The sequence below is a fragment of the Talpa europaea genome (assembly GCF_964194135.1).
Source record: "Talpa europaea genome assembly, chromosome: 6".
Classification (NCBI taxonomy): domain Eukaryota; kingdom Metazoa; phylum Chordata; class Mammalia; order Eulipotyphla; family Talpidae; genus Talpa; species Talpa europaea.
Window position 1 is genome coordinate 93,006,605 of NC_140072.1, and position 72,089 is coordinate 93,078,693.

The 72,089-nt window shown below is 37.5% G+C and overlaps 1 protein-coding gene across 1 annotated transcript; it reads left to right on the forward strand.

Moving 5' to 3' along the window:
• Window positions 1-10,369: 10,369 nt before the first annotated feature.
• On the forward strand, window positions 10,370-40,601 carry LNX2 (ligand of numb-protein X 2; the record flags this gene model as incomplete). The annotated part of the gene is made up of 9 exons (XM_084235231.1): window positions 10,370-10,773; window positions 19,207-19,451; window positions 20,570-20,769; window positions 23,900-24,268; window positions 28,571-28,711; window positions 33,279-33,456; window positions 35,780-36,011; window positions 38,586-38,744; window positions 40,466-40,601. The coding sequence occupies 9 exons, from the start codon at window positions 10,370-10,372 to the stop codon at window positions 40,599-40,601; spliced, it is 2,064 nt and encodes a 687-aa protein (XP_084091357.1).
• Window positions 40,602-72,089: the final 31,488 nt, after the last annotated feature.

The following is a 72,089-nucleotide window of genomic DNA, read 5'->3' on the forward strand; positions in this document are numbered from 1 at the left end:
CAGACCTACTCATATCCTTTCTTGCTCAACACTCTGTAGTGGGTTAGCCCGTCCTCTAGCCTTCTCTCTGTATCACAGTCTATAACTGGACTCTCTCTCTGTTCTCACATGCATACATCCATGTACGGTACTCCAACTCTTCCCCAAGCACTTTCTCTTTTTAAAATTGTCCCTTGTGCTCACTTCGGCAGCACATATACTAAAATTGTTCTTGTCCCCCATACTATCCATTTCAGCTTCCCCTGTTGTTTCTGAATCAGTGTACTTCTCCAAATTACCACAACAGAAATCCCCCCCTTTCCCTTCTACTTGTATAACTTTGCTCCTGTATTATTATACCTAGCAGTGGTTGAGCGCTGGGTTGCGAAGCTGCCCGCAGCCTCTGCAGCGCTGGTTTGATCCCTGGCCACTGGGTGAGGGTCCCACATGGTGCACAGACCTCTCCTGCTACCTGCTGCTCCCCTTAGCAGTGTACTTCGTCAGTCTGCCTGTTCTGCTCTCCCCTCTGACTCTGGTGAATTCTCTTACCCTCCCATGCTTCTGACTGTACCCAGTGCTTGTATAAATAAATAAATAAATCTTAAAAAAAAAAAACTTTATAAAAAAAATAAGTAGCCATCTTTCTTAAAGTAGTGAACTAAGCACCTTATGTTTTATCATAAAATTAGGAAGACATGGTCCCAGTAAAGCTGGCAGTGGTAAACAAAAGGGCAGGTTAATTCCTGATAACCAGACTTCAGAGATTTTTTTCTAATCACAGTTGTCTAATGATGGAGGTCTTTTTGATTGAGATTGGAAAAAAACAAAGACTGACAGAAGCCCTATTATTTTGGAGGAAAAAAATCATTTTTAGAGGTGGAACTTACCTTCAAAGTAGCATTGTGGATAGGTACTTAATTTTATTTACTTAGTACACAGCCTAGCACATACTGGGGCACTCAGTAAATATTTGTTGAATCCAATTTAATTCACTACAGTATAATATCTGTTTCCATGGAGTGCTAGATTCATTCAGAAGCAATGTGCTCAGATAATGTCTTGAAAAGATGAATATCTTTTTCATAAGCCAAAAAATTCCTTCTAGTTTCTGTATATGGATGAATTACTTAACTAGGAATAAAATAGGCAGCCACTATTTTAACACCTTTACTTTTGAAACACTGGTTCTCTTATGCTTAACAGAAGTTCTCATTAATAGTTTTATATGTCTTTTTAAAATTTTTTTATTATTTTTTATTATTTTTTGATTGTTAATTTATTTTTTGATTAATAATTTTATTCAAAATTATTTGAAGTGTTGAAATTGTGGTGAGGGAGCAAATTATTGGATCATTGAACCTTTGATAATGAGCTAATTGGGAAAAGAACAGATGAACTAGCATAGTTTAAGAATTCTAACAGTAGGTGGTTGCAGTTATGTCTGAGATGTAAAGAGGCCTAAAAGTAACTGAAGTTGAGTATAGGTCATTGGGACATAATATAATGGGGGCTTAACCATTTTGAATTAATAAAACAAAGTTTTCTTTTCTCTCAGTTTCTTCATTGGGATGGAAGGGAGTCAATATTGAGCCCTTTATTCTTAGGAACTAATTCCACAGTCTGTGGGTCTCTTTCTTGTAAAAATAGTAGATGCCATTGAATGAACTCTTTTTACTCTAATCTTAGGTGTGTAACCTCATTCAGGATCTTGTTATTGATTCTATCTGGTAAGGCATCAAAAACTAGATATTGGTCAGATTTTCATGCGTGGCTGCATTGAGGTGTTGTTCTCTGAGTATGTGACTCTGGATAAATTATTTATGGAAAGAGGGAGCTTCCTATAATTCTCTTGATTTTCTGCCTTGGGAATATTTTTCTTAGTGTAACCAATCCTCTTTTAACACCTCATAGAAAATGTTACTAAAAGCTATTACAGAAATCTGTTTAATATAGATAATTTCTATTTGGCATATGAAAGACATAATCATGCCAAAGAGATAATGAAGATTTTTATACTCCTCCAATGTTATGTGCTCACATTGAATTATAGGAGACCTGCAAATGTGCTAAGAAACATGCTTATGTAGCTACATGTGCCTCATCCTTATGTAGGTGTTTTTGTATATTTTCTTTCTTCCTTCTTTTTTTTTTTTTCTTTCTTCCTTCTTCAGCTGTCAGAATGTCGCACACTTGATGACATAGTCAACGCTTTGTTCACCTTCCCTTACTCCCACAGAGTAATTGCCTGAATAGGTAATAAATTAGCAGATAATAGTGTTTGAGGAAAAATGTTTTAAAAATCAACAATTCACTTATATTAACTCCTTTTCTATTAGGAGTTAACATACCCAGTATGTCATTTTTTAAATCTTTTTTCATTCTCCTTTAACTTTGAAATTGGATGTTAGTTGTCTAAGGCACTTGTGAATTATATGGTAGAAAGACTGACTCATCTATTGCCCTTTTGAATTAAGCACACCACAGCTAATATTTTCTATTTACATTTGAGTAGTTAATAGCATTTCATCTATTTTAAAATCGTATTCATCTGCTTAAAACAATGGCAGTAAGCCTGACTACAAGTTGTTATATAATATTTCACATATTGTACACTTAACTCCCCCACATTACACTTACAAAATCTATTATGACAACACTTCTCCTTTGTATTTTTTTATTTCTCCAGTCACTGCAAAAATAAGGCTTAGAAGGACACAGTCTTCATTCAAAAGCACCTATGTTGGGAGGTGCTTAATCACAAGAAATGCTGAAAATATAAGGTAGTTGGTAATATAAGATGATCGTTTATGTGAATTCATTGTTAGAGTTTTTAAAAGGAAAGTATAATTTTTAAATTTTTGTTTCTTAAGTAAAGACCTAAGAAATACGGATATTTTTCATATTTCCTGAACTAGGTTACCTACTAGTTGAAAGTCAGTATGCAGTTGTTTAAGAGTAAAGAAAACATTTCTAAGGTGTTACGATGAACTCAATATAGTTAGTATCAGGGGACATGGCTCTAGTAGTTATAGAAAAATACTCTGCTTAATTTATTTTGGAATGAGAAGTAGAACAGTGGTATAATTTAAGGCAAGGGAGAAAAAAATTTCAAGGAGAAAGAAATCAATGATTTTGAAGAGAAGTAAAGTAGAATTTGGAAGTGAGAAGTGATCATTAGCTTTGGCAGTAGACATGTATGACCGCAATAAAGCCCATCTCAGAAGCTGATGAAGATGGAAGGTCTTTGGGTAAGGAAATGGATACTGCAAGCATGGCCTTATATTTCAAAAATACTGGATGTGAAATGAAAGTGGCGGGGGGGGGGAAGGTGCTAATTGTAAAAATTTTTTGAAATTGTTGAGACATGAGCTTTTATAGAGATAAATCAGGTAGATGCTGAAGAAAGATGAAATAAATGAGAAAAGTTGCTAAAGGCGTGTGATATTAAGCCCAGGAAGTGGAAAAATGTCTTCAGAGAGGAGGAGAGATGTAAGAAAAAAGAAAATAAGGATGTATGTAGCTAGAAGGAATAACTATACATATGGCGGTGAAAGTGTTTTGTTAAATGGAGGTAAGGGTGTACTAGCACCTCTTTTTGGTCTTTATTCCTCCCAGAATGCAAAGTTTCTTCCTTTCCCATTTTGAATAATTTCTCAAAAGAATAGTCTATGAGTTAATTCCTCTCTTCCAGTTCTCTCTTGAAGTTATTTAAGGAAGCTTTGGCTCTCACAGTTCCATCAAAATGAATTCCACATTTTTAAATACAATGAATAATTCTTAGTCCTAATCTTATGCATCTGTATTTACATATATCTTATATGTAAAGTTATATATAAGATACAACAATATAATCTTGTATACCTCTATATCTTATATAGAAAGTTTTATCTGGAACAAATTGGGCGCTTTAAATAATACCTCTTCTTTTAATTATTGGTGTCACTAGTTAACTTGGAAAGCTGCAGTATTTAAATTTCTTGTAACTTACCCATAGTTAAGGCAATAATGAAGTATGCAAGTCTTTAATTATCAGTAATACCACCACCATAAAACCTATCCTGTCTGGTTTAGTTTCATTAATTTATTATGGAGGTTTGATCACAGAATAGCAATGTCCTGCGAATTCCTCTGCATTCAAGGGAAATAAATCTGAAAAGTTTGTTCTTTTTGTAGCTTTAGGTGTTTTTTATGGAAAAAATGTCAGATTGATTTTAACAGAATCTGCCATCTTAAATCATTGGGTTATACAACTAATAAGAAAAAAAGCAAACTAGCCAACCCTACTAGTCTTTCAAATAGATGCAACATTTTCTTCCAAAAAGCACTGTATCTGGGAAACAGTAGAGAAACTTACTTTTGTCTTATAATATTGTAGACATGTTATGTTACCATAATAAAACTACAGAGAGGTTTTCACTTAAATATAGCTCTACTCTCTTGTATATACATTTGTCTGTGAAAATAGAACTTTCAGGTTGGGGTGGTTAGAGTGTCCAGAACTGTGAAGATCAAACAAAGAACAAAAAGAAATACACAAATCCCTCTTGATAAACTTTTTATTTAGATCATTTTTATAGTAAACTCACTATTGGATACCAGTAAAGAAAAATGAATGTTCTGTTTTGGGAAAAGGAAAAAAAGAATTTTGCTAAGAACATGTTTCTAGAATCATGGAATTTGGGATCTATAAGTAACTTTTGAGATTACCTGGATAAAGATAGTCTAGAGAGGTGAAATGCTGAGCCGGTAGCTTAGTCAGTAGTCACAGAGGTGAGAATCAAATCCAGGCCTCTTAATGACCAGTCTACTGGAAAGCACTTGGGTGACCCAGCAGTCTACTTTGTTCTAATTTTGCACAATATTTTGCATTCACCGATTTAGTCATAAATTAATATTATAATGTTTTGTGGCTTATAAAATGTTGTCTGATTGTGGAGCATTTTTAAGCTTCACAGTAATGTGTGTAATAAGCAAGATACCATTTCTATTTTACACATGAGAAAGTTAAGGCTTGTAGATGTTTAAATTATATGCCATATTATTATATCACATTGCTAGGGAGAGGCAGAACCACATTTTGAGCGCAGGCTTCTAACTCCATAATTGGTACTCTTTGATTCCCTTTGTTCCCTTGATAATTGAGAGTTAGTGATGGAATTGTGATCTACAATTAGAAAAATTAGAGATTTATTGAAAATAACTTGTCACTTAAAACAAATGATTAAATGTACTGTACAAGAGTTAAAAGTCTGAAAATTTTCATCCTATAGAAGAAAGTAGACTTAATTTATTAAAATCAGAACCTTTGGCTTTCGATGTACATGGAGAAGCATTTAAATTATATCCAACAAATAAACTATTAACATGCAATAAATCAAAGCATTGAAAACTGTTGTTCCCCTTATGGCCTTCTCCATCACATTTACATACTGTGTGTGACACTTGTGAATTGTGATATTCCCTGAAATACTAGAAATTGTCCCAACTCAGCTCACTGATGAGGAGTGCTGTTGAGAAGAATCCATGTGCTGAGGAATCTGTCTTTCCTGGAATAAAGTTCTTTCCCCAGAGGTCTCTCCTAATTGGCAGAGGTATGTGTGGATATCTGTACTGAAATGGTTAGTGTTCCATATGGTGCATTTCCTTTTCAACTAGTTTTATGGCAGTTCTATTTTTAACTTGCCTGAAGATAACAGTGATTTAGTATAACTTGTAAAAGTGTAACTTTAGTGTGACTCTCAGCCTGCAGGAATTGGGTAGATCATCCAATTTAGTTTTTATCTATATCCTTTTGCATAAACATCTTTTTTTTTTTTCATCATCACTTACTGGTTCAAAATTAGAAGAACTAAAGGTAGAATGACAGTTGGAATTTATTGGCTAATAGCCACAATTTAACCTCCTTTTTCAAGAGTATTTAGAACTTACTAGACTTACTAAAAAATAATGACACATGTTGGAACTAAGAGGTAAAGTAATGTACAAATGTTATATATAAAAAGCTATAGAATTACAAGGATTTTAGGGCTGAATTTGAACTTCGATTGTGCATGTGTTTGTACAATCAATTTCTATTTAAATGGAGCTGATAATTTATAATAACGAAACCAAGCACCAGAATTTATGTAACATACTAGCACATAGTAGACATGGGATAATGTGACAAATGAAAGAATGAATTGTGCGGTCACCCAGTTATCCAGTGGCATACAACTAAGGGCCTGCATTTCATAGTTTCCAGCATTTTTCTGTTTAACTTCCTAATTTTCTAGATTATTAAATGGGGTACACCTAACTATAAGTAGCATTAAAAGAGTTTTAAGATGGTTTTTTTATATATATTCCTACTTGTTAAAAGGGATAGATGACAAGTAGTTAAACCTGCTAAATTGTAGTTTCATATAGAAAAGTGCGAGAATTAGATTGTAAATGTGGATTTGTTGGAAACTGATATTTGATCATTTTTCTAGTGACATGCAATGGGAAATAAGTTTTGATTTAGTAAAGAATAGCATTTATGTAAAGTTCCTATGTGATATGCTAAATATTTCTCTGTAGCTAAACAGAGAATGATTCTTTCACTAGAAAAAGGTTCTAGGGAGAAAACTTATTCCAGAAAACACAGATTCCTACACTATGTGCTGATCTGAACACTTTGCTTTTCTTAGTTTTTCTCTTGTGTTCAAATATTGTTGGTTATTCACTGGTGCTTCTTGTGAAAGATGGGTACTACCCTTTAGTGCTCTGCAGCTCTTGTTCTCAAAGTGTGACCCAGGACCCACTGTTCTCTTTTATTGGGTTCACAAAGTCAAAACTATTTCCCCAATAATTCTAAGACATCTGCCCTTTTCTCTCTTACTCTCTTTCAAGTATCCAGTAGAGTGTTGCAGAGGATATTTGTTAGATGATCTCAAACAGATTGAAAACAGATGAGGCAAAAATGCAAAATAATGCCTTCTAATCACAGTTTTTATTTTGAAGTTATTTTGCATAAAAATGTTAACATGCACTGTTTTGTTTTACTAACAAACAATAAATATTTAAGAACTTTAGTTAAATTAATTATTTCAGTACAGTGATGTAATTGGAGTAATTCACTATGCAACCTTTTAAGACTGACTTTTTTCACTCAGTTTAATCATGCCTGTGCCGATTCATCCAGGTCATTGTGTGTATCATTCCTTTTCATTGCTGAGTAGTATTCTATCATAGTTTAATAACTTACTGCTGAAGGACATCTGAGTTGTTGGTAGCTTTTTGTCATTACAAATAAATCTATACGGTTTTTGTGTGAATGTAAGTTTTCATTTCTCTGGATTAAATGTCCATGAGTGTAGTTGCTGGATATGTATAAGTAGCTCATGTTAGCTTTTTTAAGAAATGGCCAAACTTGTCTAGAGAGAAGAAGGGGATTTTTAGGTGTAAAAGTTTAGCAGTCATTGCTTTATACAAAGGCAGCTATCAAAGCAGATTTGTAACATATACAGTAAGAAAATTTTCTTGTGTTGATATAATCATATTAGAAAAATGTTTCCCTTTTTTTAGCCTTTTTAAGATCAAGGAGAATATTATGTTCATATATATTACACATTTCAGATTTAAGTATGAGTTTTAGGATAATTTTTTAGTGTATGGTATATACCAGGAAACAAGACTACAAGAGGTAAAGAAGATACTGTCTTTATCCTCATAGAGGGAAGAGAGCAGATAAGCAAGCCTGCAAATAGAGAAATTGCTAAAATGAAGGTGTGTATAATGAGTAGCAGGAACGTAAGGAAAGGAGGATGTACCTAAGAGTAGGAAGGAGGAGGAGGCAGAGTTTAACAGAGGAGGCAGAGTTTGGGTTGAGACTTAAGGAATGAGAGGAAGTTTGCCAGGACGACATGGGAGAAGAGGGTATTCTTAGCCTTAGCATTGATGAGTTAAGGAATCATACATGTTTCCTATGTAACTGTACTTTGGTGGTAATCCTTAGTTCACCATCTTTTTTCCTAAACTGGATCTCCCAGGTTAGGACCAGTGAAGACTCTTTCAATCTGAATAAAAAATAATGTCAAGAGAAATTATCTGAATAGTATACAGTTTTGAAGCCTGCAAATTGGCTGTGAAAAACCAAGGTTATTTCTGAGAGTCTTTATGAGGTACCAGGATATTCTTCTACCATAAACCAGAAAAGCAAGCATGTTAATCATAACTGGAGTTATATATTCAACAATGTCTAATAACTCACTTTTCATTTAAAATGTTATAATATTCCCCAATTTATTAGCTTCCACCTCTGCTGTCCCTGAACTGTTAAAACAGATAGTGTAGTTTGCAAAGATACACATTATGCTCCCTTTCATTTTTATATTTTGGAAAATATTTGACTATTATTTACTTAACCTGTATTTTGATATTTCAAACTCTGCTCCGAGACAGTGAAATCAAAATTTTACATATTCTTCCGTATACATTGATATATTTCTGGTTATCTAAAGTTGCACATTTAACAAGAGTGTGCAAGCCTATTGTCAACCATTTGGTCATTCTACATTTATTGAGCTTTACCCCTGTGGGAGGTTCAGCTCTTAAAGAGCTCATTGTTCAGTGAGAAACAATATATTATAGAAGTAGTGTAAGGTGTCTTAGTGGACTTGCACACAAAATGGAAACATCCCATCTGAATCAATGATGAAATGCCATGATGAATACAAATGTTTTTTTCTAGTAAATACTCCAAATAAGTAAAATAGCAAGTCCATATATATGACCAGAGGAGTATTTTATCCTTGAAACAGGTGTAACATTAACAGGGTGTCCTACTCTTTCTGTCCTGTGGACACTAAGTTTTGTAATTTCTATAATTTATAATGTAATTTGTACATTTTCTTTGCTTCAGATACTTTGACCTTCTTCATAGTCCCTGAATGTACCAGGTACACTCAAGCCCTGTGACTCAGCTGAGATGCCCTTGTCCATATTTCTGGTTAATACTTACCATTGCAATTTAGTACCTCATGTATTCCCCCCTTTTGGAAGGATTTGTGGGTACAAAGCCAAACTGAGTTAGATGCTATTCTCTTCTTTATAGTCATAAAGCATCCTTTTCATGAACTTTCTTAGAGCACTTATTATATTGAACTTTAATAATGGGTTTTCTTGACTCTCCTCTAACCTTGTACCGTGGTTGGCACATACTAGAGACTGTAAATATTTACAGAAGAATGAACGTGGTCAGCTGCTGCCTTTGAGGCTGATTTTTTTTTTTTATAATACATATCAGTAGGGTTTTTTTTTTTAAATAATAATTTTTATTTTTATATTCCCCATACAATTGCAGCCCCCTCATTCTGACCCCATTCCCTCCCCTCCCGCCCCCACCCCCCTAAAAGTGTCTCTGGTTCATAGTTTTTTGTTGATTTTGATGTAACACCCCTGGTGTTACAGCAGCAGAAATATGGAAATACTTACATGAGAGGAGCATTTCTTGCTAGACTTCCACTGAACTTGGGGAGGCTTCTGTTGGAGAAGAGACACACACATAAACACACTTAGACACAAATTGCTGCTCTGAGTGGACAAGACCAAATGGAAGATGGAATTGAAACTTTGTAGCACATCTTATCTGTTTAATTGAATGATGGCATGTTTTTTCTTTTAATGGCATAAAATAGTATTGCCCTTTATGTGGTTATCACAAATGTTACTTGTATGTGCTATGCAGATTTATCTTTCTGTAATCTGTATACAGAATATTTGTCATGCATATTTGGAAATGTGTTTTTTTCCCCAAACGCAATGCACATAAATGATCTTTCCCCCCGCCCCAAACAGGCACAGAATTATCCTTGAGACTATATTTCAAGCACTACATTGTTATAAAACTATATATGCATAAAATCAGTCAGAAGCGAAGAAAACTGACTAGGGTGTCAAATGCAAATGTGTTCATAATATGCTGCAAATTGCACAAGTAGCACACTGTATAAATTAGTTGGCTTTAAAACTACCATTGAGTAGTGAAATATGTGGGAATTTCAGTTAGTAAAACAAATTGATTATGTTATACCATGTAATATATAACAATTTTGTTTATAATCACAAATTCTTTTTTCACTAAGAATTTGGGAATGTAGGTCTTTCTTAACCAACTAGCAAGTTAATTTCATTTTATCTTTTTGTAACTAATTTATGACCTGATTTTACTGTTAATTTTTTTATTAAAAATGAAGTTAACTAGTAATATTTTAGCCTGTCTTGATTGATATTAATTACCTTTTTTCATTTGTTTTATCTAGTAAAACAGGTCTTGGTTTTAGTTCAATACGTCACTGTCTGTTAAAGGAAAGTCAAAGGTTAAGTGGAAGTCTAACATATGAAGATACAGAAACTGTTCAACTGATTCAAAATGGGAACAACAAGTGATGAGATGGTATCTGTGGAACAGACCTCCTCCTCTTTCAATCCTCTGTGTTTTGAGTGTGGTCAACAGCATTGGACAAAAGAAAACCATTTGTACAATTACCAGAATGAAGTGGATGATGACCTGGTCTGCCATATTTGCCTTCAGCCTCTGTTGCAGCCCCTGGATACCCCTTGCGGACACACATTCTGCTGCAAGTGCCTCAGAAACTTCTTACAAGAGAAAGATTTCTGTCCCCTGGATCGGAAGAGACTTCATTTTAAATTGTGTAAGAAGTCTAGTATTCTAGTTCATAAACTTCTGGACAAATTATTAGTGTTATGTCCATTTTCTTCAGTGTGCCAAGATGTAATGCAACGCTGTGATCTGGAAGCACATCTTAAAAATAGGTAAGTATAGAATATGAAAGAAAGAAAAGTAACTCTAGATTTATAAAAAGGTTATTCAAATAAGCAAATAAAGACTGGATAGGAAAAAAAGCATTAATAAATAGACAAATCAAACACAGAAGAGACAGCAAATAAGTATTTGTGAAACAGTAATATTTGGCGTTATTATCAAAAATGAGTACAAGAACTTCAGGAAAGAAATGCCATCCAATACCTATTAATATTTTTACTGGTGTAATATAAAGCTTTTATATTTATATGGCTAGCAGCATGTAATTATAGACTTCTTACAAAGCAATTTGTTTCAAAAACTGTAAATGTAAATATCTTTTTATCTGTCTTATTATCCTAAGGAAGTAGCTCAAAAGAAGGAAAAATTATATATGAAGATGTTCACTCTAACATTTTGTACAGTTCAGTCAATTGGAGTCGATCTAATTATTTAGCAGTAGGGGAAGAGTTAAAAATAATGATAGCATACCAACTCAATGGAATATTATGCCGCCAGTAAAAATGATAGTTTTACTGCAACATGGACATGAATATACATGATTTTGTTTGCCAAGATCTTGTAAAGATTCTGTGTTTAGTAACTGGAATGAATAAGAACTAGGGACTGAAAACTTTAAAACATGTAGTGGGGATGTTTGTCTTACTAATAAAAGGTTAAGTTATTTTTTTGGCTGATTTTTTAGTGAGTTTTATAACTTGAATTTAGTGAAAGATGATCTTTAAAATCATTATACACTTAGGAAAGGTTAAAATACTTCATGTCATAAGTAGGTAAAATCACATAAAATGACAAATGTATTAATTTCTAATTTTCAAAGTTAAGCCAATTGTGCTTTGTAAATCTGCAGTAATATTGATTCTGTGAAAAGCCATGTACTCTAAAATACATTGGATTTAGAAATAATAATACAGCCTCGCATAGAACATCTTGTCATTATACTCACATATAAAATAGAATTTAAAGATTATCTAATCACTACAAATCAGGAAACTGAATCACAAAGCTTAGAGATAGTTAATGATATAGTTAGGCTTAAACCTCAATTATCTTATTTACTGTTCCAGTATACCATGCTGACTTTACAACAGGTTGAATCATGTCTCTACTACTCTAGAGTAGTAAAAGTTTTATATACACATGAGTAATATACATATTCATTCTGCTTCTAAATATCAGTGTCATAAAATCAGTGTAACATTAGAAATAATTAAGACAAACAAGAAAGAATAAGATGTTTCTAAAATGTCAGAAACATGAACATGTCTAGAAAAGTTTCTGAAATTTAATCTGTTTTGTTTATAAATAAGAGCTAAGAAAAAGTGTAGGGTAGATTATATAGACTTTTGAAAATGCAGAGTCTTAAGTTTTTGTTTCTCTTTGATAACCAGAAGACATAGAATATGAACATGATAGCCAAGTCCTAGAAATTGACCCCAACTTTTGAATATACTAGTCTGGATCAAGATTAGTTATGACTGAGGTTGAAGAATATTTAAGCTTTTCATATTCCTCTTAGTGATACTGTTGTTTTTTAAGGGATAGTTTCTCTTATGACTTGTTTATGAACATCAATTATAGGATGCTAGAAGAACTGAATAAAGTCTCAATTCAATTACTAATTATTTTGATAGTGAGATATAAATTTCACAAAAGTTTATATAAATTGCATTATAAGAATTTCATATGTGGTTGAAGTATCATTAATACTTCGTTTCAAACTATAATGATGATATTAAGAACTTGGGACTTACAAACTGTCCTTTCATTTTTCAGTTGATGAAGGCTAAACGGTCATGTCCAGTTGAGTGTTTGATTTTCCATGTATGCTCATTAATATTAGTTTGCTAATTTAACACTTTCTGAAATGTCTTAGGCTTATGTTGTAAAAGATACATTGATGAAGGTATATGATTTGAAAAAGTGGGTGACAGCTAATTATTGATGATAAACTATTGATTATAAAGATATAAAAAGACAAATTTTATAAATTTAATATAATTTTTATTTCCCATTTGAACAGCTAATGAGATAATGTGATAAACAGCCTGACCTTTTTCTAGTCTCTTGATTAAAAATTTTGAAGTTCAAGTAGAAATGTTTATTATCTACTGTGTGCTGGATACTTAAGTATCTGTAAGCTGATAGTTAGAATCTACTGTTGGATTGTAAATTTCCTTAGGGTCAGTACCAGGTTTTTGCTAGTCTTTGAAATCCCTTGCCCAAAGTTGATAATTATTGTTCAATTAAATTGTTAATCTATGTTCTGGTTATCCAATGCAGAGAAACTGACCACTCTAAGCATAGTGACATAAAACAACAAGCATTTGTTTCTTCACATGGACTCTGTGAGTCAGGGATTCAGACAGGGCACAGCAGGGATGGCTTGTCTCTGTTATGTGATATCTGGGCCACAGCTGGGAAGAACTGAAAGTCCGGGACTGCAACAGTTGGAACAGGAGAATCTATTTTCAAGATGGCGTCTTCATTCACATGTCTGGCACCTTGTTGGAAATTATAAAGGCACAGGTCACCTAAGACTTGTCAACTGAAGAGCCGAGAGGTGGCCTCTATTTAAGGTTCTCTTACATGGTGCTCAGTGTTCCAGTAAACAAGGCAGACGCTGCTTGACCAAGTTGATCTATTGAAGATACATGACATCCCTTATGCTGTTAACTGTGTTTGAAAGTCTCAGTCTACCCGATTAAAGGGGAGAGAACAGAGTTCATTTTGTGGTAAAAGGAGGTCAAAAAATGTGCAGTCATGTTTTAAAAGCAACATGAACTAGCAATAAGAGTGATTTCATGAGGCATAGAATTTGATTATGACTGTTGCATCCCTGCGTACAGTCTCACTCATTTGTTAGGAATTGATATTTCATTGAAATTCAGAAAATTTCAGCATTAGCAACCATGGTTCATTGTTTAAAAGTTACATGACTATCTTATGCCTTTGTTCTTGAATTTTTAGGATTTAGAAATCTCTTTATTAGTGTGAGGAGTAGTTTGCATAAATCTGGTAATTTTATGTTTAAAATTACCTTATTTAAATGAAATTCTACTCTTAAGAAATCTGCTTCAGTTTTGAGAACAGCTGACATTTTCTTCTACAGCTAAAAATAAAAAAAATTATAAATGAATATGTTTTTAAATAAATTCACTAATGATTATATGTTAGTATATGTTAGTAAAACACTGCAGAATTCATTGGAAATGGGAAAGTGCCCTCTTTGAAGGAGAACTAGGTAGCCCAAAAGAAATATTCTCTATACTGTACTAAGCATTATAACATTTTAGTAATTACTTTCTAAATTCTGCCAAGCACCATCAACTATAAAGCATTCTTCCTCTTTTCTTCTCATATCCTGTCTCATCCTCAACAATTTAACATTTAAATTTTATGGTAATTGTACCATAAATGTTAATTTTTTTTCTAAATTATTCATTTGTGTCTTTTATGAAGTAGACAAGCTTCAGAATCATTTTTCTTTTCTACTTAAAACTTATAGTTAACACTGTTATTAAAAGTTCATATATTAATAAAATAGAGAAAGCCTTTAAAAAAGTTTTTTTCCCAGGCCACCCCTGGTGGCATAGGTTGTTGAGTGCAGCGCTGTAAAGCTGTCCACAGCCTCTGCAGCGCAGGTTCGGTCCCTGCCGGCCAGGGAGATTCCCACATGGAGCTGCAGACCACTCCTGTCTCTCCCACTGCTCCCCTCAGCAGGGTATTTCAGTTAGTCTGCCTGTTCTGTTCCCTGCTCTGTCTCTGGTGAATCCTCTCACCCGACCGCGCACCTGGCCTGTACCCCGGTTCATGTATGCATGAATAAATAAATTTTTTTTTTTAAAAAAAGGAAGTTTTTTCCCCCATGTTGACACCTTTTCTATCATCAAATTGTTCCTTATGTGAGTCATTGTTATATCAGGGAATGAAGCCACTATATCATAATTCAACTTAGTTGATATGTAATTTTTGTCCCATAAAGGGAGCCAGAATAGCAGAGATGGAAGTACAACCTTCACCAAGAAAGACAAAGCCCCTCAATTTGGCTCTAGCTACTGCAAGGCTTGATTTTTAAAAATTTAAAAACATACCAGCATGTCACTATCCCTCTGGGGAGGTGCAGCCCTCAGCCTGTGGTAGGTCACACTGCCTCCAGTGTCCTGCCCTCCCCCCCTTTTTTTACAGACCATAGGTGGTGATTGTTTTTGTTTTTTTTTTTTTCAAAGCCTGTTGATAATATAACTATGTAGAGATAACATCAAAAGGTTGCATTCTTTAATAACCGTGATTTGTTTCATATCAGTAATTTTTAACTGCTTGGATATTACCATTTGCAGAGTTTATATATTTTTTCCACACCACCATCCCTCCTCCTCTTCCTGGTGTTTATTGATGTCCACTGATTTTTTTTTAATGTGTTTCACATTATCAATTTGTCTGCTATGTAAATGTCCAGTATTTTAGTATTGAATTTACTTGCTTTACTACACATATTTCTCTCAAACTCTCTCCATTTTTTTGAAAAAGGCTCATTTTATCCTTTCTTATGACTAAATAGTACTCCCTAGTTTAGATATATCACCTCTTCTTGATCCAGTTGTCCATTAGGACATGTAGGCTACTTCCATTTCCTAGCTATTGTAAATGATACTGCTTATGTACATTGTGAAACATAGGGATTTTGTGTTGATAATTTCATATTCTCTGGGTAGATACCCAAGAGTGAGATTTCTGAGTCATATAGTATTTCCATTTTTAGATTTCTAAGGTAAACCAAGGTTACTTTCCATAATGAATGTGCCTAGTGACATTCTACTAACAGGGTAATAAAGCTTCTCTTTTCTCCGTATTCTCTGCAGCACTTGTTGGAGATCTTTTTAATATGTGCCATTCTCATGTATGTGAAATGGTATTTCATTGTGGTTTTAACCTGCGTCTCTCTTACTCGAAGTGATAATGAATACTTATGTCTGTTGGCCTGGATATCCTCTTTTGATGACTTGTCTGTTTATGTGTGCTACCCATTTATTAATTGGGTTTTTTAATCCTCAAATTATTTTTATATATCTTGAATATTTGTTCCTTATCAGCTATATATTGTGTAAATATTTTCTCCCATTGAATAGGGTATCTTTTTAATCATCTTTTGTATTATTTTGCTGGATAAAAGTTTTTTAGCTAATCCAAATTATTTATTTTTGTTTTTATTTCCCTTGCCATAGCATAAAGTCCCCGAAAGTATCTTTTTATCTTTGATGTCATGAAATATATCACCAATATTTTCATCTATGTTTTTTATTATTGCAAGTCTTATATCTAAAAACTTCATCCATTTGGAGTTTATTTTTTAGTATGGGGTTAACAAAGTTACAACTTTATTTTTTATGTGTAGCTTTCCAATTTTCCTAGCACCATATATTTAAGAGGCTGTCCTTTCCCCATTGTATGCTCATAGCTGCTTTATCATAGATAAGGCACTGGTATGTTTGTGGATTTATTTCTGGACTCCAGTGCCCTTTTTAAGGGCAGTCCACTATCTCAGAGCTCCATAGCCACCTTTATTTTCTGATCACATGCCTACCCTGATCTAATTAAACATTGCATGCATTTCTGTTCAGTTGTTTTTTTTTATTCATTTTTAATATCCTCAATCTAGCCTCCTGCAACACTGAATTACCTGCTTGAATAATCCACATTATATCCCCATGCCAATTGGGACTTGTGTTGTTATTGTTAAATATTCATATTTAAAAAGATGTATAGACTTTTGTTTTTTGTGATTTTTTTTTTTTAATGTTTGTTAAGACCTTTCTCGCTCATCCGTTTTGTTTCTGGGCTCAAAAATTTGGGTATCAAATTCAATTTATGTTTTCCTAAAGCCCAGAAAAAGAACTCCATAGAATGAATTTAGTATGATAATAATGAAAAGAATCTTTGAAATCAAACTTGAATTCATTTGGATTTTGACTCTGCAGTTGAATAACTATGTGATGTCGGTTTAATTTTCAAATTTGTGAAATGGGGATGGTAGAGTCATCTTTCTTTTTCAGTTCCAAGTGTTTAGAAACTTAAGGGATGGTGGCTCTGGAATGCCTGTGATTATGCACTTTTGTCTGTCCAAGCCTGCTCTGATCTACTCAGCCCCTAAGTAGTATTTTTTAAATAGCTTTTTGAAATATATTTTACCTACTATAAAATGCCCCCATTTTTAAAGTGCACAGCTTAATGGATTTTTTTAGTATATTCACAGAATTGTACAGCCATCATCACAATTTAATTTTTAGAACATTTTTCAACCCCCCAAAAGAAACCCCATCCCATTATCAGCCATTCCCTAGATGCACAGATTGTGAATGGTCTGTCCAAGCTTCTCTTTCTCTTAATCCCTGTAATTTTTAGTGTGCACTGTCTATAGAATACATGCATTGTGTTAACAGAAATGCTTGTATTATAGTCTTGGCTTTTGACCTCATCACTGAAAATGTTCTGATGTCGCCATGACCTTCTCATTGCCAAATCAAAGCAATGCTTTCTGATCCTTACCCTGTTTGCCCCTCTTGTGGTAGTTGTATTATCGGTCACTTTTTCTTTTTTGGCACTCTTTTATCTCTTCATTAGGCTGAAATCTCTGTCTCATAGTCTCCTGTTCAGTAGTTCTGTCTCAGACTACTCAGGTGGTCTATCGTGTTTAAATATGGATATTCCCTGAGGTTCTCTCTATAACCTTCTAATGCTTGAGAAAGACTTTTGAATTTTAACTTTTTTTTGTTCCCCTTAGTAATTACTGTATTTCATTGGGAATTTTAAATATACCTGTTTCTTTATCTTCCTAACAACTTTTGGTTTACCTTTTTAAATTTACTTTTGCATGTTCAGTAACTATAAGATAGGCCTTATATTTAGTATGTAGATTTTTTTGTTGTTGTTACCTAGGCTTATTTCCACATTCTATGTTCACATCCTATTTATATTTCCTTATCATTTCCTATAGCTAGTTCATTTTTTCCCATTGCAGGCTAGCTATTTCCCATGTAGATATTTGGGCATGATATGTATTTTGAAAATTAAACCTTTACCTTTTTTGTGATAATTGTTAATTGTTTTTATCTCAATTTTTTGATTGAATATTTTAAAAATATATTTCTAGTGAAATCTGTTTGATTAAACACAAATTTTTCCAAGATCAGTTTTCAAAAATATTTGTAAAGTCTTTATAAGAACAAACCTTGGAATGTCACTTATCAGTGCAGAAAGCAAAATCAGTTCTCCCTTTTCTTAAGTAATGAGAGGATGTTGAATAAAGAAGTTTCATAATGATCCTTTTCAAGAACTTGAAATCCAGGACTTAAAATGAATCTTTCATTCATGATAGGTAACTTTCAATTTAATTGAATTTAATATTATATATAATTTTGATTTAATGTTTAGATTTTTAAAAATACTGTCATTGAGCAAAGGTTTGCACACCAAGACATGAGACTGTTGCCTACCCTCCCCAGCCTTGCTCTACCTCCTTACCCCAGCATGAAAGTAAGTGGTGTCTAGACAGTAGTGTTAAGCTCTAGGAATGTGTGTCTGCTTCTCCTTTACTAATATGCTTCTCCTCCCACCCTTCAAACTGCATGAGTCACTTTGTCTAATCAAGTTGGTAGATGAAAAAGAACTGGCACCTTGACATCACATGTGTAAAGACTTTGTTTAAATGTTTAAATAACTATCTACCCTTTTTGTTTGCTTGAACAAGCAAGCTCATATTTCTTAGTGCTTATGTAAGTTTCCCAAGTACTTCCAATATATTCTTCAAGTTACATAACCTATCTATAATTGCACTATTGAAACTTCAATTTTATCCAGGAGATGTGTTTTATCTCCTTCCATGTCTATCATAAATAAGTTATTTGGACCTCCGTTGTGCTTTCCTGCAAGTTATAAAGCTTCAAATATGTTGGGTACCCATACTGAATAAATGTGCAACACTGGCTGTGAGAGTAGAGGTATAATGGCACTCAAAGTCTAAGATAGGATGTTTAAGCTTATATGGAAGAAACTGCTGATTCCACTCCTATGGTTAAACTGGTTGACCTGTAAAAAAGGCTTATGTAATCAGAATTACAGTATAATTCTTGCAGTATAAAGACAACTGTACTGGTGTATATATTTCTGGCATACTAGTTATACCTGAATAAAATTTTTTATTCAGGTATTCTGTGAAATATATACCAGCCATTGTTTGTGGTGACCCCTTGTTTTAAATTTGCCATGTGGAATGGTAAATGGAGATTAAAATTGGAAGTATACACTGCTGTAGGTACTTCTAGATGCTTTTTAGAGAAGCCATTGCCATTCTTTTGTGGTATAAGCTACTAATCACTTTTTTCCTTTCAAATCATCTGGAAACCACTTGGTGTTCTTTTTTCTAGATGTCCTGGAGCTTCTCATAGGAGAGTTGCCCTAGAGAGAAGGAAAACTAGTAAAACTCAGACGGAGCTTGAAAATGAAAATGGACCCACTCTCATAGATGTACCAGGTACTTTACCACCTGAAACAGACTGTTTGGGAACAGGCACAGTGCCCACCGAGCGAAACTTGACCCCAGCATCTCTTCCCTCGTGGGAGGAGCCAGGCCTGGACAATCCTGCCTTCGAGGAGAACAGCACAGCTGACAGTATGTGCCCACTTTCTTTTGTATTTCATCTGTTTTCCAATCAGCATTCCTCTCCTTCCCAGTACTCTCTATTACTCTCCCAACATAGTTTTTATTGCCCTTGTTAAAAAAGTTAATTTATTGAGATACAATTTATATTTTAGAAACAACATGAATTTTACTCCAGAAGAAGTTGCCCTGTCCCCATCCCTTTTTTTACCATAGTCCATGAATTCACTAGGCATTATCATGCATCTTATTTTTTGTGTATTCAAAACCCTGTTGCTTCTAGACTCTGAAATTAACAATATCACAACAAAACAGCAAAAGCAGTACCTCAGGTTAAGTGCTTACTCTGTCAGGCTTTGTGCCAAGCACTTTCCACACATAAATTGGATGAAATACATGTAACAATATTATGAGATTTCTTTGTAACAACTGAGAAAACCAAGCCTTGATAGACTGTTGGTCAAGTTTGGACAACCAGGCGGTGCCTAGGTATATATCAGAGTCCAAGGTCATGCTTTTGCACTCCTCTGATAGTAGCCATTAAGCTAACTCTACCGCCCACTAGGAAACTTAACAGAAAGCCTGTCGTCATTGATTTGGGATATATCTTGATAGTTGGCCTGGTATTTGCTTTTAAATATCATTTTCTCTTACAAATTACAAGTTTTACCCAAGGGATGTATATCTGTCACAGTTGCAATCTTTTCCTGAGGCTCAATTCAAGACTCCACTGTTTTCAGAGCTTGATCTGACTATTTCTTGGCATCTATGGTGATCATATACCACAAAGTTAGTCTTTTCTACCTTGTGTTATTTGCAATTGTTTCATGGACCAAACTTTCTCTTGCGAGTTAGGACAAGGTGACATTCTCTTAATAATCCTTTATCAGATCATTGTGTCTCCTCAGTAATTTGATGCATAGTAGCTATTTCTTGATTATTTGCTCATCACCTTTCTAAGAGGAAATATTTTGATAATCCTAGCATAAATATTTTTGGTCATTCTGTTTCTATTATCTGGTGGTGTTGCTTTTTAATTTATCATTTGTTAATATAAGATGACCTGTTTACATGAAGATAATTGAAATATGATACATTTTTCTTTTTGTCTCTCATTTTTAACTTGACAGGTGCTCAACAGCCACTTAGTTTACCAGAAGGTGAAATTACCACAATTGAAATACACCGGTCTAATCCTTATATTCAGTTAGGAATTAGCATTGTGGGTGGCAATGAAACGCCACTGATTAACATTGTTATCCAGGAAGTCTATCGGGATGGGATAATAGCCCGAGATGGAAGACTCCTTGCTGGAGACCAAATTCTTCAGGTATCAGTTTTAATTTTTCTCTCATCTTGCACCCTTTTATAGTTATTCATAACTTTAAAATTTAGAAAATTGTGGTATTGTGAAACCTGAATTATGTAAAGGTTAATGTTGCTGTGTTGATATGAAAAACATCAGAATTTATCTGTAATTTCCCTATATTCATGAAATGTATTTTTTTCCTCCCTACCTTAATTTTCAGCCACACTCCTGACACAGCAGATGGTGTTTGGACTATTGGGGCCAGTTAGATTCTTCATAACTTAATCTCAGTTGGCTATTTTGGGACCACCTTTTATCTACCCTGAAATTCTCTTGGCCCACCAGCCTTATCCCTAGTCTAGTTTTCCCATCCATTTATTACTTTCATTGTCTGATTTATCCTACTATACTATACCCTGAGCACCATAATCCAGAAGACAACATCATGCAGCACAAATTTCATATAATTTGTGCCATAAAATTCAGAGATCATAGGTATCTCTTGTTAGCTCCCTAATAATCTTTCTTCGTTAACCCTTAATATTGCCCTTATCTCTTCTCTTTTAAAAAATGATCTTTAACAAGAAATAGCTATTCCCAGGAAAGAACTAGCTTGGGACAAGATGATATTTTGTTAGAGGCCATATTGTGCATTGTTTTTATTTGATTTCCTTTAATACAATTTGAGGTTAGTTTTTCAGGTTTTTTTTGCTAATATAGTTCATCAGTGGACATTTAGTTTTCTATTTTGGAGTATTATTTATTAACATAACTGAATCTTTATACCTCAAATTATAGCTACTTGAAATTATTGTATTTTGGGGAGCTTAACTCAGTTATAAATCTGCATTATAGAAATTCTAATACATTATTATTGTTTATGGAAGCATACATATTAGCAACTCTAAAAATGGTGATCTTAAATCCAGTTTAATGATTCAAATTGATAAGAAAAGTATGAGTATATATCCTGATTAATGAATTCACAAAGGATCTCTCCTATTGCGGACCCTGACTTCTGGCCTTTGACTGGTATGCTAGACCCGCTAAGTAAAGCCATACCCTTTGCCCAATGTAAAATATTTATGGTAATTTAAAAGTGAACATTGGAAAGAAGGTTGGTTGGAATTTTTTACTCCTCGTTATATCCATCTTTATATAAACCATATATATAATACAGTGAGAAAATTGGAAAATACAATTAAGGTGATTTTTTTATAGACAAAAGTGCTAGCAAGCTTATGTTTTTTATTTTAGCAAACCATAGAATAATGTTATTCTATTAAATAGACTTTTTGAAAAGAATCTTAAAAAATAATATAATTTTTAGATTATTTGAAGAATGTATTTTAAATTTGATCAGTCATTAGTTATTTCAAAGGAAAATAATTATAGCCGTGTGTTAGGTTTTTTTTTTGAAAGATTTTATTTATTTTTGCATAGAAGGATTGGGGTATAGGCCAGAGGTGCAGGTGGTGAGAAAACTCACCAGAGACAGAGTGGGCAGCAAAATAAGTGGATTGACTAAAATACACTGCTCCTGTCAGGGAGACAATAGAGGTCTGCTGCACCAGATGTGGGTTAGCCCCCTGGCTAGAGATCGAACTCAGGCCCTTGCAATGATAGCACTGAGACTAACCCCTAGGCCACTAGGGAAGCCCCATGTATTAGTTTCATTTGTTTAGCTACAGTGGTAGAATTTACTATGCTGGTGCTGTTTTTACAAAGTCTAAAAACAGTATTTTATTGGTCTCTGCTTTCTCTAAATTTCACTGGCAACCATAAATCATAAAGAAAAATCCTTTCCAATTGTAAGATATTCCACAAACTACTTCACAAAGATGATATGATGCTGTATGCTTACACATGATTATAGCTAGATTTCATCCAGACATTTTATAAAGTCATTTGTGATAAATCTGAACATAAAATGGGAAAATGTGAACCTAGAGATAGGTAGCTTTTTAGCTGAATAGCAAGAAATGATTAATTTTGACTAGTCAATGAAACCATGTCAGGCTGGTTTTCTTAGAAACTGCCTTGAAGTTCTATTCTTGACCCTATGTTATTCAACATTTTTATCAAGGATTTGTTTGCTAATAAATGAATTCATGTTGCCAACTAGGGAGACAAATTTGTGTATGACATTAATGAATTTGATGACTGAATTTTAAAAGATGTCCATGGGTCAAAGTCCTAACAAAATTCAAGTTAGTATTGTTCAAAACTATTAAACAAATAAGAAGGGCAGGGCTTTGCATAATGTAGATTCAACTGAAAAAAAAAAAAAAAACACTTAAGAATTTTAGATGAGCACAAACACCTAGAGCCTGTCACTAAAAGATGTTCAGAAGATGTTGCTCTCCCTCTCACTTTCATCTTAGACAGATTGAGAGACTTTCTAATTGTGATCAATATGAAGAATTGTACTAACCTCATCCTCTAACTAGGTGAATAATTGAAGCTAGGTGTATTTTCTTACTGATAGTACATGGCCAAGGATCATTCATTATGTTTATTTCAAGATTATAAAGTTTAATAAATATAAATACTTTGAATTACACTTACTGTATTAGGTATATACAATATATCTAATTTCTTTTCTTTAAAGTAAAAGTTAAACATCTATATTCAGGTTGTATGCTAGAATATGCTGCTTTCCTTTATATAAAACTCAAGTTTATTTTCTTTAGCGTAATTGTATTTCATTTATAATCCTGTAAAACTTTGACTTCTGTTCCATTAAACTAGTATTTCATTAGCACTTGCCATATGCTGATCATAAGTGTTCATTTTCATCCTAATGCTGTGAAGTAGATACTAAACACATTTTACAGATGAGGAAACACACTCAAGTTCTATAGTTTACCCTTGGTTATCCAGTTAGTACACAGCAGAACCAAGGATTCTAATTTAAGTCTGTCGTTAAAACCTGTGGTCCTAACTACTATTTTCTACTTGATGCTGGTCATTGTAAGCCATTAGTAGGAACTCGGTCTTTTGAAATGTTTGTAAAGGATTTTCTTTGTAAATAATGATTTCATAGAATTTTCACAACACATAGTTTCCTTTGGCGATGCTTTACAAACATTTTTACAAACTGGGGGAAAAAAAAGATTGTCATACTTTGGTTGTAATTCTTTTTTTCTAGGTGAACAACTATGATATTAGCAATGTGTCCCATAACTATGCCAGAGCTGTCCTCTCTCAGCCTTGCAACACGCTGCATCTCACCGTACTTAGAGAAAGACGCTTTGGCAACCGAGCTTATGGTCATTCTGATAATAATGCACCACGAGAAGACATTTTCCATGTGGTTCTCCATAAACGGGACTCTGGTGAGCAGCTTGGCATTAAACTTGTACGAAGGACAGATGAGCCAGGCGTCTTTATTCTTGACCTATTGGAAGGGGGACTGGCTGCTCAGGACGGGCGGTTGAGCAGCAATGACCGAGTACTCGCCATCAATGGACAGGACCTGAAGCATGGGACTCCTGAGCTGGCTGCCCAAATTATTCAGGTAACTCCTCTACATGTCTATTCCAGATACTTGGCCTTCACCACCATACATCAATAATTTGTTTTCATTAGCAAATAACATAAGAATCCAGGCAATATTTGATATTTCCCAGGAAAATCAAGCATGCCTCCCTAAATTGTTCAAAATCCACAATAGTATAACTTCATTATAGATAGACTCTTTTCTAAAAGCTATATACTGGTAAACTTCTGGTTATTTATAGACTACAGACTATACTTGCACAATCGTTTGCTTTCAAGACTTCACCTGGTATAAGATGGTAGTATTCACATTTAACAAGGGAGGAAAATGAGGCTCAGAGGAGTTTTTATTACCAAGGTTGTACTTAACCTTCTCCTCCTTTCAAAATCCATGAAATCGGGGGATAATACTCTTTTTTTTTTTTTTATTAAAAATGACTCTTCTCTATAGTGCTTTTTTTAAGTAATTCAGAACATTTCAGATATCATCATAACTTTTGTCCTCACAAAGTAGTAAGTACAGTCATTATTAAAGAAAAATCACATTTTCAGTCACAGCACTAGAACAAATCAGTTAGAAAAACATTCAGAGGGGAATCCCAGGTTCTGCCATATGCCATGGCATTTAATAGCATGGGTTCTACAGTGATAAGGATGAAACAAAATTGTGTCTTTGTTTAACATAAGCACAACAAAACACTATAAGGGAAACCAAACAATATAATTGAGCATCAGGAACCAAGTTGAAAGTCACTAAAAAAATGTATATATAATACCAAATCAAATACCAATGAAAATTTAAGACTGATAAGAAAACCCAAGTCTCAATCCCTTAGTTTATTCGTTTTTTAAAAAATTTTGGTTTAGTGTAACTGTAAGAAGATAAACAATACACTCACATACACAAAACCATAATGCTTTGAGAAGAGAGTCAGTCATTTCATAGACTTGAGGTTTAAGGAAATTAAATGCCTTAAGTTTTCCTCAAAGCAGAGGCAGTATTAGGAGCTTTCCCTGTGTATACCAGCCAGCTACTGCTTTGCTAAAAGCAAGTTCATCTTGTAAGAATGGGGGTTGATATGGGAAGTAAAAGGGGACGAGTGGAAAAAACAAATTAGTCCAGTTATGGGATTTAAAGGAAATAAAGTTAGGACCTCCCCTGGTGGCGCAGCGGTTGAGTGCTGGGCTGCGAAGCTGCCTGCAGCCTCTGCAGTGCCGGTTTGATCCCCAGCCCTCGGCGAGGGTCCCACTTGGCGCACAGACCCTTCCTGCTGCCCACTGCTCCCCTCAGCAGTGTACTTCGGTCCTTCTGCCTGTTCTTCTCCCTGCTCTGGCTCTGGTGAATCCTCTCACCCTCTTGCGCTTCTGACTGTACCCAGTGCTTGTATAAATAAATAAATAAATCTTTAAAAAAAAAAAGATAAAGTTAGGTGGACTTTATGAAGTAAGAAGTTAGAGAAATAGTATATATTTCAGGCATTGTTGAAATACTCTAATTTCTAAGTAATCCTCTAAATTTCTAAGCAAAATACAGAAAATATAGACACATAAGTAGAAAATACATTTAAAATTTTTCATGGTAATATATTTGGATTTTCATAAATTCAAATAATTAAAGAGTTGTATCATATGTTGTGCTATAATTTTTCCCAAACCATAGAAAACTAAGTTGCTCAATTTGTTAATTTTTGAAAAGAATGAAACAATTATTGTTTGGAGATTGTAATAACAGCAAGTTTTCCATGTCTGAAATAAAATAATGAAGATAAAATATAGAAAATAAAGAAGGAAGTTAAAATAACATTTAATCTAAACACCCTGAGATTTTCACATTAATGTTTTAGAGAATATCAGTGCAACATATCTAAACTATATGTCCAAAGATTAATAGGTACATATTTATACAAATACACATGTACTCATAAATTCTGTCTTTGAAACTTTTTCTTTATATATGTTGTGAATGTAAAATAAACTCTGATTTTGATTTTTAATGGCCAAAGTAGGTTTGTTATTATAATACAATTTATTTCATCAGTTCTCTATGACAGACTTTTATGTTTTATTTTCGGCCTTAAGACATTTTGTTAAACCTTCCTCCAAAAAGATCAAACCATAGCAATTTTTACTCCCAGAAACAGGATCTCTACTTACTTATGAATTATGGGGATTGTCATTTGGGTATGCTGCATTTTTAAAAATCTTTACTTTTCCTCTGTTTGAAGCCCTGAAATGTTCAGTGTGCAGTTTGTTTAAAGTTACTCTAAACCCAAGTATTATCCAGTCCACAAGTATTAAATGTCCACTGTCATGTGCATAGAATTTTGTCTTTCAAGCATTTTAGAAATATCAAGAATTTGTCTCTATTAGTTTTGCATAGCCAGGGGTTTTCCAGTAAAGTTAAAATACCGATTTTGGAGTATTTGGTGGTTTTGAGGTGTTAAGCAATAATGAAAATGAGTCTGTACTTTGAAGCAAAGTCACAAAGAGAGCGCCTCACACCTTCACACCATGCACTTCTAATGATCTGAAGTGTCAGAATTTTAATATCAGGATTCTAAATATTATGCTTTGGTATTTACCCCTTAAAGACTCTGCTTTGGGAGTCTGGGTGAATTACTATTCTTTTAGTTATTTTGAAGATTTGTCTTAAATTAGTTTACTAAAATTCTTGAATAAGCAAATGATTTTTAGTAGGACATTAATTTTGATTAAAACTAATTTCCGATTTAAAAACTGGAAATAATAGTATATCTTAATGTTATTGATTATAATTACACAGGATATCCCCACTTCTACCACAGGTCCTTGAAAGCAATCTGTCATATTTTACTAGAAAAAATAATTTGTAAATTAATAGTAAATTGGGAATTGTGGTCACAACCAAGAGTCAGCATCAAATAAAGCAGACCTATACATTAAAAGCCACGATAAATTTATAACTTAAAACTATATAATGGATATGAATCTGTGTTTAAAATGTAGGTATAGAGAAATGTGCGTATAAATTTGAAATGACAGTATGAACCTCTAAAATAATTTAATATAACTCTTAAGGATATGTCAGTGTCTGTATATGCATATATACACAGTATATGTATAAATGCTAATCTTGTTATTTAGAATCTAATCATTCTTTTCAGGACTGTTTAAACTGATATCCATTTTTTTTCTTCAAACCTATAGCAAGCAGAAACAAAGCTAGGCATAGTTTTATTGATTCTTATTTCAAAGTAGTCATGCAATTTATTTCAAAAGTCTCAGTGGACTTTAACCAAGTTTTCAGTTAGTTCCACAGGTTACCTTCTTTCCCTTGTACTCTCCCTCACGATGCTAAGACGATCTTGAAGGGGCAAAAAAGTATTTTTAATAAGTTACCCTTTAAGAAATCATAGAGGGGGCCTCCCTGGTGGCGCAAGGGTTAAGACGCAATCTATGAAGATGTCAGCAGCCTTTGCAGCATGAGTTCGATCCCTGACCGGCCAGGGAGAAACCCACATGGCAAGGCAGACCTCTCCTGTCTCGCCCGCTGCTTCCCCTCAGCAGTATATTTTAGTCAGTCTGCCTGTTCTGTTCCTCACTCTGTCTCTGGTGAATCCTCTCACCCCCCACATCTCTGGCCTGTACTCCAGCTCTTGTATGCATAAATAAATAAATCTTTGAAAAAGAAAAGAAATCATAGGGAACCATATGGTATTTGTCTGTGTTCATTTGACTTGTTTCATTTAGCATACCTTATTATTTCACTCATATGGAAAGTAAAGAAATAAAAGAGAAAAATGAGCAAAGCAAAACTTAGACTATATGAACAAAATGATAGTTACCAGAAAGGAAGGGAGAAGGGTCTGGGTAAATTATGGAAAAGGAGTCAGCTGTCTATGGGATAATGGAAACTAGACTTTTGTTGGTGCTTATAATATAAAATATACAGGTGCCAAATTATAATGTTATAAACCTGGAACTTATAAACCAATATTACTCCAGTAAAAAAATTTCTTTAAATCATGGTGAGATTTGTAAATAATGGGCAGTTTATTGCTTTGCCTTGGTTATTTTTGAGGTCTGGTTTGGGGGAGGGCATGCCCATTACTGTGTGTGTGTGTGTGTGTGTGTGTGTGTGTGTTTTTCTTTCAACTGCAGGAGTTAAGTATAGTAGCCTATGAAATTAACTCCCTTCCTCCCCACCACCAGGTGCTTGTAGTTTCTACCCAGGTAAGTATCTGGTACAATGAGAAGTGCATTGAAAATTATACTGCCTATAAACTTTTAAATGAGAAACATCATTAATGATTGGTGGTTATGCATGTCTATTTTTCTCTAGGCTAGTGGAGAGAGGGTGAATTTAACAATTGCTAGACCAGGGAAACCCCAGCCTAGTAACACTATTCGAGAAGCAGGAACTCAGAGCAGCAGCCAGCACCATGCGCAGCCACTTTACCACAGCAGACCCAACTCACATAAGGTGAGATGTTTTGTTTGTGTTTTTTAATTCACTCACCCTCAAAAGACCATTGTTACAAGTACATAAGATTTAAATGAATGATTTTATTCTGTTGGAAAAGGTGAACATAAGTGTTTGGTATGTGGGTTGCATATATTTTGCAACCTTGGAGAGTGTTCCTCAGCCGATAAAGATAGTTCCTCAGCCAGTAAAGATAGTTTCGTAGTGGGGAATATCCCTCTGCTAGGTGATTGATGGGAAGTATTTTATCTTCCAGAAATACCTATTTGTTAGTCATGCTTTAAAGTGGGATTTATCTTGAGTTGCTCATTTAAATTAACAGTTGGTTATATGATTAAGAAAGCATAATGGGGCCTCCCAGGTGGCGCAGCGGTTGAGCGCTGGGTTGCGAAGCTGCCCGCAGCCTCTGCGGCGCCGGTTCGATCCCCAGCTGCTCCCCGGCCACCAGAGGAGGGTCCCACATGGCGCGCAGACCTCTCCTGCCGCCCGCTGCTCACCTCAGCAGTGTTCTTCGGTCCTTCTGCCTGCTCTGCTCCCCGCTCTGACTCTGGTGAATTCTCTCACCCTCCCGCGCTTCTGACTGTACCCAGTGCATGTATAAACAAAAACAAACAAACAAACAAACAAAATAAATAAATAAATAAATAAATAAATAAATAAATAAATAAATAAAAAACATGCCTCTATTTAAAAAAAAAGAAAGAAAAAAAAAAAAGAAAGCATAATGAAGATGAGTCTACTTAGCATTGAGCAGGTTGCCCAACAAAATTAGATATGTGAACATTAGACATGAAAATCATAAATTTTGATAGGTATGTATATAGCATATTTCTTTTCATGTTACATTTTATAGAAATACCACCCAGAATCATTTAAAATTTCTGTATGTAGAGCTTTTTTATTGCTTCTTAAATATTTCACTGGTTTTATAATATATTCCTAGTCATTTATTTGTGCTGAGAATACTGACACTGTAAATTTAGTTGCAAAAATCAAAAAATGGTGGTACTTTGCTCCACTCAGTATTTACTTCATTTGATCCTTTCTTTGAACTCAAATTCCACCAGGCTAGGATTTTTAAAACAATATCTATCCAACTATGTGAAAATATAAACTAAATGTGAACTTTCAAAGTCCTTAAGTAAAATAAAATTGCTTTATTAAACACAACTTATTTTTTTAGTCTGCATAAAAACAAAAGTTTTCCTGTGTGCTTCTTAATATAAGTACACTATTTGAGAAAATAATTATCTTTAAAATATTTTAGGTACTTTAAGAAAGCATCACTTAAAGATACAAATATTTTTGGCCTATGAGTTTTATCTTGTTTTCTGAGCCTAAGTACAGACTTTGGTTTAGTAATTTTTTATAAATTATAACCTCAGATTTTGTTACCATATCTTTAAAACATACAAAATGTATGAAGGAAACCTATAATTTTGCCTTCATAATTACGACTATGAAAAAGAAGTTATGTTTTGGATAAGAATTTTGAATAGGAATTGCTTCATATAGTTTGCCCTTGCCTTGTAAGATATGTATATATTATTTAGTTACTTAGCAAATAAAGACAGTTTCTTAGTGGGGAAGGCCGCTCTGCCTGGTGATTGTTGAAATTGTTTAGTCTTGCAGAAATCTATGTTTAATCCCGCTTGAAAGTGGGATTTATCTTGGGTTGCTCATATAAATGTAGCTATGTGTATTCCTAGAGAATTTCTTTGAGACCCTTTTATGTCACTGAATTAAACAATAATTTGATGTCTATATTAACATTATGATTTTTTTGTTGTTACTTTATTTTTTTATATATTTTTTACATCATTGTTCATTTTTAAACAATATTTGCTTCCCTCCACCCCCTCAGGTGTAGTCTCCATAGAGTTTCCTTCCCCAGTGCACGCGTGCACCATCACCTCAGTCCCCTGTGCTCCTCCCTTCCTCCCTCTGATCCCTCTTCCTCCTCCTCCCCTGCAGTATGTCTCTGATTTATAATTGTCCGTTTTTACTTTGTTGTGTTTTGTACTATTATTTTTTTTACACTGATGTCTTACTTGGTTCCCCTATATTCCTGCTGTAAGTGAAACCATCCGATATTTTTCTTTTTCCTTCTGGCTTACTTCACTGAGCATAATTCCTTTTAGCTCCATCCACATTGCTGCAAATGGCATGAGTTTATCTTTTTTAATTGCTGAATAATATTCCATTGTGTATATATACCACATCTTCTTGATCCAGTCACCTATTTTGGGGCATTTGGGTTGTTTCCAGGTTTAACCTATTGTAAATAGTACTGCAATAAACATGGGTGTACAGGTGTTCTTTTGAATCAATGTTTTTGTGTCCTTTAGGTAGATCCCTGGGAGTGGAATTGCCGGGTCTTATGGTAGCTCCATTTTTAGTAGACTGAGGAACCTCCAGACAGCTTTCCGTAGTGGTTGGACCAGTTTGCACTCCCACCAGCAATGTAGGAGAGTTCCATTTTCACCACATCCTCGCCATCATTTGTTGTTGCTTGTTTTTTTGATAAGTGCCATTCTTACTGGTGTAAGGTGGTATCTCAATGTGGTTTTGATTTGTATTTCCCCTGATTATAAGGGATGTTGAACATTATTTCAAATGCCTGTTGGCCATTTGCATTTTCTCTTTGGAGAAATATCTTTTAAGTCCTTCTGCTCATTTCTTGACTAGATTATTTATTTTGTTTTTGCTGAGTCGTGTGGATTCTTTTATATCTTTGTGATCAGTCCCTTATCAGTTGAATGGAGTGCAAAGATTTTTTTCCCAATCAGTGGGGTGTCTCTCTATTTTGGTTAGTCTCTTATGCTGTACAGAAGCTTTTCAGTTTGATGTAATCCCAGGTGTTTATCTTTTCCTTGACTATCTTTGCTTTGGGTGATGAGTCTTTAAAGATGTTATTGCGATATATGTCTTGTAGTGTTTTACCTATATTTTCTTCTATATATTTTATGGTTTTGAGTCTTATATCTAGTTCTCATCCATTTTGAGTTGATTTTTGTGCACAGTGAGAGGTAGTGGTCTAGTGTTTATTTTTTTTTCATGTAATGGTCTAGTTTTCCCAGCACCATTTATTGAACTAACTGTCCGTGTTCTATTGCATGTTCTATGCTCCTTTGTCAAAGACCAGTTGTCCATATAAGTGTGTTTTTTATTTCTGGACTCTCTATTCAGTTCCATTGGTCTGTGTGTCTGTTTTTGTTCCAATACCAAACTGTTTTAATTATGATGGCTTTGTAGTATAGCTTGAAGTTTGGAAGTGTGATACCTCCTTTCTTCTTTGTTTTCATTAGTAGGGCTTTGGCTATTCATGGTTTTTTGTGGTTCCATATGAATTTCACCGTATTTGTTCTATTTCTTTGAAGAATGTCATTGAGATTTTTATTGGAATAGTGTTGAATCTGTATATTGCTTTTGGTGGGATGGACATTTTAATAATTCAACATTATAATTTCATACAGTTTTTAAAATTGTACTTCCAACATTCATTTAGAAAAGTCTGTTTCATGCTATTTGTTTGGGGTATATACATTTTTCTCTCTTAACTGTTAATTCTTATTCTCTTTAGTTTTATGTGACAATTTTTTTAAATAGAAGTGCTAAATTTTTTGTTACTCTGGGGACTCTGCAAACATGATTGGTTAGAATAAGCATATGAAATACTTTTAAGTATTAATTTAGCTATTTACTACTTATGTCTGGTTATTGCTATGTCAAATATGGATTTAGAAAAATAAAGGTCTCCTAGGATAAAAAAACACAAATTCACCAAAACAACCAGTTTGGATGAATTTGTGTTTGTTTTTTTGTTTGCTTACTTCCAGGAGTGTCTTGGTAATAAGTAGCAATAACAAATTTTAGTAAAAGTGTTTTTCCCCTGAGAATGTAGTATGTTGGTAATTTATCCAAAATTCAGTTATTTCATATCCTTGTAGCTTTTCATGATAGCTTCAAAAGTAGATGTGTACCTGCCTCTGATAATCCCTATATGTAAGAATCAGAAGATAGGTCTATAACTTTTTTCTGCTTTGGAACTTAACAGTTCCTCAAAAAGTTAAATATAGAGTTACTATATGATCTAGCAATTCCATTCCTAAATTTTCTGGATTTTAGTAAAACCCACACTTTACCATTATATTAATCTGTCAACTTTTCTTTCAAAGAATAGAGGAGATAGAAATAAGTTGACTTGTCTTTAAAATCTTAGAATTCAAATGCACTATTTACTTTTATAGGGTTGGTCATAGCTTAGAGCTCAATATAATTATATATATGACGTGCTTATTTTACTTTGATCAGCAGTTTTGAATTTTTTGTTCCATAAATAGTCATGAGAGTATAGTAGTACAAAATTTGACCTTGTGATTCATAACTCAGTGTAGTGTTTGTATATATGAAGAACTATGTATTACTTTCAGTTCTAGATTAAGTAATTTTAAAAAAATGACTTTATAGTTACCATATAAGTTTTTTTTTTAACTTCAGTTTAAGCTGTCTTTACTTCAGTTGTCTATTATTCATTATCCAATAAGTTTCCCTTCTCATGTTGTAGGATCTTACCACGTGTGTTACATGCCAAGAAAAACATATAACTGTGAAGAAGGAACCACATGAGTCCCTTGGAATGACAGTAGCTGGTGGCAGAGGAAGTAAAAGTGGTGAACTGCCCATCTTTGTAACCAGTGTGCCTCCTCATGGCTGTCTTGCACGAGATGGCAGAATCAAGAGAGGTAAATTAGAATCTTGAGTAATTTCACCAGATCTTCTCTCTAAATTCAACTCACAGTTTTTAAAAATAAAGAATATTTTGCAAGCATTCTACTAAACATACCTTTTTTAAAAATCCTTTAAAATACTCCATGCATATGTAAACATGAAACCTTCCGGTAATGTTTAAAAGAAGCCTAATCAAAATCGCCAAAGCTTGATGATATTTCTGACAGTTACTGTTGGATTTTATTATGTTGGAAAAGACTGTCTAAGAATCATGCTTCCCACATTATGGCAGACTAGACATTCTAAAGGACTATGATGTTAAAATACAAATGTTGCATAAAATAGAGTCTGAGTTGGGGGGAGGGGCCCACCAGAAGAGGTGGAGCAGAAGACATACTTTATAATATAAAGGTAGGGCCTCCCCGGTGGCGCAGCGGTTGAGCACTGGGTTGTGAAGCTGCCCACGGCCTCTGCAGCGCCGGTTCGATCCCCGGCTGCTCCCCGGCCACCAGAGGAGGGTCCCACATGGCACAGAGACCTCTCCTGCCGCCCGCTGCTCCCCTCAGCAGTGTACCCGGTCCTTCTGCCTGCTCTGCTCCCTGCTCTGGCTCTGGTGAATTCTCTCACCCTCCCGCACTTCTGACTGTACCCAGTGCATGTATAAACAAACAAACAAATAAGTAAATAAAACATGCCTCAAAAAAAAAAAATAATATAAAGGTTTTAGGGATTAACTCATTAACAATTTCACATTTCCGTCTATCTTAATCTAATTTGGAGTGGTAATAGTAAAAATAATATTCTCCATATATTTGGTTTGTTCTTATGGAAAGGTGGGTCTTAAAAACTATTTTTCCAAGAATGAAGTTGAATCCCTATCTCAAACCACTATCAAAACCTAACTTATAATGGGGTAGGCCTGAATGCAAGAGCTGAATCTTTTAGAACAAAACACAAGTGTAAATCCTTATGATCTTGGATCAGGTAATGGATTAGTCACTGGTTTTATTAGATATGACACCAAAAACAAGCAACAACAACAAAAAGATAAACTAGACTTTATCAAAATTACAGTTCTTGTGCTTCATATTTGTGTTTTCATATTTGTGTTTTCACAATAGCCAGAAAGGGCAAACAACCCAAATGTCCATAAGCTGATGGATGGATTAACAGAATGTGCTATATCCATACAGTGGAATGTTACTGGCCATAAAAAGGGATGAAGTATTAATATAAGTTACAATATGAATGAATCTTGAAAATAATATTTTAAGTGAAAGAAGCCGGTCACTAGAGAACATGTAGCATTCCATTTGTATGAAATGTCTAGAATAGACAAATCTATAGAGAAAAAAAGTAGATTAGTGGTTAGTTAAGGCTGGGGTAAGGGAGAGGGTATGGGGACTTGGGAAAGGAGGTGACCTAAAAATGACATGTATGTGTGATGGTTGCACAACTGTGACTGTGCCATAAAATTGTGTACTTTAAATGAGTAAATTGAATAGCATATGAATTACCTCTTAATAAAGCTGCTTGTTTTAAGTTAATTGTCCGATTGTGGACTTTAGGGTAATTTTATTTCTTATTACTTTGTGATTTTTCTACAATGAGTGTTTTTTACTTTAATAATCTAAAAAAATGAATTGGGGAAAGAGGTATGTCTATAGGCTTTTTTGGTACAAATATTTGTGCTTCCTACAAAACTAATCCTTTCCTTCCTAACCTTTTATATAATCCTCATTGCCCTTTTTTATTATATTACTTGGCAAAGCCCAATTTTTTTTTTTTTCCTCAAGCAAGACATGTTCAAATCTCAAGTTTTATTTCTTTGTGTAGGCTCAAGAATGTCTTTTCTTTACAATTTGATATGTTTGTGCTGAATGAACTATGTAGGTCTGTCTTCATGTATAAAACTGTGCAATTATAAGGTAGACTGTATTTAAAATTCATTTCTAAGAGCAAAGGGTCAATTAATATTTGAATTGGAAAGAACTGTTGAAATCAGTGAAACTCAAGGAAGAGAAATGGATCTATCCACAGCTTGTATGTAACTAAACCAGGGCTAATGACTAGAATTTCCAGTGGAATCACAGTGCCTTAAGTCACACTTTTTCCTATAAGTTACGAATTATTTAAAATTTTTTAATTGTTTTGGAAGGTTTTCCATGAATTGGATTTTTTTCCCTCAGTGTTATAGATTACAAAGAAGGTGTAAAAACTGTTTGTTTTTTTTAACCATATCTGAGGTATTAGAACTAACTTATTGATGAGTTTACAGATAATTTACAGGGAAATAATGGTAGCTTGACTCTTTTTTTTTTTCCTTCATTTGAACAGGTGATGTTTTATTGAATATCAATGGCATTGATTTGACCAACTTAAGTCATAGTGAGGCTGTTGCCATGTTGAAAGCCAGTGCTGCATCCCCTGCTGTTGTCCTGAAAGCACTTGAGGTCCAGATTGTTGAGGAGGCAACTCAGACCACAGAAGAGCAGCCAAGTACCTTCAGTGAAAATGAGTATGACGCCAGCTGGTCCCCGTCATGGGTCATGTGGCTTGGGCTTCCAAGGTATAGGCAACTCCTTTGTTTTTTTGAGAAATAATCATAGTTGCAACTTGGTTGGTATTTAACAACAAATTCACTTAGGAAGGGGGAGAAAGAGTAACAACATTTGAAAGAGTAACAACATTAAATCACATTACAAAAGAAAATAGTCATTTTTCTTAGTTATTATATTTTAAAAAGATTAATTTTAGTAATTAGGACTTGAGTTAAAGAGACTTTTATCTGTTATCAAAATGAATAAAGTAATTCTGTCATTCTTAAGAAGGCTCTTAGTAGGCTATCAATGAAATTGGATGTTCAGTCTCTTTCTTTGTAAATCTAACTTTACCAGTGCTCATTTTGATACATGCTGAGACTTCATGTGCATTCTTCACCAGGAAAGCCAAGTGAAAGTGGGGGAACTCTCCCTATACCAGAACCCTTTCTGAGAGCCCCTTATTAATTATTTTAATTATTCCTGAAAGTCATGGTATAAAGTTTATTGTTTATTGGACATAATAGTCTTTAAGCCAAAAAATTGGTGTTCAAGAGTGGCTACTCTTAATCACCTTTAAAAAGGGTTTACTGTGGCATGAGGGCTGTGACCAGCCAAGACACTATGGCTTATGAAAGACTGACCCCTATGACGTTTGTATAGTTTGGTATTATTATATTTGTTTCAAATCAGTTTAGATTGTTTATGTATGTAAGAATCCTGAAACCAATGTGTAATGAGACATTTTGGTTCTTAACCAAGTCTGAAAATTATGATTCCTTAAAATTTAAAAAAAAAAAAAAAAAAACACTGTAAGAACCTGTTAGTTTCTGAGTTGTCTAACTTCATTTGTAATAAATTTATAATAACAACTAGCATATGGTTTATGAAGAACTTTCACATAAAGAATGTTAGAAAAAGCAAGCACATTCTTGGATTTCATTTGCTAATAATCTAGCTTGCTGACTTGTCCTCTTGGTTAAAAAAAACTTTCTAGGCCTAAAGCTCTAACAGAATTCATATCTTAGGAACTTGAATCTCAGGATTCAAGTTTGTATTTGGACATTGTAAAGAGACAGATTTTATAGTGACAAAGGCAATTTAATGTTTATTTATGTTTATTTTTTATGTGTTTATTCCATGTACCAGAACTGATTAATTTTTTTCCATTGAAAAGCTAACATAGACTTAAATGGTTGGTATTCAACTCCTGTCGACATGCTATCTAAGTTGTGAGTTTCAGTCATCAGAGGAAACTTCATTTATCTTGTAAAATACTCAGCCCCATATTTGACTTGTCAGTTTAAAACTAGAATGTCAGAAAGTCTCCTTCATACTCCAGTGGGCAAGAAGTTGTCTGAGTTGTTCAGCCAAGCAGGTCTGTACCACAGCTTTGAGGTCACTATTTTTACCTCTGTTGAGGCATTTTCTAGTGTGCCAGGAAGGATAACAAAGTTTTTAGGTGAGAAAATATGAAAGATAGTAAAATCTATTTTTGAACTGACCTGTGTCAATGAAAGTCCTTACTGTGTGGATACCCAGAAGTCTATTGTATACAAACCTGTATCAGCAACTGCATATCAGATGGTACTCATGGCCCCTTTAAGCAGGTATCATATTACATAGAATGGCAACTCTGCTCTCTGGAAAAGGGAGATTGTCCCACTGCAATTTTCAGCGAGGATACCAGACAATTGTTTGGTTTTTGCAGGAGATTAAGAACAATGAAAATACCTGTACTTTCTCTAAAACACCAGGCCAAGACATGGGACCCTACTCTATCCCAGAAGCCTTTTAAAAAACGCTTTCTTATTAGTGAGCTAAGAAACTAACCCAAATTAGAAGTTCTAGCATATTACATGTTTTTTACAAACTTGGATTAAGAAATCTTTAATTTCAGTGCCATCGGTGCCTCTAGTCCAATTTTACCTGAAAATGAAAGGTATTTCCTCTTATAAAGAGGTGTTTTTTTATATCATTTAGTTTATTTTTATTTTTAAATTTTACTCAGTGCTTGTTCCCAACTCCATTGTGACCCCCCCCCCCGCCTTCCTAGACATCCTTCAGACTGGCAGTATCATTAGAGTCTCCCTTAAAAGAAAGCATTTTGCACAAAGGAAAAAAGAACAAATATTTCCTCATATGGATTTTAAATAGGGATAACTATCTTACTGCTTTTTTGGAAACTACTACTGTTTATTTTCTTTTCATTTAAGTGAGATCGGTAATACTCAGCCTTTTCATACCACTTTTTTGTAGATACCAATTTTCTAGGTACAATTGAGTATCAGAATAGACACAGCACCATTTTTTTTTTTTTTTTACAAATTTCTCAGGTGTAAATTGTAACCAAGTTTTTTTATGTGTATGTGTGTATGTATTTTATGAAGAGAAGGCTAAAAAGAGTTTGAGAAATTTGATTCCACCTAGGACTGTATCTGTGCTAGAAGATGGATAGTCAAAATAATATATTTAAAACAAAGTAAAGTAGCCCTTTTTCTTTTTCCAGCAGTAATAAATATAACATGGAGTTACAACAAAGATGACTAGGCCATAAAAGCCTCCACATTAATTTCTTTCGTGATTTTTCTTTTTACTAATAGTGCCCTTCATAGCTGCCATGATATAGTTTTGCGAAGAAGCTACTTGGGAAGTTGGGGCTTTAGTATTGTTGGTGGATATGAAGAGAACCACACCAATCAACCTTTCTTCATTAAAACCATTGTCTTGGGAACTCCTGCTTATTATGATGGAAGATTAAAGTGAGTCTTGTTATATTTAATGACATAATTTGTGTTTATTGTGGGGACACAGTCTAGACCAGGGGTCAAATCCAGACCCAGCCTTTGACTATTCTTAAAAGTGAAGTTTGATTTAAACATGGCCACGCTCATTTGTGTACATTTTTATTGTCCTTGGCTGCTTACCATCTGGTACTTTACAGAAAAAAGTTGCCAACCCTGAAGTATCATCTTTACCATTCCACCACACATAGCTATATTTTGTTAAGCTAAGAACAGGCACTGAATCTAAGTCATTTGACTAGATACATCATGAGCTAACAGCCAGCGCTGAACGTTTTTTCTAGACAACCCACTCAATATCAGTCCTGTCGTTAGATGACTGTTTTTTTTTTTTTTTTCTCCATAGCTCTTATGTCTACCTAACATTAAATTCATGCAAATTCTATAAAGGAGGGATTTGTTGTTTTACTGTTATATCCCTGCATGTATAATAAAGTCTCAATAGATATCTGATGAGTGAACATGTAATAACTTACAGTGTGCCTGGCACAGTGCTAAGTACTTGTGATTATGTTATTGAATCTTTGTGACAACCCTATGAGGTGTTATTGTTGTCATTAATCTTGTTTACTAAAAGATGGCTAAAGTTTGGAAAAGTTAAGAAACATGCTCATAATCAAATAACTGAAAGTGGTTGACTGCAATTCAAATCCAAGATTCCAAAGTCTTTGCCATTACTTCCTCCTGCTAGTTGCACCACTGGTCAGAAAATACTTACTCAACCTATGTGCTGCCTCTTTTCCTTTCAAAGACCAGGCCCTGGGAAATGAAAGAGGTGTTATAGCAAGAGATTATACAAACAGAGGAGATGGGTTGTTAAAAGTTCTTAGTGCCTTGTTTTTGATGAAAGAACCAGTTCTTAAGTAATAAACGTTGGTATATAGTATACAGAATACTGTACACATAGAGAGTTTGTACTGTCTGCAAACAGAAAGTGACATCTTAATAATATTGTGAAAAGTTGAGAAGGGTCAGTGTGCACTAAATCAGTGTTAAATTGATAATGAAGGGAAGGGAAAGGAGACATATTATTTTTGGAGGAAGAAAGGGGAGAAATGAATTAACCATTCTCTTACCACAGTTACTCAGCCAGTCTGGGATTTAGTTAGTTAGATTACAGTTTACATTTTGTCTACTTCCAAAAGAAATTAGAGCAGCTAACAATAACATGTCATATTTTTATTATAAACTAAAGACCAAAAATCATGAAGGATTAAAAAGTTCTTCAAATTCATCCTTCATTTGTATAATTCTGCTTAGATGACAGTGAGTATAATAACTGAGAGAAAAGGAAGTATAGGTTTTATTCTCAACTTATGAGCTCTAAAAATGAGTAGAGAAATACCAGTAAAAATTATAAGCTACTACCTCCAAATGCATTATTTGGTATCTTTTAAAGAGGCAACAGATTCAGTCACCAAGTTATATTTTACTTAAGCGAATATATTTGCCCTTGAAATTTGCCCACCAGTCAGAGGAGGTTGCACAGGACTGTCCCTGATTAACAAGAGAAAGCCAACAGAGGCTTAAAAATCATCCCAGATGTTTTTCAAAGTAGATAATACACCCTTATCACCAGTAAATGGTTAAGAGAGACTGTTATTTTCATGCTAAGTAAAATCTCAGGATTATGTGTTTAATGACATGACAACAGTAACAGTCTGTCTCTGTTCTTCCAGGTGTGGAGATATGATTGTGGCCGTGAATGGCCTGTCAACTGTGGGCATGAGCCATTCCGCGTTAGTTCCCATGTTGAAGGAGCAGAGGAACAAAGTCACTCTGACGGTTATTTGTTGGCCTGGCAGCCTGGTGTAGATTTTTGAAATTGATTTTGAGTCAAAAACTTCCTTTTTTAGGTTTTAGAAAGAAAAACATGTAGTTTATTGTTTCTGATTTTTAGGAGCTACTAAGCTGGTATGTGCAGGGCCAAAACCACTAAGGTTGTCCTTTTGTTTTTATTTAAATGATTTTCCTCAAGTTAGCCACATTTCTTTCAACTTGAAAGTCTTCCACTAACTCTTGTGAGTTTGTATATTCAGAAATCAGACTCTCAGTTGTCAGAATGTGACCTGTAGTAATGAATGAAGCCTGCTCAAACTGTGACCCAACCAGCTGACTGAGCTACCAGTGGTTCTTTGTTTTTGAATAACTGAATCATAAATGAGTTACACATGCCCAAGACTAGTGTAGTAGCAATAGCATTTGCTGCCACTGTGGCAGCCAATGGAATACATTTTTAATCTGGATGAATACCCTTTCCCATATATAGGTGCCAACATTTCAAAACTCCGTACTGTTTATAAGGTGATTTTTCTGGCTTATTTTTACTTTAATCTCTCAGTGCTCGTAGATGATGAAGACATTAAGTCTGATACCACTAAAGAGATTCTTTCTAATTATGTACCATTATTAGAATAGTAGAGAATAAAGGATAATGTTACCCAGTGACAAAGGAATTTGGGAGGTAATTATAGTTTAGTGCTGTAGATGGTAAAAGCTGCATTTACTTGAACAGTCCAAAAGCATTAAAGATTCATTTCCAAAGGAATGTTTTTGTTATGTAGGAAAGTTTTGAAGCAGTTTTTGCTAAAAATCATTTTCTAGAGTTTGTATTATATTTATCAGCAATCTTGGCTGGAAATGTTTTTATGATATGCAATTAAACTAAATAATAAAGATGAACCCATATTGTTATCAAGTATACATTCATAACTAAATAGGCAAAGGTAGACCTTTTTTATTTTATTCTAATAAAAGAGCATTGAGTATTTTAGAACCCTTATTTTTTCCAGCTATTTCTTTTCTTATGAACTTAATTATTTCAAGAAAAGACTGAAAAGTTTCATTTTTTTATCTGAAATGGTTGTTTTAGATGTTAGTGTCTTTCAATCAGTTCTTGGTCACTGGACTTTTATATTTTTGAAATGTTTTTGAAAGCTATGACCAGCCCATTTTGTTTGCCCTTTACACTACAAGGTTGTCCTTTAGAAGAATACATAAAGAAGTGAATATGAGAAAAATATCTTTACCTTATTAATATTATGCATACTTGAAAAAAAGTTTCATTTAGAAACCTAGTTCAGAATCTGAGCTAATTTACAAGTGACCTCTGTAATAAATAGTATTGATTATCAGAGAATGTATTTCAGAATACTACAGTATATTATGAAGCATGCCCACTTTATTTTCAAACTTAGCAATTGTATTGCTGGGATTTATTGTATCTGTAGCATGTCACTGATTATTCCAGGTAGTTTTGTAATGTTTTTTTAAACATATCTCTTTTGAATAAATAAGAAATGGCAACAATAATTGCTACTGACTTGTTCAACCCCTTAGCTACACTGTGTGGTCAATATTTAACCAACACACAGTGGAATGCCCCCTACAGTATATTACTGTTATGTGATGATTGACTTTTGAAGCAATTTGATATTGAAATGCTTTGATATTCTAATTGACACGGAACAAGTTTTTTTCCTGCTTCCCAAATAGAATTTTATAACCTACTTTGCTATTTTTTTAAACATTTTATAAGAATGCATCATTTCTTGGGGAGTGACCATCCATCAACAAATATCCTACTGCTACTTTACTATATAGAAAATACTTTGAACCCAGTGGTATAATGAGTATTTTGAAAGAAGAATTTTTTTCAATATTATTTTTATCATGGAAAACTTGGAGTCAGCCTAAGCTCTCCATTTTATTACAAAAAACTGTAGCATTTGGACAGAATGATATTTGGTGATGGAAACTTGTTCATAATTTATTGTTACTGTTGAACTATTTGAATTTCCTCATTTTAAGCTTAACTAGTTAAATATTTGATTTGTTCTGTGCCTTCAGTTTAAATTATTTCAGGATTTTTCCAGATGTGTTTAAATAATGGTGTGATAATCATTCAGGATGGAAATAAAAGTCATCCTTTCCATGATAGCAACATTGTCTCTTTTTTTGAACAGCAATTGTGACTCAGTGTGTGATACTTGATTTTGTGACTACACCACTTATAATATCCCACACTTGAAATCTCGGGATTGTATATCTATCTTCTAATTCTCATTCCTAGAGTAGAACACATGTAGATCTCTACTGACACTTATTTTTTGCCTGCATGGTGCTTCTGGAACTATGCTTTCCAATGCCTTTGGCTATTGAGCACCTGAAATGTGACTAGTGCTACATCTTGAAATGATAAAACCTTGGGCATATCAGATTATATAAAGTATATTATTGAAATTAACTTCACCGGTTTGACTTTTTAAAATGTAATCACTAGACAATTTTAAATTACACATGTAGCTCACCCTGTATTTCTGTTGAACAGCAGTACAGGTGGTTTCTATTCTTCCTGGAGTTTTGATCATTCTCTATATATAAAAATAATTTTTTAGTTGAAGTTGTTTCCCATTTCCCTAGTAAATTAAGTTCAGGCCAAGGCCTTTGTGTTATGACCCCTAGTCAGGATTTCCAGATAGTTCTGTGATCTCATTTACCCTCCATTACTCCAGCTGTCCATACCCCAAGAGTTCTGCCTCCACACAGTGTTTACAGTAGCCCCTATAATGCACCCCGGTCTCTGCAGGTTCACAGTATCCTATATTTAGAAACATAGCTGAGCCATCTTCCATCCAATCTCTGCTTGAAAAAGAATTACCTTCCTTGTGATGAAAGTCAGTGGATCTTTATGTTTGCATTTATTATCATCCTGATCACTTTCTACCTAATTACTGTTATGGTTTTAAGTGCTGTCTTTGATTGTCATCTTGCAAGTTTGAATACCACTGATACCCAAAGTCTGTAGCTGACACTGTATAGATTGAAGATCCTATTGCTTCAAGGCACCAAAGTATTAGTACTCCCAGAGCTGAAATCGGTGCTCTCCTGGCATTTGCATAGTCCCCCTCTCTAGGTCTTCGATCCATACTTTTTATCCATCAGAGTGACTTCTCTAAATCCTCCTCTGATCACTGTTCTGACCTACTTAAAAATCTTTCAATGGCTCTGTGTTATTTGCTGGAAAGGTCAGGATGACTTGGAATGGCATAAATTTTTTTATCGATCTGACCCCTGTTCTACTACCTCACTAGCCCTTTAGCCTTGCTTCCTACCCTTCTTTGCCTCTTACCCAATCCACCACCCATTCCTGGATCTACATCGGCTGACTTAACTCAAGTGACATCACCTCTTTTGGAAAACCTTTACCAACCTCAAAGATAAACTTGTCAGATAGATGCCTGATTACCACTGCCTATGGCAGTATTTTATTTTATTTTATTTTTAATAAATTGATATTTTTCTTCATTTTTGAGAAAAAAAATTTTTTTTTAAGATTTATTTATTTATTTATACAAGCACTGGGTACAGTCAGAAGCGCAGGAGGGTGAGAGAATTCACCAGAGCTAGAGCGAGGAGCAGAACAGGTAGACTGACGAAGTACACTGCTGAGGAGAGCAGCGGGCGGCAGGAGAGGTCTGCGCATCATGTGGGACCCTCGCCGGCGGCAGGGGATCAAACCGGCGCTGCAGAGGCTGCGGGCAGCTTCGCAACCCAGCGCTCAACCGCTGCGCCATCAGGGAGGCCCTATGGCAGTATTTTAAACTAGACATCAAGTATCAGAGATTCTGGGCCACATTACATGTAGCTGTTACGTTTCCTTAAGCTTCTCTTTGCTATGCCATATTCCCAGACTTACCTTGTTTTCAAGGATCATGACAGTATTGAAGAGTAGCTGTCAGGGGAGTTATAGGATGCCCTCTATTGGAATTTCTCTGCAGTTTTTTCCTCAGGATTAGGGATTATTAGTTTTTGGGAGGAAGGTAATGTGCTCTTTTCCTTATATCAAGAGTACTTACTGTCAATAGGATTTATGACTGTTGACGTTAACCTTGTTAATCTGGCCTAAGCAGTGTTTATGAGGTTTCTACACTGTAAAGTTAATTGTCCCACTTAATACCCCCCCACACACACCCACACACCCACACACTGTATTTTTGTACAGAAAAGTCTCTAGCTACAGTCCACCCTAAGGAAAGACAAGCTATACTTTCCCTTTATTTTTGAGCTGGTCAGGGAAATGAGGGACTCTATGCTGCTTAGGGAGGCCCTTATGGGTGGAAGGAACCAGAAACAGAAATCACAAGGAGATGCCATTTCACCCCCTTCAGTTTGATAAAACCAAATGTTGGCAGCAACATGAAGCAATGAAATTAGTTGTGAATATCAGCAGCATATTTCTTTCTTTAAAAGCCTTCCCTTTTCATAGTAAAATTGCCCAAAAGAATTGTCTCCACCTCATGCTATCTCACTTTTTATTTTTTAACAAATTTTCTGACACAAAAAGTTGTAAAAATTACAATGAACACATGTAAAATACAGCCTCTGATGTTGAAGTTCCTTTTCCATTTGCATTTACTTTCTCTCTGGCTGCCCCATGTGTCTTTTCATATTTAGCTTTCAAATATAGTATCGCTATGCTTGCTTTTAAACAATAAAAAGGAAGCCAAGCTTACACAATGTTCTGCAACTCACTGCTTCTGCTCCAGCAAGGTTCATGTTTGTTTATGTAGCCAAGTTCATTTTCACTGCTAATATATTCAGTGACTCTAACGATTTTATACTTGTTTTTTGGTTGGTAGACATTTAAGTTACCTCCATTTCTTGCTATCATTAACAATGCTGCTGTCACTACTTAAAAACAAATTATCCTTGTATGCCCAGGAATGTTTCTCTAGGCCAGTGGTTCTCATTCACCCTAGCTGCAAGGATTACTTGGGAGCCTTTTGAAAATACCAAGGTGGCGGTTGATCTGTGTTGGGACTTAGGCCTCATTTTTGCTTGGTTTTATGTGCTGCTTGTGTGATTCTCCTGTGCATCTATAGTTGGAAATCATTGCTTGCCAGCTTTTAGCATGGATGCATCTTTACAAGGTAATAATATCCCAAGTGGTTGTGCCAATGTACCACTTTGGCACATTTTGTGGTATCATTTGTGCCACTAGGCGTGTGAGTTTCATTGCTTCATGTTGCTGCCAACATTTGGTTTTATCAAACTGAAGGGGGTGAAATGGCATCTCCTTGTGATTTCAATTAACCTTTCCCTGATTACTGATAAGTCTAGTGTCTTTTTACATGTTTACTAGTCATTCTAAGTATTCTCGGCTGAATAACCTGCTTGATCACTACTAATGGATTGTTTGCACTTCTTATTGATTAATCAGTATCTTGATTAATCATTGATTAATCATTGATTAATCTCAGTATCTTTATTGTAGATACTGAGAGTGGATTACAACTGGTTCAAGTATCTAATCCCAACTTATGACTTCTTTCAACTTTGTAATGATGTGATAAGCTGAAGTTTATCATAATGTAGACAAGTGGATAGAGAGCTATAGGGAAATTCTTTTTTATCCACTTTTGGAATTTCTTCTGTCATGTCAAGGGTTATCAGTTTCCATTATTTTGATTATCCTTTTTTTTCTTCCATTATATGTCATGCTTTCGACTTACCCCACCTCTCTTGGCTTGATGTTTTTTTCTACTGAATTGTCAATCTGTTTCAGTTCATTTAGTGATTGATTACCCTTAAATGTTTCTTTGTATATGCCAGTAGCTCTGTCTTCTCTAATATGATATAAGGACCTTAGACTCCAGCTGGTTACAGTCTTGCATGATGGCCAATATTGTAGTTCCTTCTTCTTTTCTTCTCTGGTTAGTCGTTATTATTTTAATTGTTTTAAATACTCAAGGTTTGTTTCTGAACTATGTAATATACAGGTTTTTACACAAGATGGGTTCATGTATTTCTTAACATGGCAGTAATATTCCACAAAGGACACGTGGACACTAAGCCAGAAAAAGACTAATAGTAACACGCTGACCTAGATAAATCTGGATATTGAAGTTGCAGGTGTAGGGAAAGATTTCATAAAAGCTTGGGATGCAGCAAGCTTGTCACTATTATATTGTCAGTTTCCAAGCTGTTTGAAGCTGTTTAAGCAATTTTTCATTTTCTGGGGGAAGGCAATCCCACGAAGAATCACTGTTACCGTTGGAAGTATACATGAGCACTGTTACCAGAAATGGTCCATATCAAAAAGACCAGAAACAAGTACTGATGAGGATGTGGAAAAAGAAACTCTCATATATGCTGTTGGGAATGTAGACTGGTCCAGCCCCTACGAAAAGCAATATGGAGGTTGCTAAAAGTCATATTAAGGGCCTCCCCGGTGGCGCAGCGGTTGAGCGCTGGGTTGCGAAGCTGCCCGCGGCCTCTGCAGCGCCGGTTCAATCCCCGGCTGCTCCCCGTCCACTGGAGGAGGGTCCCGCATGGCGCGCAGACCTCTCCTGCCGCCCGCTGCTCCCCTCAGCAGTGTACTTCGGTCCTTCTGCCTGCTCTGCTCCCCGCTGTGGCTCTGGTGAATTCTCTCACCCTCCCGTGCTTCTGACTGTACCCAGTGCTTGTATAAACAAAAAACAAACAAACAAATAAATAAATAAAACATGCCTCAAAAAAAAAAAAGTCATATTAAAAATATGACTCGGCAATTCTACTCCTAGGTATCTACCTGAAGAATGTAAAAATACTAATTTGAGAGGATATATGTACCCTATTTTCATTGCAGCACTATTTATAATAGCCAAATTATGGAAACAACCTAAGTGCCTCACGACAGAAGAGTGCATTAAGAAGGTAAGGTGGTATGTACATGATGGAATACTACTCAACTCTGTGTGTGTGTGTGTGTAAATAAAAGATGCACTCTTGCCATTTGCAGCAATATGGATGGAATTGGAGGGGATTATACTAAGTGAAATAAATCAGAAGCAGAAAGTCCAATACCAAAGTGTTTCACTAAAGTGTTTGTAGAATATACAAAAACAGGACAAAGAAACTGATGAAACTAACCCAAACACAAGGCCAGAATTGAAGTTAGTAGAGGGGGAAGAAAGATGGGAGTGGGAACAAGTGCGGGGGGACCCCAGTGGTCTATGGTGAAAAACTAGGTGCTTTGGTGGTAAGTGTGGGATGTGACATAGATCTGAGAAATTGGAGACCTATTTTCCTAAATCATATACAGTGTTGTAAACCAATGTTACCTAAATGAAAAATAAAATCTCAAGTATAAAATAGAAAACAAAATGTTAAAGAAAATAAAATTTTAATGCTACCAATTAATTTCCGTGGCATCACAAAAGCTCTTTTAAAAAAAAAAAAAGATTTATTTTATTTATTTATACAAGCACTGGGTACAGTCAGAAGCGCGGGAGGGTGAGAGAATTCACCAGAGCCAGAGCGGGGAGCAGAGCAGGCAGAAGGACCGAAGTACACTGCTGAGGGGAGCAGCGGCCGGCAGGAAAGGTCTGCGTGCTATGTGGGACCCTCCTCTGGTGGCCAGGGAGCAGCCCGGGATAGAACCAGCGCTGCAGAGGCTGCGGGCAGCTTCGCAACCCAGCGCTCAACCGCTGCGCCACCGGGGAGGCCCACAAAAGCTCTTTAGAAATGAAGTTTTACATGTGAAGTGCCCTAAGTAAGAAAACTTAAAAAATTCAGACACAGGTTTTCACTGGACAAGTTGGAAGACTGATGCATAGGAATGGTTTTCTCAAGACACAGTACAGCAAGAGCAGGTTTTCAAACAGTGGAATCCTTGTGCTTAGTAGTAGTGCATTTTTCTCACTAAAAGACAATGGGGTCTGAAAATCTATTATCTTAATTTCCAAACTTGATTTCCATTCTTTTGTATATAAAAGTAGACTGCTGCTGTATGAGTCCTCAAATGTTTGAGGACAGATAAATGTTTCACCAGATAAATGGATGGTTAAAATTAATTTGAAGTTAACAAACCTGAATTTCAGCTTCCAGGGGTGCTTCACCCGCTTCCTCATGCCAAAACCACCCATGGTACAGGCCAGCAAAGCCTCATTCATTCATACTCAATTCAGAATTTGGAAGCTTAAGCAGGGTGGAAATTAACTTGGCACTTTATAGAGAATAGTATCTTAAATAAACATATTAAAAAATGGAGGGTGTGGTATTTATCCTCCTACTAAAGTGTACTGTTTTCAAGTTTCCTTAAGCACTGAAAGAATACACTTGACTTTCAAGTGATTGTTGTGTTTCTTTAACATGCAGTCATTTCAAAAAGAATTTATCTAACACCTATGTGCGCACCACATAGAAAGGCTCTAGAAAGCTTAATTTCATCTTTCATAATTCAGACTTTCTTCCATTTGTCCATACTTGGTGATAAACCATATAGAATATGCTGGCTGCCCAGTCACAGCCTAGGAATTCATGGATGGAGCTTTTTCTCTTTGCTCTGCCTGCTGAAGAAAAGCTTCCAACTCCTCAGGGTCTTATGAGAAAGCTCTTTGCATTTTACAGTGTAAATCTAGGCCACTTAACTATGCTACCAATTAATTACCATGGCAACACAAAAGCTCTTTAGAAATGAAGTTATACATGTGAAGTGCCCCAAGTAAGAGACAAGAAAACTTAATCACACACAGGAGTAAAAGACCGACCTCAGAGATCACCCTACACGGGGCAGAGAGCGAGCCTCCCACCAGGAGAAGGCAGCTAAGCCCACGGCTGCTGGCGAAGTGCCTAAAGCTTTCCATTGGAATCTATTAACTCGCTCACCTGCCATTGGACTATTTCACAAACTCCTATCAGTACTCACAGTCTTCTATCAAGACTGGCTTTGTTTCCGTTTAAGAACTCACGAGCAACCCTTCCTTGGGTTGCCAAAGACTGACCACTAATTCAAGAGAGGTCAAGTTAAAAACATCTATTGCTTAGACTTGGATGGAAAAGATGTGACAATTGTCCAATGATAAGGGTGGAGGGAACTGTTAAAAATAAAGTTTTTCTTGGCCTAGATTTTAGTAAAAAGCCTTTTCTCATCCATGACTCTGACTCTAGAACTAACCCAGGAATGTCTTAGATCTTGGGAAGTGTTTGGTCACATACTCATGAGTGTGGCCTCTCCCATTGCCGGCCTCCCAAGGAAGCGACACCACAGAGCAGTTTTGCAGACTTGCCCGCTCTGTACCCGTTTCCTTCCTCCAGGCCACAGGCCTTCAGGCTCGGAGTCAAATGTAACGTCTCAGGAAAAGAAGAGTTGCTGTCTCTTCATCTCTAAGCCATTCTAAAAGAGAGGTCTTGGGCCTCCCCTGGTGGCGCAGCGGTTGAGCGCTGGGCTGCGAAGCTCTGCAGCGCGGGTTCGATCCCCGGCCACTGGTGAGGGTCCCACATGATGAGCGCTGGGCTGCGAAGCTCTGCAGCGCGGGTTCGATCCCCGGCCACTGGTGAGGGTCCCACATGGCGCACAGACCTCTCCTGCCGCCCGCTGCTCCCCTCAGCAGTGTACTTCGGTCCTTCTGCCTGCTCCGCTCCCTGCTCTGGCTCTGGTGAATTCTCTCACCCTCCAGCGCTTCTGACTGTACCCAGTGCTTGTATAAATAAATAAACAAATCTTTAAAAAAAAAAAAAAGATAGGTCTTGTGTCCACCAAATCCCACATCCTACATGGTCACTCCTCCCACATGACCCCAAGTCCTAGAACTTTGGTATTAGAAGGTCGTTGTCCCTGTTTCTGGAATAGGAACTGCTTCTATAACATGGTCATCTAGCTCTTGCTGGAATGCTTCATGACAGGGACCTCACTTCTTTTTTCAGGCTTTTCCACTGGCGACTTAGTCTAATTGTAAGTGAATCCTTCTTACTAACAGTTTGCCCCTGTCCCTCTTCCCAACTAGAGTATGGAAACTGGGGGTGGGGCAGAGGGTGGAAAAATATCTCTTCATTTGTTACTTTTAATATTTATATGAATATTTGATAGAAATAAGAGAAAACACTTGGTGATTCATTTTTTCCACACACTCAGCAGAGACTTTGCACCACTACCAGACGCCAGTCACTATTCCAGGTGCTCAGAATCCATCAGTGATCAAGACAAAGTCGTTGGTTACCTCTGAGTTTATGTTCTAAAGAGGGGAATAGTAAACAATAAAATGAAGAAATATGTCATTGTAGATGGTGATGAATGCTATGAAGAAAGTAAAGCCAGGTCTTCAGTTATACAAGTGATGGAAACAAACCACGTGGGAGGCAGGCAGGCAGATTACAGGCCTCAGTGGATGCTTGCTGGGTGGCATACGTGTTTCTTGTGGCCCCAGTCATTGGGCAGTGGTAACTGCTGTGCTGATGGGATGGACTGTGGGTGGGGCCAGTGTAGTGGGACCTTGACTCTGGTGTTCCTTTTGCTCTGAAACAAAAACACCGACACGTGCTATCCACATGTGATACTAATTTAGAGGGAGGCAGGCTGTGGGGCCCAGTGGATAGAGCCCATCGGGCCTAGATTTGCTCCTGCCAAAAGACCCAGAGAAATTCATTTAACCTCTCCAACCCTTGGTTTCACATCTGTAAGATGGGATGGATTCCTTACTAGGTAATTGAAAGCTTGAGACTGCATGTAAAGTGGCTGACACATTTTGCTAAGTAACTGTAGTTACATGTAGAGACAGAGATGCTGATTACACTTACTCATCCCTGGGATTTATCAAGAATAATGTTACAAGTGAATTATCTACTTTTAGAAGCTTTTCTGAACTCAGACTTTTGTTTACCCTCAATATTGTGTGCGTTTTCCCAAACACGGTGTATTAATCAACAGATTTCCTTAAGCACCGTAATCACATAAGTGACTCAACTTGCCCAGGCCTGGCCTTGAGCTCTTGACAGTCAGGCTCTGCTCATGCTGTTCCACCCTTCCAAGAATGCTGATGCCTGCCTGTCAAGTCCTACTGATCCTCCCCAGCTCAGTTGAATGCCAGTTACAGCCAGATTTGTCAACACTACTCCTCCAAATTCTTATTTCCCCCACCTGCAGCCTCTGCCCCTCTGCTGTGCTGAGCCCATCCCTCAGCGGCTATGAGCTCCTTCAGGGTCTGGATATTTAGTCACCCACACATCTCACAGTAACTGGTGCAATAATGGTTTAAGTTCAGCAGTATCAGAAGCTACTGAGACACTGAGAAAGAGAAGAGAAGGGCTCTGGATTTTCAGACTTGGTGACTTTTAAGGGAATAGATTCCATGGCAGGGTAGAACTGGAGAAGCCCATCGGTTAAGGAGTGGGTGGCAAGGCAGCTGAAGCGTTTGCAGGATGCCCTTGCCTGGGTGGTCTGGTAAAGTGTGCAAGTGTTTGTGGATGAAATGACATGATGCCTGGGAGCTGCTTTCAAACATTAGCAAAGAAGGAAAAAAAAAAAAACAAAATAAGAGAATAGAAGGGATTAAGAGAATGTTTTACATTCTCCATAAAAGAAATAGCACAGTCGCAACAAACCAAGAGTTTGGTAGTGAAAAAGAGAGTTGTCATTAGCCAGATTCCTGTAGCTTGAAATTGGTATAATGAGTCTGTACAAGAAATGCAAGAATATAATTCATCTTTTTTTAACAGAGTGGTCCCCAGGAAAAGGGGAACTTTCAGGTTCCCTGCCCCACCCAAGGAAGGGTAGGGCTGAGCAGGGAGGAGAAGAAGCTGGAGAGGAGACTGAAGGAGGAAGGAAGCAGAATGCAGAGCCAGAAGGAGACCAGGAGCAGGGACATGGAGCAGAGAGACTTGTAAAAATGTGGCACTTGCTTCTTCGTCCTACACTGGGTGAAAGAGATGTGGGTGAGTGACCTGTGGGAAGGTTAACAATAGCAGCTTTTGTCTTGATTTTGATTTTGCTTTTTTCCTCCAGACTTGTCTAGCTGTTTCTGACCCTTTTCTATGGGTCGCCATAGGAAAGTGCTTTAGACTTGCAGCAGGCTTTCTGGTCTCACTGGCCCTGGGGGGAACCCTGTTTGACTTGGCATTTACCCATGAGGGAATATGTAATTTCTGGTGCTTGATTTAGAAACTTTACTCTTTGTCTTTTCTGTATCACACACTAATTGTATTAAAGTTCTTTTCCATTGAAGGTCTTATATACTAGAATATGTTTTGTCTTGCTGTGGCAGATGGCAGAACCTATTAAGAATGGCCAGGTTGGGGGGCTTTAGGGTGCCCCTCTCCCTGCTCTGTAACATTTTCATTTACCCACTTTGGCATAATTTCTAGGCAGATTATTTCATCATGTGTACCTGTTCAAGAAGTGCAAATGACAACATCATAACTCATGCACTTGCAACAGCATTCGATACATTAACAGTTTTACTTTCACACTTTTTGCATTCTTTTCCAGTTTTTCATTGGATCCTCACACCAGCCTCATGGGGTGTGTTTGGAATAGATAAGGAAAACTGAGGTTTAAATGAAGTGATTTACTCATTTGCACTGGCAAATGAATGGAAAAACACACCCCAAAAACCGGAAACCCCCACCCACCTTCCCTCCGCATTCCTCTGAGGAAACACCACCTTGGTGCGTTGGTTGGTATCCTGATCACCCTGCATATCCTGAAAACAGGGGAAAGAATTGCTCTCCATCTCTTTTGACATCTGCTTTCCCTTGGTGAGGAGTGGTTTGCTTCAGGCAAAGTTCATTCACCAAACATGACAATGAGTAGAATGGCCCTGCCCTTTGGGAAGTTTACAGTGTAAGGAGCCCGGTCAGAGGAAATGTAAATGACATTAGTGTACTTTGGGGACATTTGGAGAGGCCAGGAGTTAAAAGTTCAAGTTAGGGGGAATTTTACAAGGTTGCAAGCTAGACTAAATCTATCTTCTGATTTACCCTTATCCTGGCGTCCTTGTTTTGAAGTGCCAAACCACATCATTACAGCCCATCCTCTTTGTCTATTTCCTCTCAAATTTTCCATTTCAATCTCTGAACAGAGGCACTTCTCTGCTTCATTTCTGCTTTGGGTCCTGGTGTACGTATCTTGGCTGAAAATCTCAGGGGTACAGCAGGATCCAGAGACTACATAAGTTGAGAACTTGGTGTTCAAGGAAAGATTTGAAGAAGTCCTGAAATAAGGCATCTGAACCAGAAGAATATTTCTTTGGTTTCTGTGGTGAATTGAAATTACGCCAGCTAATATTTATTGAAGGTTGACAAGCATTGTTCCCAGGCATGTATCCATTTATTCGCAAGCTCCCAAAGCCGGTATTCCAATTCTCAGCTCTACAGCCAGAGAAAACTGAGGCTGGTCAGCTCTCAGCTGGCAGGGGATGGAGTCATGCCTGGGTTGGATCTACTATACTTATTCCGTTCCATGTTAATACTCGGGCCGGGCAGATCCACAATAGATCAGTGTTCGATTCCTTTGATGTGTGTGAGCACTGCCCAGGGATCAGGAATCTGCATTCTAACTCTGCCTTTGCCTCCCTGTTTGTCAATTATCCTCTTGTCACTGTCTGACACGGCTACACAGCAAAGGGAAAATTGAAACAGCGACCCCATGGGTCAGCCCTCCCTGGGTGGCTCCTGCTCCTGGGAATCCCTGATCTGCCCAACTCTGATTTACTCACTGATACTTCATGATAAGAACTATACTCAATGGACATTTATATTTACACAGTTAGGGGATTTCCTATTTTTAAGAGGAAAACACAGGAAAGGACTTCTTAGAAACATCAGATATCATTGACAAAATGCCCATTCTCCAAACAGGCAGCCCATCCAGGCCTGCCTCCTGCAGGTAATAACACAGGGCTAGGCCTGGAAGGCCCAGAGCAAGATTCAGGATGACCCCCTGGGAATAGGAAGACCTTTGGCTTAGCCCACTTGTGTCAAAACTATATGTGGTCAGGGACAGTTCTGGCTTGGTCACTGCTACGCCCACATTGCCTTGGATGACAGTTTCATCTAAACCAACCCTCAGAAGTTATAAGAGAACCCTCACCCAGGTGTTCCCTGGGCCCTCCCCACTCAGCCCTTCCCTTAATGTTTTTCTTTCCATCTCCCTGTTTTCTGCCTACCCTTTGTCTTCTTCCCCTTTGCTCTCACCTTCATTTGCTCAGGTGTTTTGTTGTTTTTTCTGAAAAAGACACAGGTTTGAACCACACCACCTCTGTAGCATTTATTTCTCTCCCACAGCTTTTTTCTGTTGCATTTTGACTGGGTTTTCAAGATGTTTGTGACTGAATTGCCAGTGTTTGACTGTGTTTTCTCACCCAGAGACTTCAGAGCCCCTGGTTCAAGATGCAAACCTTCATTTCCAGCCTTCTCACCTCCTTTTCTTCTGTGTGTGATCCCTCCACCCCGGCTGGGAGGCTCACTTTCCCCCAAATGTTCCTCCTACACCCTATACCCTACAGCACTTCCACGCCACCCTAGCCAGTTCTCAGCCTCCTGGGACCTCCAGTTCCAGGCAAGACCAATAAGTTTGGCAACCCATTTTTATTTTACTTTTATAGTACTGCACGTCTCCCTGGTGACAGCCTTCCCTTGGTAAGTGTGCTGGAAGGTCTTTGAGGCAAGGCCCAGGACTTTGCTGAGGCTAGTTCTGTGTCTGCTATAGACATGGGGCCAAGTCCATGCCCAACCTTTGCAGGCGAAGTGCATGATTCAGATGCCCAGTCTCCAGCCTCTAGCTCTCTACCCTTCCCATACCTTCTCCTAGGGCCACTTTGTCTCTCTATGTTACATTGAATGAAAGGGAAAATGGTGTCCTCTCTCCACGTCATGTATGTCCCATTGGGCTTCATATCTATTTCCAGACCATCTCTGTGTCCAGAACAGCCTTCGCTGTTCTAAAATTCATCACTTACTCCAGGCAGCCTCCAAGATTCCTTCCACCAAGAACACACAGGAAAGCCAGGGGGACGGAGTGTCTGGCATAGACCTTCTCAGGGGCTGCCAGCAACAAGGATGAGGTAGCCATGCCCCGAGGAGAGCTCAGAAGTGACATAAAGCCTACATGCTCATCAAAGCAAGCTTCTTCAGACTTTTTAAATTGTGTACCCTCAAAAAGAACTATGAGTGCTCACCCTGAAAAATATGAAAATTAACTTACTTATTATGTATGTGGTATTACTAATACATAGATTCATGGTCAAACAAAATACGAAGATAAGAAAAAATAGACTATACAATATTTAAGTAGTTTTAGTTTATCAAAAATATTAAAAAAAACTCATCCCACAAAAGTATTTACTAATAGCTTTTAATTAAAGCAATCTGGATATACACTGTTGTTTTTTTTAAAGATTTATTTACTTATGCATACAAGAACTGGGGTACAGGCCAGAGGTGTGGGGGGTGAGAAGATTCATCAGAGACAGAGTGGGGAATAGAACAGGCAGATCTACTGAAATACACTGCTGAGGGGAGCAGCAGGTGAGTCAGGAGAGGTCTGCTGCACCATGTGGGTTAGCAACCTGGCAGGGGATTGAACTCATGCTGCATTGGCTGCGGACAGCTTCATAGGTTGCGTCTTAACCCCTTGTGCCATGAGGGAAGCCCATACACTGTACTTTTTTAACCTGAATTGTGTATTTGGTGATAGTGTCTACAAGGACAGATCCTGGATTTAGTTGATGTCAGTAGATGGCTACACAAGGTACCCTTCCCTGCTGGTTACTCGCCGAGAGAGTGCGTTGCTGGCTGCACTTACCTGCTCACCTGTGTCTATTACCTCTTTTGCTTACTACCCACCAATTCTACAATTTATTATTATAGTCAGCTAAAAATACTTATTTCTACCTTACTGTCAATTCTTGCATACTAATCAAGAGGCTTTTTGCAATTTTGCATTTTGGACAAATGGTTTCGAAAGACTACAAGGAGATTTGGTATATTATCCTGTAATTAGAAAATTCTGTTTCAGTTTTAAGTGTGTATATGTCAGTTTCTATAGGTTGCCACTACAAATATAACTTTTTGACAATGAAAATGGCATAACAGTAAGAAATTTCCAAACATCTCATTTCCAAAAATGTTTTCCCAATAGCATGCATTTCCTCTGGAAGTGACATCCTCACTTAATGTTTAAGAAGCTTTTTCTTGAAATGGCAGAATTGTTGACTTTTTTTTTTCCACTACAGGGCATAAGACTGTCAAGTCTGATTAGGCCTGCATTGTTTGTCCTTTCTGGCAGCTGATGAGGATTCTCCCTCGGAGTAGACAGACCTCAGCTCACCAATTTTCTGTGTTCAGTTGTCTCTCCTTACAAATATCTGCAGTTTCTTCAAAGTCATCTTTTTAAAAACCACCTATCCATTTTTCCAAGTTTCAATTTAGTGAACAATAAGCAATAAAATCCTTACATCCATCACTTAACCAATGGGTTCACAACTACTTTTTTTTTAAGTCCTCAATTTTTTTTTTCAAGATTTATTTATTTATGCAAGCCACTGGGGTACAAGCCAGAGGTGTGGGACGGTGAGAGAATTCACCAGAGACCAAGCAGGGAGCAGAACAGGCAGAAGGACAGAAATACACTGCTGCGGGGAGCAGTGGGCGAGGCAGGAGAGGTCTGCAGCACCATGTGGGAATCTCCCTGGCCAGCTGGGAATCGAACCCGCATTGCAGAGGCTGCGGACAGCTTCACAGCGCTGCACTCAACCCACTGCACCACCAGGAAGGCCCTTAAGTCCTCAAATTTTGCTGTTAGTTGTTCTTTCGGTCTCTCACACATTATTGGCAATCGTGTAAAAATCAAGAAGTTCCATAAAGCCAACCGCTCACAGCAGGAGTCTGCACATAGCTGAGACTTCGTTCAAAGGGGGTAGAGGGAGCCTCCCTGGTGGTGCAAGGGGTTAAGATGCAACCTATGAACCTATTCGCAGCCACTGCAGCACAAGTTTGATCCCCGGCCAGGGAGATGCCCACATGGCACAGCAGACCTCTCCTGTCTCTCCTGCTGCTCCCCTCAGCAGTGTATTTCAGTCAGTCTGCCTGTTCTGCTCCCCACTCTGTCTCTGGTGAATCCTCTTACCCTCCACACTTCTGGCCTGAACCCCAGTTCTTGTATGAATAAATAAATAAATAAGTTAAATTAAAAATAAATAAAAATAAATAAAAAGTTTTTCAAAGTGGGCTGAGGAAGTGAGAGCGCTTGGCATCCAGGAGTCATAGTTGCTGGTATATAACCTGGTAAGGTCAGTGTCCTGTCAACTGGCTCCTTGTCAAGTTGAACAAAAGCACCCCTCACCTTCTCTGGGGTACTGGGTGGCCAGCCAAAGTCACCAAACTACAGTTAGTCACAAATGCTGAAAGCCAATGGAAATGTAAGGGTTCCCCTGGCACCTTCTTTGAGGAACACCTCTCAATGGCTTATCACAAACTATATAATGTGTGACTTTGACTTTCAGAGAGAATGTGGGTGCCAGCATTGGTCTACATTTTAACTCTTCTTAAAGTTTTTTTTTTTTCAGTTTTTAGGAAAAATTAATAGAATTCTATTATCTTCTCACCATCCAAAGATACCCTCCAGGTACCATGGTGAGAACAAGGGGTGTCTGTGGGGGGAGGGGAGGTTGTGCTTGCTTCACTGTCTGCCCCAATGTGCAGTGATAGAATCCCCTCCTACCCACTATTGGGTACTCACCTACCCCTATGGTGACAACAAAGACCCAGAGTGGGCCTCCTGAGTGGCACACCTAACCATGTCACTCTCCAGCTCTAGAACAAATGCTGGTTTCTCCTGGCAACTGAATAAAGTCCAGATCCCTTAGCTGTCTTAGAATCCCAGGGGCCCATCACCCACTGGCCCCACCCACCTTTGGGGTTGCACTTCACTCTCCAGCTCCATCTGGACCAGCCCCTCACCTGGCATGTCTGCGTTCTTCTGTGGCCCTCACCTGGCCGCCCATCTGTCCAAGCAAAGACAAGCACTGGCCGCCCGCCTGTGACCTTCCCTGCCTGCCCAGTCCGAATGAGCGATTCCCTCCGCTGACACATTCTCTTCGTCCTTCCTCCAGCCAAGTGCTCGGCTCAGGACAGCACTGGCATCCCTCTGTCTCCCTTCCCCTTGCTGAGCACTGCCTAGTGGATGTGTCTGAAAAATAGACCAGTTTTGAAAGAAAGCAGACATCTCTCCCGCATGTGGTTTCTCACCACCTCTGGGGTGACAGCTTCGCTTTCCTGGGGGCGGACATTAGGGGTGACGCTCACCGCTGCTGGGTCACTCCCCTGTTACATCCTCCTTATTTGGGAGGAGCAGGTGGGCGGGGGGGTATCGTCTTGAAACTCTGACCATAGGATGCCAGCCCTGACAGAACACTCGAGAGCGAGGAGCAAGCTGGAAGTTAGAAGCCAGGGGGGAACCGGGATGTTTTCTCTCGCGCTTTTGGGCAGCGGGCTTGGGAAACCCCAAAGCGCTCGTGAGAGACGTGGCTCAGTGTGCCGCGGAATCGCGCCCTCTGGTGGCTGCAAGGAGCGCCCACCCCTACTTATGCAGGTTGGCAGCCCCCTGGCCCAGTGATGGAGGTGCCAGGGAGGCTGAAGCAGGCGATGCAGGCCCTCTGAGGCTTCAGAAATCTTAAACAGACCAGGGTCGTGGGTATATCCCCGTCCCGGGTGATATGAAGCGCTCACATAGTTGGAATAAAATAGAAATGCAAGGTGTGCAAACATTGTCGACCTTCCCGCGAGCATTTCTCCATTATGAGTAAGTAAGATGGCAATTTGGCTTGTTCACTGCATGTGAGTTTAGCATCTATGGTATAGGGCTCTTTGAATGTCAATGTTACTGAGGTTTTCATAATTATGTACCTTCAAAAGATGTTCAATGTAATTCTGATCATACTCCTCTAAAAATGCCTCAGATTAAAAGCTTTTGCTGGCTCTTTAGACCGTAGGCCTGCAATTATAGAAAATGAACTGCATTTTAGCTTTCCATTGAAATTAATAACAACGGTCCCCCAGTTGACTCTGTGAATAGTTAATGGAACAAACAGGATACTTCAGAACAATATGGGTTGGAAAGCCATTTGAGCGAGATTCTGGGTTTCAAATGGGAAAATAATTCATACAATGCAAACCTTTCTCATATGCACTCTGTACAGTAGATGTTTCTCCAAAATAAAATCTGAACTATTTAACAAATGATTAACCAGACCTCAGTCTGTGTGTTACTCTGATGAAAACTGAACTCAGATAAATAATCTAGGACATGGTACTTAGTGCTGCAATAGAATTTAGGGGGCCTATAGATGAACCCCCTTATTTGACAATGAAGAAATACAGGGTCAACAAGGTTGAGCCTTCTCTGCAGACACTAAGCTGGGACAGGACCGAAGGAAAAATGGGATCTGGTCTATTGTCCTGGAACAAGGTGAACCCGCCAAGTACTGTCAGTTCCATTTTGTAGATGTAGAGATTAAGGTAACATTATCTGCCCAGTGTAGCTCCTGAGCCTGGCAGTCTGGCAGTCCCTCCCCATTGCAGATGGCTAGAGTGGAAATCACAGTGGAAACTGGCACCACCACCCCCTCCACCTGCTCACATAGTTGGAATAAATTAGAAATACAAGGTGTGCAAACATACTGATTTTCCTGGTGGACATTTCTCCATTATGATAACGAAGATAGCGATTCGGCTAGTTTGTCTCTCCTTCTGGTTTTGAGGTGAGAGGGTCTGTGGTGCTCTCTCACTCCTGACATTCCAGTTTTACTCTTTCCCCACCAAATCCAAATTGTCTGCTTTAGGGGAATGTCATCATTAAAACGTATGGGCATGAGAGAGAGATTTCAAGATTAGGTTAGATAATGTTAAAAGAAACCCGAGAGAGATAAAGATGAAAAGAATTTAATGTTAAGACAAGCATAGAAAATTTCACAGTTTCTCTTCATTTAGAAATTCAAGGAAGGTGTGAGGCACCTTCCTTGTGACATCTGAAGCTGTGTCTTTCACACACATTCACCCTTTTTTTTTTTCATTCACCCATGTAACACCAAGAAGAGGATGAGTGACATAGAAACATAACACCTAGAACACACTAGAAGATTCTGGAGAAATTAGTGACAGGCAGCTATGGATTTGCCAAAAGTTTGACCAGAGTAGGCATTTGGCAAAGTGCAAACAATTTAATAAGCATAACATTTCTGCCCTGTCTGAGCTAGGGATGAAATGGCCTGAAAGTACAGTCTTCATGGTGAACTAATAGGAAAAATTCTATTTCTGAGATGTGAAATAGATATTATAACACTCAGAGATATTAGCATATGGTTGAAAATGATATTAACTAAATTGCAATGCTCAAAGTCAACTAAGAATAGCTTCCGTAAAGTCACCAGTCAGAATTCTACCCTTGGGTTACCCAAGGTGTCTTCTTACCAACCAATGCATAAAGCTAGGTGGGAAAGCTAAATGGTTAGATGATCAAATATCAGGATTCAAAAAGATCTTAATAAGCCTAAACTGAAAGGATGAGCTTTTAAAAGGCCAAATGCCTCCTTTACAGTCAGGAGGTTCAGAGAAATAAAATAGTTAATTGCACAATACAAGATGGGGAAAATGTTAGAAATTCTAGACAGTCACAAATTTAGTATGACTGTTTAGCTTACGGCCATATTGGTGCAGTTTCAGCCACATTGGCACAGTTGGAGCACCGTGTACACAGAAAGGGAGCGGCCACCACTGTCCTTTGTTCTTGGCCAGCACATCCAGTTGTGTGGGTGCTCTTAAAGGTACACATGGAATCTGGATTGTGTCCAGAAGGGAGCACTGGAAACCTGGTCACCTGAGGTTTGGCTGAGGAAACCATAGATGTTTACATTGCAATAACCCAGGGCGCACATCTTACGAGCGTGCGAGATTGTCATGTAGAGAAGAAGGGACATGTTCTGCCCCTCTCCAGAGGGCTGAACTGGCACTGTGCTGGAACTGTGGGAAGGCAGATTGCAGCTCTGAGTCAGAAGGCTCTTCTTTTTAATATTTTATTGTATATAATTTTTACATCATTTTTCATTTTTGCCCAATGTATGCATTTTCATTTTGGTTATATTCCCCATACAATTGCACCCCTCCCTTATTTTGACTCTAGTCCTTCCTCTCCCTGCCCCTACCCCCCGCAGTGTGTCTCTGGTTTATAGTTGCTTGTTGATTTTGATTTTTTCTTTATTATAATTAGTCTTTTTCTGGGTCCCTTATTTAGGTTTTATAAATTCCTGCTATGAGGGAGATAGCAGCACTATTTACAATAGCAAAGCTCTGGAAACAACCCAAATGCCCAAAAATAGATGACTGGATCAAGAAGATGTGGTACATATACACCATGGAATATTACTCAGCAATCAAAAAAGATAAACACATGCAGTTTGCAGCAACATGGATGGAGCTAGAAGGAATCATGCTCAGCAAAATAAGTCAGAAAGGAGGCTCTTCTTAACAGTTACAGGCATTCTGGCATGCAGCCAGAGCAACCAAATGGGCATCAGGAGATGGGACAAAACTGAGATCTCTTTCCATATTTTGATTCCTGCTGCAGCACTGGCACTAAGAGGGCCCTATCGGGAACCAAGTGTCTCCACCCCATCATCTAGGCCCCCTTGGGCAGCATCCTGGGCTTGGAGATAGATAATGAGGGGAGGTTTGTGTGGGAAATTTTTGAGAAAGAATATTCAGATGAAACTGGCACCCAAGATTATGAAAAACAAGGGCAACTTTTCCTTCCTCCCTTTCTTTATAAAAGAAAAACTGAGAAAAGCATTTATAAGCCTGAGGTATCTATTGCAGAGAACTTCTGACAATGAGATCAAAGCAGGATTCCTAGGGACTGATTTAGGGACAAGAAAATAGTCCAATCTTATGGTGCACACCCTTGCGCCATCATTCCTAGAATGGGTCTTCTATGCAAATCCTGGGCTGGACTTGTCCTCATCAGCCCAATATGGTTAGTCATGATAGTGTCTCATGCCCCCACGAGGGCCGCCATAGGCAGGCAAGTGGAGTGTATGAGAAGAGTGGGGAGTTGTGGATCAGGCAGAGGTACAAGAGTGCTGCAGGTGAAGACATCTTAGCAGGGATTCCTCTGACCAACTGCCAGTGGATAGGTGAGGAAATGAGGTTCAGAGAAATAAAATGACACCCCCAGAGCTGAGCAAAGCCAGGACCAGGTTTTGGTCTCCTGGCTCTCCTTTGAATGATGTTTCCATTACCCCAAATATTAACACATCTACCACACAATAGGCTGATCAAAATTGAGGCCAAGGAGAAAGGAGATTTGCTTAAGATGATTTTTTAAAAAGCTGTGTGGAGAGGCTTCTCCTTGACTCAGAGTCCTGATTCCTAGTACCTGTGAGAACTCGATGGGAACTCACTGAGGAGCAATCACCATCCCCATCATTACTGTCATTGTCCCCTTACTACACAAGCTGGTTCCCTGCCCTCTCTCACCTGCCCAGCACTGGTCACATGATGAATGTATTGCTACCGCTCAGGAAGGCAACAAACAGGAGAGTCACACCAGCTGTACCCACAGGGTTATAGTTGAAGAAGAGAATATGGCACCAGATAGGCTCCAAATAGCCCTGTTTCCTACACTCAACTTCAGTTTTCTACCTGGTGATGGCCCCTGATTGACAGGTCTAGTGCAGGAAATCCAAGAATCAACCACAGACTGAAGGGCTTTCTGCACCAAAGGAGGATTAGGAGTTCTTGCGGTAGAGGGTCAGCTGCTTGGTCTCCTGACAATGGCCAGCAAATGACACCCTCAAGTACTGTGAGGCTGCCCAGTCATCTTGGGAAGTCCACATGGCTGTCTCATCATCAGTGCCTCCCTCCCTTGCCTTGGGCATTGGGTAGCCAGCAGTCTGTGCCAGGATGACTAAATAAAGAGTCTCTGGGACAGCCTGCAAATTATCCCACATCTCTGAGCCACTGGGCCTTCTGTTACTTAGCTGAAACACCCAGCTGAGACACCCATAGAATAGTGTCTTCTAAACACGTTATAAGGACACGTTTAGGCTCTGTGTTTCCTTGGTGAACTCCATGGAGTTTACCTTGTTTTAACAGTATATCAATCTTGGTATACTGGTATGTCCCTTATGGTCCCATTCAGTTGATCTTTACAGTTGCATTTCACTGAGGGTCATTTTTTTTTTTTTTAATGACTCATGGATTGGACTTGTCTTTCCAAGGTGTGCTGGTGAACTGCCTCAGGTGGGACAGGGGAGAGGGACACCCTGATAGGTAGAGTTTGCCAATTCCCATGGTGTAAATACTCCCACTTTTCCAATTTCAAGCTGCCAACATGGCATCTCTGAATGCAGTGTTGGGAGCTGGCAGGACTGGCTCCAGCTCAACACTGGCTTAGAACTTTGTGGACACTGACTCAGGGAGAAGTTCAAGGGCACCCTCTGAAGGAAGACTCTGAGATTTTTGCCAACACAAAGGCTCCCACATATCTGCACAGGAATCACAGCCCTATCTATCTACCTTTCTGGAAGCTGTGAGACTTTCAGATCAAGTATCCCTACGTCAGTTTTCTTGGGGATACATAGGGAGATGAACATCATGGATAGAAAAAGGGAAGGCAAGAGAAAGGGCATCACAGCTGTGGAGGATTCTTGGAATGAATTTTTGGGAGAGAGGATGGAAGGAGAGGAGATAAACCCACCATCTGGTGGGCAACTGGCAGGAAGGAAAACTGACTGATGCCTCAGGGCTTTATCTCCTTGAGGTCAGATGAGAGATCTGAAAAAGCAGGAGATCTGGGAACAGGAAAAGTGCCTATGTACCCCATATCTGTCATAGCAAGATGGATTTACAAAGAGCTTTCTGAACCAGTGAGGAAAGAGATGGAAAAGTTTGGGGCAGACAGTCACTGACCCGGATGGGATTTGTCACCAACCAATCTAGACAACATCAGGCCAAAGCCTTGTCCATGACTTTATTCTGCTTGAGATGACTAAACAACACTGGGGGTGAGAGACCCCAGCTCCATCCTAAAATGGATCAATAATGAACAATAAAGTAAGTTAAAACTGGGAACTTACTTTCATAATTTTGCTCATTGACTTTCATGGGGGAAAGTCTTGAAGCAGATGCTCAAGAAGCCTCATCATCATTAATATAATCTCCATAATAGTTTCCACATTTGGAAAGTGAGAGGGGTTGGACGAGGTGATCCCCAGATGCGGCGCAGCATGGGCAGGCACCCGTGGATAGTGGTTGCAGAGACGGAGAGACCCGAGAGAGCATGTGTCTTGGCCAGGTTGGGGGAATGTTTGCAGGGTGGTTGGTATGCAGGAACTTCCTTAATAATCTCACTCTACAAAACTAGAGACTGACGGGGCCACAAGGTAAAGCACTTCCTGGAAGGGTCCTGTGTGTATGAACTGGCCTCCTGGAATATCAATTATTTTATTTCTTGACCCAGGGAGGCTCCATGCCTGATTTCACTTTGTGAAAATTCATTGGATTGTAAATGTATGGTCTGTGCACTTTTGTTTGCGCATATTAGGCATCAATAAAGGCTTTTTAAAATGTTATAGAATTGTTATGCTCAATTGTCAATCCCTTTCTCACTCCCATGCTCTACAACTTAAAATACTGCTGTAAAGTTGCATATGGGAGGGTCTGGCTAAAAGCCCGGGGTGAACTGATGCTCAGTGGATCAGCTCCCCTACTGAGCTACGCCTGTTGCCTTCCTTTCTCCCCCATGCGGAGAAATGTCCAACTAAGAAACTTGCCCAATTTCTCCTGCTCACCATGCACTGCACCTGCAGCCAGAGCCTCCGACCTCCCTGCTCTCCCCAGACTCAACACATCGCCCCTCCACATGGTCCTGCTTCTGTCAGGAACTCAACTACTCCCTGAGATGCTTCCTAGAGTTTCTAGCCATCCCTTAATTCTTGTAATATTGTTTTTAAGTTTTCTTTATTGCAAAAATTAATTTTATGTTACATTTCAGGAAATTACAGAAATAAAAAGAATTCACTTGCGCAGTTGCCCAGTATATGCAAGTGTGATGTTGTATAGAATCTTATTTTGTGTTATAAGCCAATAGTTAATCATAACCATTTATTTTAATGGGAAAAAAATCACTTTAGAAAGAATGGCATCCTGTCAAGGAAAAAGGCAGTGTGTTTTGGGGTGTTGGTAGGGCACCATCTTGGGGCTACCCCACTGCTCCCTAGGTTTCTGAGGCCTCTTGGGGATCAAAGCTGAGTGTCAAACCTAAGATTGCCCCTATTTTTTAGTCTCTGAGTGTGAACCTGTGGCAAAGACCATGCCCACAGGCACTGCCACAGCTGATTGTTCTTTTTACTGATTCTCAGCTAATCTGAGTTTGTTCATTTTCCATGCACATATGCCCCTTTCCTCGTAAGCACACAAATTTCTGAATCATGTGGACTTTATTCCCAAGGATTGGCATTTCGGACATGGCTGCCATTTGGAATGTAAAGGAAACTCTAACTCCAGGGGTAAGTGTTGATGTGTACACTGTGATCTGAACATGAGGCAGGGCATTAGCTCTTCCTGGCTGCTAAGGAGCTTCCTCCAACTGGAAGGCAGACATGGAAGTGGTGACGTTGTGCTAGAACCAGGAAGGGTTGGAACACACCAGGCAGCTGGTGTGATGACTGCTCCACCTTCCAGCCTCTCAGAAAGGAGCAAGTGTGCAGGGCATGGGCAGAGAAAAAGCTCATTCCTCCTGAGCACCATTGCTGCAATCACAGGGAGACACCCCAACCCGCAGAGGTCAACCTCTAATTCAGGCTAAGCATGGCGCTGATACAAGTCTCAGACATGTCCTTAAACACCATGCCTCTTCCTCCTCCAAATGCAAGTAATCTCTTCCTCCTCCTTAATTTGCATGGGAATCTGAAGATACGTATAATTTATCCAGCCAGCATTGATCAGGCCACTGCTGTGCTCCAGACCCTACCAGGGATCCCACAGTGAACACAGATGCAGTCACACTAGAGCTGACAGGGGTGTGGGGCACTCAGATACCAGCAATTAGGGGGTTATTGTAGTCCAGAGGTCATAGTATGTTTCCTTGAGAAGGAGCCTGACTAGATCAATAGGTGCCAGCTGGGGTAGAGCAGGTGGCAAGCATCATTCCAGACACAGTAGGAATGATGCAGTGAGAGGAAAGCTCAGGTACATGCCAGGACCAAAGAACTTTGTGCAAGTCATGTGAACAGAGGGAGAGAGGCTCACAGACCTAGGCTGCAGAGGACTGGGCCAGATAAGGAGACCCTTGCCTATGACCAAGCTCTGCTTATCCTAGGACCAAGGGTGATTCCTTGAAGGGAAGTAAGCAAAGGGCATGGTATCATCTGCTTGTGTTTGAAAAGATCGCATTTGGTGCTTTGGGTTATTTTCCTAGTAAAACAGTGTCCTCTATTCACAAATAAGCTCCATGCAGACAGATCAGTGTCCTTCCCATGCTGGTACCCTCCAGAGCACCAGTGAACATGGTACTCACCCTTCGTAGTGAAGGTTTGTCAAAAGTCAAATTAGCATTTTCACATTAATCCATCTACCATGTTCCCTAGATAAATTGACAAAGATCAGCATCTTTTCCACATACTTGGCATAAGTTCTAGCTGAGAAGATATATGGAGATTGACATTGTCTCCTAAAGACTTTAACAAACTCCAGCTTCCTTAAGAAACACTAGAGTGTTTTTTGAAAACCCTCTCATAAATTTTGGAAACATGCTTGTTCTGCCCATTGCTTATTTTTTTAAAGCAATATATAATTGTTTAAAATTCTGTGACATTTAGTAGATACAAAATAATGCATATAAGATGTCATGTAATGTTAAAATGGACACCATGAACTCACCATCTGACCTGAGAACAAGAATGTCACCAAGATCACTAAAAACAATTGAGTTTGTCTCCCTGAACCACCCCTCAGCTCATCATCAATCCTGGGGTAACCACTGTCCTAAATTTTCTGTTTATGAACTCCTTTTTTATTCATAGCTTTATATAAAGTTTAATTTCGTTTGATTTTGAACCTCATAAAATATTACACTATATGTTGACCCTCCTTAAACATATTTTTTTTTAGTCAACATGGCTTCTAAGATTCCTCTTTACTTTTACATATTGCTGATAGTCATCCATTTTCACTGTTGCATAATATTCTACTGGGTCAATGAGCCATTCTTTATTGATTTCAGTGGTATGTAGTTTCTTTCTATTATGAGCAGTTCTGCTATGAACAGATGCTTCTTGATACCCAGGTATAAGAGCAAGTGTGACTCTGGGCCATGAACACAGGAAAGGAATTGTTGGGTCTCCAGATGATTTCCTGAATGGCTATACCATCATTGTGGTATTAGTTTATAATTGTCTTTTTATTGAGAAGAGATTATCATTTTGCTTTAAGTTTATTTATCCTTTACTTTTCTTCCTTTTTTAAAAAAGATTTATTTATTTATTTATTTAGACAAGCACTGGGTACAGTCAGAAGCACGAGAGGGTGAGAGAATTCACCAGAGCCAGAGCGGGGAGCAGAGCAGGCAGAAGGACCGAAGTACACTGCTGAGGGGAGCAGTGGGCGGCAGGAGAGGTCTGCTCGCCATGTGGGACCCTCCTCCCTTGGCTGGGGAGCAGCCAGGGATTGAACCGGTGCTGCAGAGGCTGTGGGCAGCTTCGCAACCCAGCGCTCAACTGCTGTGCCACTGGGGAGGCCCTACTTTTCTTCTTTTGAAAAATATCTGTTCATGATTTTTACCTACTTTATTTTTGGATAATCTGACTTTTCTTATTGAATATTTCATAGCTCTTTAAAAATAATCCCTTATTCGTTACATTACATTGCAAAAACTGATTCCAGGTCAAGAACAGATTTTCCATTTTGGAATAATTTTGGATTTACAGAAGAGTTATGAAGTTAATATGGAAAATTACCATCTACTTCTCACTATTTTCCCCCTAACATTAATACCTTACATTACCAAAGTACATTTGTCACAACAAAGAAGTTAACATAAGTACATGTTACTATTAACTAAATTCCATACTTCATTCGGATGTCACCAGTTTTTTTCAGGCAATGCCCTTTCTGGAGCCAATCTAGGATACAACTGTTTATTTCTTTTCATGGATACTAAGAATAGACATCATTAAAATGGCCATATTGCCTAAAGCAATTTACATATCCAACACAATCCCTGTCAAAATTCCAGTGACATTTTTCAAAGAAAGAGAACAAACAATTCTAAAATTTGTATGGAATCACAGAAGACCCTGAATAACCAAAACAATCCTGAGAAGAAAAAAAAAAAAAAGAAGGAAAATGGAGGTATCACTCCCTGACTTAAAACTATAATAAAAAGAGATAGTAATCAAAACATTCTGGTATTGGAACAAAAACAGACACACAGACTAATGGAATAGAATTGAGAACCTGTGTATAAACCCACACTTAATTGGATAGCTAATTTATGACAAAGGAGACAAGAGCATACAATGGAGAAAGAAAAGTCTCTTCAACAAATGATGTTGGGAAACCCACACAGCCATGTAAGAAAGAAGGAAGGGAGGGAAAGGGAAGAAACTAGACCATTTAACATCATCATGAAAATTAACTTGAGATGAATTAAAGACTTGGATACAAAACTTAAAACCATAAGTGTTTGGCACTAGAGTCATATACACATATTAAGGTGTAAGGCTGTATGCCAAGAATTTATAAATTAATAGAGTATTATAAGCCAATGCTATATCAATAAAATCATATTAAAAAATACGTCTTCCTTTCTCTCACCTGGTATTCCTGCCAGTATCTCCCACCCTCAGCCCAATATAGATTGTGAAGGACTAATTAGCTGCCCACTTGCTAACTTAACAAAGGAGCAAATATGATTCCCTTATTACATTTCAGGAGATATTAAGTGTGTATAATTAAACATTTTTTACTGGCTTTGAGCATGATATTTTTTGATGCACAACGCATGCTTCATTGCACTAAACTCCCATCTCCTAAGGTTGCTTCTAGAGGTCAAGCTCCAACTTGGATGATTTTTTAAAATTATTATTATGATTAACTTTGGTAAAATGCACTAACAAAAATTACCATCTTGACCATTTTTCAGTGTGCAGTCCAGTGGCATTAAAAACACTCACAATAACCACCTATAACCACCCTCACAACTCTTTTCATCTTGCAGAACTGAAACTCTGTCCCCATTAAACAACTCCCCATCCCCATCCCCCAGTTCCTGGCAAACACCACTCCACTTTCTAGAAGTCTGATTTCTCTAGGTACCTTGTACCTCATATAAGTGGAATTACAAAGCATTTGTTCCTTTGTCATTGACTTATTTCACTTAACATAATATCCTCAAGGTTCATTCATGCAAAGTTGGGTGTTAGGCTCTATTTCAGGCTAGGAGGATTTGAAATGATAAAGACAAAATAGTCCTGCAATTAATTATAGAAGGAATTTTAAAACTAATTAAAATTTCCATAAGAATGATACTAAAATGCGTCTGGAAAAATCATTAGGCCAGTATATTTACATTGGAGAAGAAAAAGAAAAAAGCAGAGTTAAGAGAACTGACTTTCCAGATATTATAAAATATTTTACCAAGTGACAATCAGTAATTCTATATGATGTTCGCTTAAGAACAGGAAGAATAACCAAGAAAATAAAGCAGAGATTCCAGATATATGCCTAAACTATATGAGAACTATTACTATGACTAACACGGAATAAGAAAAAATGAGAAAGGAAGCAACTTTGAATAAATGTAATTGAAGAAGCTGAGTGACCATAACAGCTCAGACTTAATGATTATTAATGCTGTGCCAGGGGCTACCCTGAGTGCAGTAACTTATTTAATCCCAATAACATGAAGCATGTTCTATTATTATCCCAATTTTCTAGATGAGGAAACAGTTACCAAGAGCTTGTATAAACTCCTTAAAGCCACACAGTAGCTCAAAGGGCAGAGCTGGGGTTCAGCCCAGGCCAGGCCCTGCCTCTTGACTCCACCCTGCTGATGCTGCCACTACAGTGAGGAGGGAGCTTTACCCAACTACTAACTAGTTAAACTTTAAAATCCCTGCTTAAAATTAAAAATATATATACTTAAATATCTCAAAAGTAGGAGGTAACTATTTTTATAGTAGTAAGGAGAAGAAATTATCATGACAAATGAACTTTAAAATATCAGTATAAAAATAACATTTTGCTATAAAGGAAAACTTTAAGAAAAAGTTATGTTCGACCACCAGAATGATCTATACAAACAGATTGACAATCAATAGCAACAACTGGAATTCTCATGCATTGTTGGGTGGGGTATAAATTCATTCAACCAAATCACTTAAAAAACCGGCACCACCTACTAAATCTAAGCATAGATGTACCAGATGACCCAGAAATTCCACTCCAAGCCATACACACAAAAGAAATAAGTGTATGTACCCCTAAAGACATGTACAGGATATGTTTAGCATCTTTATTTAGCAATAATTAATAATGTTCAGAACAGATTTAATCACAATAGCCCAAAACTGGAAACAACCCAAATATCCATCAGCAGAATGACTAACTAAATATTTATACCATGGGATTCCACTCAGCAATAAAAGGGGTGAATCACTGACACATGCAGCAACATGGATGGGTCTCCTATTTATCTGGCTGAGTGAAAGAAATCAGACACAAAGAGTAGGAGGTAACTCCTACTATGACTCTATGTCATAGTGTGTCATAGTTTGACTCTGTTTATACGACATTTGAGCACAAGCAAAGGAGTGAAGGGTTAAAACAATCAAAACAGGGGTTACTTTAGTAAGTGGATTTGACAGGCCCAAGGGAACTTTTTAGGATCTCAGAAATGTTGTGCCTTAATCTAGATGATTAAGGTATAAATGTACACAAAATTCAGTGAGTTTAAACTTAAGATATGTGCACTTTATGTAAGTGACAGCTCTAAACAAATTAAAACCAATGAAGAACAAAAAGTGTGCTAAATATAAGCAATAAAACATTTTTTTTATTCATTCAACAGATGTTTCTAACGTGCCGGTTGTATACTGTATGCTGAGAACAGCTCACTGACTGGATAGGACCATCTTCTAGAACCTCAAACCCTGCAGGGACACAGATAAGCAAATAAAAACAGACCCTCAAAAAACATGAGTGAGTTGGGGACAGTTGTCAGAGGTGCACATAGGATGCTAACTCTGGGGAAATTTGGGCAGCAGAGAAGAGGTTTAAGTTAGGTCTTAAAAGATCAGTAGAGCCACAATGAGATACAATCTCACGGCCATGACAATGGCTACTATTTTAAAAAATCAGAAAATAAGCTGGCAAAGATATGGAAAAATTGGAGCCTTTGTACACTGTTGCTAGAAATATAAAATGGTGCAGTCATTATGGAAGACATTTCCTCAAGAAATTAAAAATAAAACTGTAGTATGATCCAGAAGTTCC